Raw genomic sequence first — 72,089 nt, forward strand, 5'->3', positions numbered from 1 at the left:
GACAAACAAAGCTATATTATACGGTTGAAATTAATCTATGCTATTAGAATAAATAACGGTAATAGACACATAAATAACAGTCCGGTAATATGGTTTATAGTAGCACCTCCTAGAGGCATTTAGTAACGTGGATAAACAGTAGGAGGAAACTGAGTGTGGTTAAGCACTCCATAGCTTAACGGACAGCCTAGAAAATATAACCCAGGAGGGACAGGAGTGTAAGTCACAGCGAATAGGAGAAAGATTGGTTTTAAATAGGTGAATAGCACAATAAAAAGAACTGAGACAGCATAGAGAGTGCGGATATTATAGGAAGCTAAAAAGAATAACTAGACAATAAATAAAACATTTAAAGTAAGGATATCAGTAGCAATAGGACAAAAAGGAATGAATACTGAGAATGTTTAAAGAAGGAGAAGGATTGTTGAAAAGTATAAAGAAAGCTAGAGGAATGTTGAAAGACAATGAAAAGTCAGACAGGAAGGAGGTGGAATGGTTTGCAAAACCTCCACAAACCTCATTGTCCTTCTTCAACATTCCTCTAGCTTTCTTTATACTTTTCAACAATCCTTCTCCTTCCACCTCCTTCCTGTCTGACTTTTCATTGTCCTTCTTCAACATTCCTCTAGCTTTCTTTATACTTTTTGAATACTGAGAATGTTTAAAGAAGGAGAAGGATTGTTGAAAAGTATAAAGAAAGCTAGAGGAATGTTGAAGAAGGACAATGAAAAGTCAGACAGGAAGGAGGTGGAATGGTTTGCCAGAGTTGTGGAAATAAAGAGAGAAATAGAGGTGCAAGATGATAAGGAGACTCTCTCTGTGCCCTCTTAGGTAAAAGAAAAGGACAGGGGAGACTGAGCAAGGTGCAGGAAGGAACCCAGAAAAGTTTAACCGTTATGAAAGATTATGTGGAAATAGGAAGACAAGTGTGAATGGTTTTGGTAACGTGGGTTATCAATAATATTGATATTTGAGGCGCTATACTGGAATAAGACATTAAGTCATCTGTATTATCCAGTAATACATTTGCAGACATTATAGTATAGGTTCTAATACAAGTTATTAAGTGCCATGACTAATTAATTATTGTCCGGGGAAGTGGATAGCCCTACCTTGGAAAATAGTTAATAGAAGGAGTGGATTATAGAAGGGAGGAGGAAAATAATTATCAAAGAGGTTACTAATCCTAAAATGAACTTTAAAATATTTTAGTTTGTTTTGCCAACCATTACAATGTTCATAAACTATCAGAGACAACCACAGGTACCTGTGAACCCATGGGAGAGGCCTAATCAGGGATACTAGGGATGCCCAGAGAATCCTACAGGGGAGGGTCAGTTTTCAATGATACCTACGAGCGCTGATCAAGAACTTATGCTGCAGGTTCAAATAGAGAACAGAGGCACACCCTTGATTATAGATTCTGGAGCCACTTACACATATGTAAATCCAAACTATGCCTCATCTCCCCATATCTGACAAATATGCCAAAACTATAGGATTCCTGGGACTAACGCAGCTAATTCCAGTGACAGCCCAGTTCGTTTAACAGCTGATGGCAAATCAGCAACACTCCCTATTCTAGTGTCAGAACAAACTCTGATTCATTTAAGGGAAAAGATGAAGACTAGTGAAGGTAACAAAGTCATTTGGAAAATAAGAATTTCAAATGGGAATTGATTAAGAATTGGCTGATGTATTTTCTACATTAGGCAAATTACAGGTTAATCTTAAAATAATAGATGTTTAATGAGTGTGAAGCAGTGGTTAGTGATTAAAAAAAATAGTCATATTGATAAGGAGAATTGATGTAAACGTGATGGGTGTTGACAGTATGTGAACGGTAATATGTTATTAGTATCTTTTATAGCACTCTTAACGATGCGATATTTTAGTAAATTGAAAAGCCGAGGATTCAATACAAGGTTTAAGGATGAGTAGAGGGATTGAACCTTAAGATTGTAAAACAAAAAAAGATTAGCTGCGGTTGAAAGCAAGCAGGTAGAGGGTAGTGGGACATTTGAAGTAGAGGTATGAGAAACATTCTTTGCCAGTTTTTGATTATTGTTGCTTGGTTTTATAGTTAGGTAACTCCAGTGCATTTGAACAGGAAGCTAATGTATATACAATTATAATCTGTTTCCATTACGTGAAGCAGTGTCCAGTAATACAAGTAGAATGAAATAAGTATTGACTGCCAAGCTGATTAGACAGCACCAACATTTTGAAGGTTATACATTTGTTTAACAGTTTTGTACTTTACTAAACTAATGCAACAGGTTAAACTGATAGGATTACTGGATAGGGGCTCTGGGATTGTTTATTTTAAAATGGGGTCAATTTCACTTCATGGAACGCTGTATTATCTGATGGGTCTTGAATAGAATTCTTGAATCCAGGAAGAATGGAAGTCCAATACAGTGGGTATGTTAATTAAGGGAGACATAGGTGACCACGTCTAAAACAACAGCGATAGAAACCAGTAGGAGTATGCATGTCACGCCACCAATAGAATCTATGCCCCAATGTCTGAGACAATAAGGGAATGGAAACTAAGTCAGACAAGATTCATAAAGTGGAGTGACGATGTTATGTAAGGGTAAGACTGTATAAAAGGCAACTACTAAGAATGAAGAGTTAGTTCTTCCATGGAATGTCTCAGCTTTGTTACTCTCCGTAATAAAGTCTATTTGAATTCACAAGCTCCGGAATCTGAGAAGTATTTGATTCAATATATTCCACAACAATGACCACATCGTCTATGTACGCCGCTGCATACTCGTGATTGGGACGTAGAATGGCATCCATGAGGCGTTGGAAAGTTGCCACAGCACCATGCAGTCCGAAGGGCATCCCCACATACTGAAAAAGCCCCTCCGGTGTGGTGAAGGCAGTCTTTGGGCGGTCCTCCGGAGCCACCGGCACTTGCCAATATCCCTTCATCAGATCCAGGGTGGTGATGAACTTGGCCTTTCCCAAGCGCTCCAAGAGTTCATCCACACAGGGCATGGGATACGCGTTGAACATAGAGATGGCGTTTATCCCCCTAGCGTCATTGCAGAGCCTCATACTACAGTCGGGTTTGGGGACCAGGACTATGGGACTGATCATCTACGAACGAGTGGTCTCGATCACCCTCATCATCTCCCCTACCTCGCTCTTTGCGATGACTCGCCGTGCCTCAGGAATCCTGTAAGGCCGGATATGCACCTTCTTGCTGGGTTTGGTGTGGATAATGTGAAACAGGACATCTGTTCGTCCTAGGAAGGGAGAGAATACCCTGCCGAATTGCATATTCAGCTTGCCTAGCTGTCTCGACTGCACCGGCAGGAGAGTTCGGCCACGGCGCACCTGTAGACGAGACTCCTCTTTTTCCTTGTCTTCCACTGCCATCAAAGACACACCCTCCTGTCTTTCATGGTACTTCATCAGGTTGATATGATATAGTTGGACCTTCTTCCTCCTGTCAGGTTGCTTGATGCAGTAATTGACCGGTGAGACCCTTTCTGTTACCTCGTAGGACCCCATCCACTGTACCAGCAAGCGGTGTTTGGCTGTGGGCATGAGTACCATCACTTTATCTCCCACAGTGAACTGCCTGGGTGTCGATGACTTATCATAGGCCCAGCCTTGTCTGTTGCGCCTTCTCCATATGCTCCTTTACTATGGGCCAGACTGCCGACAGTGGTCATTGGGCCAAAATACAATCAACGATAGGCCGGTCCTACAATTGGTGCGCAATGAGGTCATTGATTGGTGTCTTCAAATCGGTTTGTTTCGGTCAATACGTCCCAGGAAAAGAACCATCAAGTATGGTTGTGTTAGCAACAACCAGAGGATTGCAATGAAACTGTTCAGCCTGTACATTAATGATCTGCCTTCTGTCTGTACTGGGTCTGAAGTTCAAATGTATGCAGATGATACAGTGATATATGTGCATGCAAAGAGCAAACAACAAGCTGCACAAGAACTCACTACTGTAATGGTCCAGGTTACAAAGTGGCTCAATGACTCGTGTTTGCATCTCAATGTGAAAAAAACTGTTTGCATGTTCTTCACAAAGAGGGCAACAGATGCTACTGAGCCAGATGTCTATGTGTCAGGGGAAAAGCTCCAGGTGGTATCCGATTTTAAGTACCTTGGCATCATACTTGATTCCAACCTCTCTTTTAAAAAGCATGTGAAAAAGGTAATTCAAATAACTAAATTCAACCTAGCTAATTTCCGATTTATACGAAATTGTTTGACTAGGTAGCAAAACTGTACTTCAACTCTATGATACTCCCCCACTTAACATACTGCTTGACTAGTTGGGCCCAAGCTTGCTGTACAACATTAAAACCTATTCAGTCTGTCTACAAACAGGCTCTCAAAGTGCTTGATATGAAGCCCAATAGCCATCATCATTGTCACATCCTTAGAAAGCATGAGCTCTTGAGTTGGGAAAATCTTGTGCAATACACCAACACATGTCTTGTATTCAAGATCCTTAATGGCCTGGCTCCCCCTCCACTCAATATTTTTGTTAAACAGAAAACCCAGACATATGGCAGCAGATCCACAAGGTCTGCCATGAGAGGTGACTGTATAGTTCCCCTAAGGAAAAGCACCTTTAGTAAATCTGCATTCTCTGTGAGATGTCTGGAATACACTGCCATCAGACACACATAACTGCACCACATATCACACTTTCACAAAATGCTTGAAGACATGGCTAAAGGTCAATCAGATTTGTGAACATGGTCCCTAGCTGTGTGTTGCCGCTCTCCATGTTGTCTGTTGTCTGTAGCTTGTGAGGTGTGGAAACACTTTGTTGCTTTTATGAATTTTGTCTTGCTGCTTTTTGCTCTATGTTGCTCTGTCTGTATGCTACGTCTTGCTTGTCCTATGTTGCTATGTCTTGCTTGTTCTATGTTGCTATTGTCTATATTGTAATTGTTTTTAATAACCTGCCCAGGGACTGCGGTTGAAAATTAGCCGGCTGGCTAAAACCGGCACTTTTACTGAAACGTTGATTAATGTGCACTGTCCCTGTAAAAATAAAAATAAACTCAAACTCAACTCAAACCAACCATGAATGGATAAACTTTTGTTTAGTGTGTGTAATTACCACAAACTCTTTGTCCAAAGTAGAATGAGACGGAAATCACGACGCAAGCGGTTTACAAATGTTTTGTGTTAAGCTGTAAAAATGTATTTTATCAAACAAAACAAACATTCACTGTGTAGTTAGGACACTTGGCATTGTCACCAGAGGAAGATCTTCAATGGTAAGCGATTAATTTTATTGTTATTTCTGACTTTCGTGACGCTAATGCTTGGTTGGAAAATGCTAGTAATACTTGTGTGTGCGGGGCGCCGTCCTCAGAAAATTGCATGTTTGCTTTCGAGGTAAAGCCTTTTTGAAATCTGACACAGCGGCTGGATTGATAAGACATTCATCTTTTAAATGATGTAAGATACATGTATTTACAAGAATGTTTAATATAACGAATGGTGTATTTAGAATGTTAGCTCTCCTGCAGTTTCACCGCATGTTGGCCTGGTGGGATGTTAGCATCTCACCTACCCTAGAGAGGTTAAGGACTTTAGCTGGTTAGCTGATTTCTGGAATTGACTGGCAAGCTGTACTCTTGACCCACCGTGTGTGAAGTGAGATGGGGAAGGAGATCACCTGGAATCGCCAGCTGAATCTCTGAATTGCCCTGAAACACAAATAAAAACCCAATCTGTGTTTGGTCCAGATAGCAAACAGGTACACCAAATGGCAGAGGGAGAGGGAGAGCAGCTGTGCCCGCTGGATCGACTCCTGGACAAACTGTTGGATGGTCCTGAAACATAAACATGATCTAAACCTTTTTCTGTCTGTAGGTGGACCCCACTTTTGATTACTTAGCGATTGATTGTCTCTTACCAACTACATCCCGAGCATGGGTAGAGGAGGAAGAACGAGAGCAGTTTCGCTGTCTTTTTTGGGACCGCCTAGGTGAAGTTGTTGATAGTCCTGCAACATACATTTAAACGCAATGAACAAACCTTCTTAAGGATTTGACAGGTTAGCTGATTAAGATTCCTGTACTTGTCTGGCAAGCTGTACTCTTGACCCACCGTGTGTGAAGTGAGATGGGGAAGGAGAGCATCTGGAACGGCCAGCTGAATCTCTGCCCTGATACACAAATAAAAACCCAATGTGGGTGTGATCAGGACAACTTAAAAGCAAGGATTTGGATAGGATAAATGTATATGTACTGTATATCATGTGTGAATACTGATCCTGATAGGCAGAGATGCTTAATACAATAAGGAAAACCCCATCTATGCTACCCTGTGAAAGTTTTGACATTTCCCAATGACTCAGTTTCTCTTACCACATCTAGGCGTGTCCCCATTAAATTCATCCTGTAAACATACTGTAGTAATAAATATAGCGAAAGCAAGTTTGAACTACATTTTGACAGGCTTCTTAGTTAGTTAATTGTGGTCAATGCATTTTGCACTCATTCTCCTGTCTTATTTGTAACATATTAATGCCCTCTCTACATTTTCCTGTGAAAAAACAATGACTCCACACCCATTACTAGAAAACATAGCTAACCGTAGTTAGCTAGACCAATACAGTAAGCTTGCTAACAGTTAGTACAACCATCAAATCTGTTAGCACAAGGCGGGAAAGCAGGGCTATCTAGCTAGCAACTAAGTTAGTGTTAATGTTAGCTAGCTAGTTGGCTAGCATGCAGGTATCCAGGCAGAGTTGCTAATGTTAGCCTAGAGAAAATAATAGTTTGCGAAATTAACAGAAACTGATCATTAATATAACAACCTTATAAATTCTAAAAGTTTTCATAAATGTTGATGTTTACAATTATCCGCGTGTCCGAGTGTTACCGTCTTGAGGAACAAATGGCGGGTGAATGACTTGCTCGTTCTGCCTCTCCCAGTTTTGAGACATGACGGTTATAAATTGCAATAAATTCTCTTGTGAAATTGTACACTAATGATTTGAAATTACAGGTAATTTTCGGGCAAATCTGTATATATAATAACATTAACAAACTATTAGAAAAATATAGATTTTAAATCAATATATTTTATGTAGTGTGTATATCCCCAAAATTATCAAACTAATACTATATGCAATATTGTATAATTGTATTCATGTATCTCATGCATTTCAATGAGTACAAGCTGATCAGGCTGACCTTCAGCTATATTTGGACCAAAACAGACGGACACAATACAGGCCAGTTTTAGAGAAGACAGTTTTGGGTGAAATTAAAGTCCATGATGGACAGACCCGATATAGCCGAAAATTCGCCGTCCGTGGACATCACGGGCTGGGTGGGTTTTGGGTGTCAGGGAAAATGGAAAATGGATGGAGTAGAAGGTACATTATTTTCTTTAGGAATGTAGTGGAGTAAAAGATGTAAAGTACAGATACCCCCCAAAAATACTTAAGTAGTACTATAAAGTATTTTTTACTTAAAAAGTTTACACCACTGTCCTAAACATGTGTTTTCCACATGTGAACTCGTGTTTTTTCCGTAAGGAATAAAGATCTCAGATTAGATGTGGAGCGTTGCTGCACAGCTATTTTCAGGTCTATCCAGAGATTAAAGACAATGGCAGAAGGAAGGGAGTGTGGTGCGGCAGGTGCCGCTTCTCCTTCAGATGCTGTTATTTTATCTAAATCATCAGGTGAATGCCGACTGAATCACTTAGGAGTAACAAACACAAGTCCGACATCTATCGGAAACTGCTAAACTACCTGTTCATTACCCTCCTGCTCTCTGGGGATGTGTAACTCAACCCTGGGCCTAACATCACTAAAACAGCAATACTCACTGGAGTAGTGGATGGCCGCGTCCTCTAATTGTCTCCGCCATGGAAGTGGGTGAGTGCTATGGTCCCATGATTTCTCTCGGGTCATCCGGTTCCAATATGAAATTTGACTTTCCGAACATATCCAAGTCTCTATACGCGATCCCTGACTATGCTTCTAGCACGCAAGCTGTTTAAGTTAGTTCCCGCATCCATTGCAAGCGGAAGGGATAGTTAATTGCACTACCGAACTGCCCCTAATCAAAACGAACAAAACGGCCTAAACCCAGCCGTCAGAAAACACAGAAAGTGTCACTTTTTTCAACGTGTCAATCACTCTCGAGTCATCTGGCACTTGAATATTCACAGTGTCATTTCAAAACGTAATCAAATTCAACATCTCGGACTCCAAACTTGACCTCCTCTGCCTTTCAGAGACATGACTCCAATATAACTTTCCATCTTCTGCTTTAATTGTACCTGGCGACAATGTTTTCTGGAGAGACAGGATTGAAGGAAGAGGAGGGGGTTTGATGATTTACATTAAAGAACATATCCGATGTAAACAAATTGAGTGGTCATGTGAAAATGAACTAGAATGTATTGGCATAAACGTACACTGTCTCCCTAAATGTATTTTACCCTTATTGGAATGCATAGATCACCTTCTACCAAAAACGTGTTTTTTTTAAAATAAGTTTAATAACATGCTTCAGGAATGTGATTTTTGGGAAGAGGTCATCTTAATGGGAAATGTTAACATTAATTATGAAGACAAGTCTTGTAGGAAACCACTCAAACTGATCACTAATAACTTTGACCTTACACAGCTAGTTAAAGGGCCAACCAGGGTGACTTGTTGTTCTAATACACACGTTGATCTGGTGTTCAGTAATAAACCAGAGAGAGTGACTAAATCATTCAATATGGTTACTGGGCTGTCTGATCATAATCTGACACTTATAGCCAGAAAGCTTTCCAAGAACAGATTTAACCTCTACTGTTAGAAAGCCTGATCAGCTCAGAATACCTAGGAGTGAATTAAATGATTTTGAAAATGCAATAAAGGGAATTAACTGGAATGATCTCTTGTCCTGTACAGATGTGGAAGCTGATAGTCAGGTTTTTCGATCCACAACCCAGACTACAATAAATGGTTTCCTAAAGAAAATCAAATCCAAACCTGGCCAAAAGAGCACTCTTTCTAAATGGAGAAATCTGGAAACTGATGAAAGAACGAGATCATGCTCTAAAAACAGCTCTAAATTAGAGCCCAAAGTCCAAATTAGAGCGTGACAGACGTAGGTTTATCATGTTGAGAAATAAGGTGATGAAAGAACAGGCCAAGGCAAACTTTTTTATCGACATAATTGGTGAAGCAAAGGGATATTCTAAATTGATCTGGGAGAATCTAAAAAAAAGTTAACGGGGGAAGACCATAGTAAAGCTGCAAAAAGACTAGAAATCAGGATCAGTTGAAATAGCAACAGCCTTCGATTCCTACTTTGCTGACTCTGTCAAGGTACTGACACAGAACCCCTCCACTGGTTTCTTGGGCTCAGCGCTAGTGAATGACACTCAACCTGTCTTCATCATAAGGGAGGTTTCTGAGTCAGAGGTGAACAAGGTAATTAGCTCACTAAAGAACTCTAAAGCCAAAGATGTGTTTGGGCTGAAACTACAGTCACTCATTGGCCCCATTACTAAGGTCACCAACACATCTATTGGTCAGGGGGTCTTTCCAAAGGTCTGGAAGTCGGCCATAATAACGGCCATCTTTAAATCAAGTGACCAGGCTGACGTGAGTAACTACAGGCCCATTAGTATGCTGTGGTGTCGAAGGTTGCTGGAAAGTGTGTAGCAGAGCAACTGATAGCCCACCTCAACAACAGCCCTTCACGTTACAATCCATGCAGTTTGGCTTCAGAGCAAAAAACACAGAAACAGCCACCTGCATTCTTATGGAAAATGTGAAGTCCAAGATGGACAGAGGTGGCATTGTTGGGGATGTGTTTCAAGACCTAAGGAAAGTGTTTGATACTGTTTACCCTGAGGTTCTCATCACAAAACTGTCCAAGTTCAACGTTTCCCTTGACCCCTTGAGATGGCTGAAATCATACCTTGAAGGCAGAACCCAGTGTGTCAGAGTGAGCAATGAGCTGTCGCCCACTCTCAGCTATGATGTGGGCGTGCCCCAGGTGTCGATACTGGGGCCCCTCCTGTTCAGTCTGTGTAATGATCTGTCTTCTGTCTGTACTGGGTCTGAAGTTCAAATGTACGCAGATGATACAGTGATATATGTGCATGCAAAGAGCAAACAACAAGCTGCACAATAACTCACGACTGTAATGGTCCAGGTTACAGGTCCAGGTTTTCTTCACAAAGAGGGCGAATGATGCTACTGAGCCAGATGTCTATGTGTCAGGGGAGAAGCTCCAGCTGGTATCCGATTTTAAGTACCTTGGCATCATACTTGATTCCAACCTCTCTTTAATAAAGCAGGTGAAAAAGGTAACTCAACCAAATTCAACATAGCTAATTTTCCCGATTCATACGAAATTGTTTGACTACAGAGGTAGCAAAACTGTACTTCAAATCTATGATACTCCCCCACTTAACATGCAGCTTGACGAGTTGGGCCCAAGCTTGCTGTACAACATTAAAACCCATTCAGTCTGTCTACAAACAAGCTCTCAAAGTGCTTGATATAAAGCCCAATAGCCATAATCACTGTTACATCCTCAAAAAGCATGAGCTCCTGAGTTGGGAAAATCTTGTGCAATACACGGGCGTGTCTTCTATTCAAGATCCTAAATGCCCTGACTCCCCCTCCACTTAGTACTTTTGTTAAAACAGAAAACCCAGACCCAGGGCAGCAGATCCACAAGATCTGCCATGAGAGGTGACTGTATAGGTCCCTTAAGGAAAAGCACCTTTAGTCAATCTGCTTTCTCTGTGAGGGCTTCCCATGTCTGGAACACACTGCCATCAGACACACACAACTGCACCACCTTTCGCACCTTTACAAAAAAACATAAAGACATAGCTAAAAGCCAATCAGACTTGTGAACATAATCCCTAGCTGCGTATTGCCGCTTTCCATGTAGTCTGTAGCTTGAGGTGTGGAAAGACAGTTGCAAAAAAATGTTTGGTCTACTTTTGTGTCCAAACCGCTCTTCATTTTTGGGACTTGGTTTACTGGTTTAACGAAGCAAAGACTACGTTTAAGGTTGAGCTTGATGGTACATGCTTTTTTTTAAAGCAAACAAAAAAAGACACACAAATGTACAGCTGTGGTTTACAACAGAACAGAAAGTCTCAAACTCAATTGAATCAGATCAGCAGCCTTCTACGGTGTTACAAGGATGAAGGAAAAGCCCACAACAAGGTCAATGTTCCGACCAAGTGTTGCATTTTGTGATTTCCCAGTCCCAGTCTGGCAGCTTGTTATGGTACAAAGGTCTGCGTAGTGACCTGTGTACCCCGCACACCACTACTGAAGTACTGGACCTCCTACACTAGACATGGGGTCAAGATGGACAACACAGCACAGTGCAGCAGTTATCACATTTATCTACTGCAGAGATAATGAGTGCATGTTCTGTGGACAGCAATGGTTGAAAGAAGTAACTATTTCCCGGTCTAATGGAATATTGTGCTGAATATTTTCAGTAGATTGGGCATTTGTCAGAGGTGTCGCTCTGATTAAAAATGTTAAGTGCTGCATATTTTTCCAGGTTTGGCATAATTTGGTACACTGCAGATGGGGACTTGACTTTGTATGGAATTGGTATACCTGCCTACTGTCATTTCCTGAACTGCAGAGCAGCACTTTTAAGCACTTTATTGGAAACTTTGTGCAAACTTAGAAAGTACGGCTATGGATCGGGTGAATTAGGCCTGAATTTGTCGGAAATTAATACATCTTGGAAATGCTCCAAGAAGTTGTCTTAATAATGCTAATGTAATTTGTGGCAGATATAAAAGAGTCACCTGTATTAGCTGGACTTGGCGATGAATCCTCAGATTGATGGTTCCCTCAACAGCTTTCTGGCACATGACCTTGGTGGGCTTGTTATATTAATTCTGGGAAGTTTTTGAGGGCGATACCTCGAGAAATTCACCCAAACGAGTCAGGGGATCACCACAGGCAAAACTGTTGAAATGAGGCAATTTCCTTTCTTAATTCTAAAGTCCTTCAACAATTCATTAACAATTTCAATTAGGACTTGTCTGTAAGGAATGATTAAATTCTCAAAATAAAATGTGCTACTCCAATTTATATGTAAGGTAACCTTTTCAAATATGAAAACATTTGGTTAGAAAAGGAATGAAGTTTCAACGAGATGCAGAAAGATTACACTGTGTACAGCAGGCGAGATGAAACTGTATGAAACCAGTTGTAACAATAGCTGATTATTTTTAGTTCGAAAGAGGTGTGTACATTTTCTCTCATGTCTGCTCTATATCTAAATGCTACTATATTACATGACGACAAAATGTGAAGTCAACCTCAGATTACTCAACCCAAATACTCCATAGTGGAGGTGAGATTAAAATAGAAATGATGTTAATATGCCAGACTAAAAAGCAGCACTAAAAGCTTATGTGCCATTTGTCCACTTAATGAAGTCCAATTCATAAACATGAAAAACACTTGGTTTCAATCTAACATAATTGACCTCAAGGACATCGATTATAATTGGATTTGTACTGGAGTCTGAAAGGCACTTGGACTTAATATGGTCCTTTGTGCTCAAGAGAGTAGCCTTTACTGGCAGACAGACATCCCATTTAACTCCAAGATCACACAACCACTAATAAAGTGATGCAAAACTACTGCAAGTTGTTTTGGTACAGTTCATTCTCACACAGCACTGAAATGAAACTCTCTTTAGGTCTATTTTGAAAATGTGTTCCATTTCTTTTTCCACTGCTTTTCTTTTCTTTTGAGTGTGTGATCGCTCCTCCGTAACATCTGTAAGATGATGTGTGTCTGCATAAATGGTGTCTATCGAGTCTGTGTAAATGGTGTTACCAGGGTATAAATGCATCATTAGTGGTGTTGAAGATGGACAGAGGAAGGTTAGACATTGTCTGTACTGTACTGTACTTTTTAAATAATTGTTATGTGGCATAGTGGAAGCTTCAGCCCTTAGACCAGAGTAAATGGGGACACAGTGGGACTGTAACGACTATATAATGCCTCTATGAATACTTTTGAAGTGCTTAGCTACCTGTGTAATTTGTCAAAAAAGGGCATCACCTCTGTAAACGCAGTGACGCTCTGTTGAGGGAAAGAGAAATGACTTCCATCAGTCATGACAGACGTGACATTCCATATTGGTAAGAACGCGGGAGCGGGTGTTTGATTACTGCGTTCGGAATTGATGGGAATAAAGCCCGCGCTGTCACTCTTTATGTCTCGCATTGCTTTCTCTGTATGTTTCCGATTGAAAATATGTCCATCTCAATCCATGAGGTTTAGCAATAACACCTCGGAAACTCAATCCTTCCAGTTCAGATCACCACATCTAAATGATCCGTTACGTGGACAGCCACATTGAAAAGCCTGGGGGGGGGGGACATCCTATTACTGATCTCCTAATTGATATGCATGTCCTTCTCCCATTTTCTGTCTTCCCAGAGAATATAATCTTCCCCAAGGCAGAAAGAAAAACACATTTCCTTAGCCTCCCTCATTCATTCCATAGCAGGGTGACACTCTTGTGACATATATAAGACAGTCGTATTTCCTGTTGTTCCTTTCGGTGGTAGGTCACAGTACCTCTGAGAGTGACGAGCTGTAATGACACCTCCATCTCCCTACTACATACCGTACATGCTGCGACGCAACACTCTGACCTGAATTCTGCAGACACGAGGCACGGTGGCGGATGACAACACGGTGGGCAACGGAGAAAAGGTTGACAAGAAAAGTATGGGAGTCCATGGCGCTGCAATCCAAACAACAATTTGTGTCAACCCTACATTTGACCTTGAAATATTCGACTCTAGTGTAACACCAGGATAATTCATATGTGACGTGTTGCTGTCTGCCTATGTAAAACCACAACCTAACCACATGAAAAGAGTAATATGTGAAAAAGTTGTTTCAACACTGCTTCATTTAAAATAATATAGTCTGTAGTAGTGAACCCTGTAAACATTTACAATTGAGTCATTTAGCAGACTCTTATCCAGAGCGACATATAGCAGTGAGTGCATACATTTTCATATTTTGTTTGTACTGGTCCCCCAATGGATTCGAAACCACAAACCTGGCGTTGCAAGTGCCATACTCTACCAACTGAGCCACTCGGGGCCAAAAATGAGTTGTTAGCACGTCCCCGGAACATCATGAAACGGTTGCCTAAAGTGGTCAGGACGTTGTGTCATGGTCCCCTCAAGGTTTTTGTCTAGATTCAAGTTTCAAAGTTTAAGCCACTTTCACAGGACACAACAGGTGTACCTTGAGAGCTCTTTCCCAACAATGCTGTGATAATAATAATGATGATAATAATAATAATACAGATAATACAGATAATAATAGAAATTGAATACATATTACAAATAAAAACATTTTACCCCCAAGGGTGTTTTTGGGAAGTTGTGTCATTGTCCCCTGGAGTTTTTTGTCTCGTCCCAGGCTTGTTCCGGGGGATGCAAAGAAACGTTCCTCCCAGGGAACACACACCCTCGTTCCATTACACAGCACCCTTTGCTACTGTTGCCAAGCCCATCAAGCCATTGATTGGTGAACCACTGATCAATTCACACACACAAACAATGTTCCTAACATAGTGTTTTCAACTTACATATTTGATTACATTGAGTACATTTATACAGAAATTATTACTCAACATGTCCTCTCCTGGGATTTGAACTCACAACCTCTTGGTTCACGGCATTCTGAGCTTCCTGCTACGCCACCATGTCTGTGGCAATAACTGTTTTCACCAGTATTCCTACACTTTGGACGTAAATCTCAGCTCTGTTAAAAATACACTCAAGAAAAAATCTTCTGTTTATCATAGTGATTCAGGAGTAACATTAAAACAGAATAATACATTTAAACCCAGTAGGGTATAACCTTTTACAATTACTATGTAGTTAAAATGTAACAACCTTTGCAGATAATAGGCTAACCACTCAAGGAAGTCCGGAGAATGATCCCCACCACAGTTGAAACGTTTTCCATTCACAGATCCTTCAGTACCATACTTCTTTCTCCCTTCTGCAAACACTTGAAATGTGGCCATATCTTTTACAATTCCCACATTGTAGTGGTTTGGACACAAATTAAACTCTCACCGGTGGAGTCACCTCAAACAACAATAGTATCGATAAGCTTTTCTCCTTCTTTCTATTTACCATACGGGTCAGGCGACATGCACTGACCTCTCCTGGGCTTCTCTGAATAAGGTACTCGTCATATACAGTACCAATCAAACGTTTGGACACAGCTACTCATTCAAAGGTTTAACTTTATTTGTAATATTTTTTACATTGTCGAACAATAGTGAAGACATCAAAATGATGACATAACACATGGAATCATGTAGTAAACAAAAAATTGTAAAACTAATCTAAATATATTTGAGATTCTTCAAAGTAGCCACCCTTTGCCTTCATGACAGCTTTGCACACCCTTGGCATTCTCTCAATCAGCTTCATGAGGAATGCTTTTCCAACAGTCTTGAAGGAGTTCCCACATATGCTGAGCACTTGGTGGCTGCTTTTCCTTCACTCTGCGGTCCAACTCATCCCAAACCATCTCAGCTGGGTTGAGGTCAGGTGATTGTGAAGGCCAGGTCATCTGATGCAGCACTCCATCACTCTCCATGGTCAAATAGCCTTTACACAGCCTGAAGGTGTGTTTCCGGTCATTGTCCTGTTGAAAAACAAATGATAGTCACATTAAGCGCAAACCAGATGGGATGGCGTATCACTGCAGAATGCTGTGGTAGCCATGCTGGTTGTGTGCCTTGAATTCTAAATAAATCACCCACAGTGTCACTAGCCAAGCACCCCCACACCATCACACCTCCTCCTCCATGCTTCACATTGGGAACCACACATGCAGATATTATCCGTTCACCTACCTTGCATCTGAGAAAGACACGCCAGTTGGAGCCAAAAATCTCAAATTTGGACTAATCAGATCAAAGAACAGATTTCCACCAGTCTAATGTCCATTGCGTGTGTTTCTTGGCCCAAGTGAGTCTCTTATTCTTCTTCGTGTCTTTTAGTAGTGGTTTCTTTGCAGAAATTTGACCATGGCCTGATTCACGCAGTCTCCTCTGAACAGTTGATGTTGAGATGTGACTGTTACTTGAGCTCTATGAAGCATTTATTTGGGCTGTGATCTGAGGATTATACAACACATTTTCCAAAAAGTAGTAGCATTAGTCACGTAAACACAGAACTAAACAAATGGCACATTGGATTCCTAATTTTAAAAATAAGTGGTGCTTTTCTTACCGAGGAGACAAAGTTAAATAAATTACTACCATAAACGTTACATACAAATCTGAGTAGTATATACAAAAGGAGTTCGACACAAATCTACAACTCAAATGTTATGTTCTAACTACGGTTAATTCTAATGAACTTATCCTCTGCAGCAGAGGTAACTCTGGGTCTTCCTTTCCTGTGGCAGTCCTCATGAGAGCCAGTTTCATCATAGCGCTTGATGGGTTTTGCGACTGCACTTGAAGAAACTTTAAAAGTTCTTGAAATGTTCCGGATTGACTGACCTTCATGTCTTAATGTAATGATGGACTGTCGTTTCTCTTTGCTTATTTGTGCTGTTCTTGCCATAATATGGACTTGGTCCTACCTTCTACCTTGTCACAACACAACTGATTGGCTCAAACGCATTAAGAAGAAAAGAAATTCCACAAATTAACTTTTAACAAGTTACATCTTTGACTACCTTATGAAGCTGGTTGAGAGAATGGCTGGTTGAGAGGATGCCAAGAGTGTGCAAAGCTGTCATCAAGACAAAGGGTGGTTACTTTGAACAATCTCAAATATAAAATATATTTTGATTTGTTTAACACAATTTTGGTTACTACATGATTCCATATGTGTTATTTCATAGTTTTGATGTCTTCACTATTATTATACAATGTAGAAAATAGTTTGAAAAAATAAAGAAAAACCCTGCAATGAGTAGGTGTGTCCAAACTTTTGACTGGTACTATACATCTAACGAGACTCTAGCTGTTTGAAGCTGTTGTACAAAATTGAAAGTCAAAGATGCAAAATCAAAACTTGATAAATGTAATCGAAATTGTAATCTACGTAATCCTCAAAAGTGATTATTTATCATGAGGCCAATAAACAATAACGAATAATGCTGCATACTCCAAGAAAGGATAACATCTCACCTTTCTGGTAAAATAGTTATAAATTGCTGGGGTGTAGTCACTTTTGAGGACTCAAGCTCAAGTACACAGTACAAATGTGATACAAATATGACATATTTTTATGTGATGTATTTCTTATTCAACAAAACTGGATGAAGGCTTGTAAATGACATGCTTTCTAAATATAGTCAAATCAATTGATTCAACAACTGTAAAATGTCACCTTACTTATAACTGTAAAATACATATTTGTATGTTCCATGTTCTCCCTTGATCCAAATGTCTGCAGCCACCACTGAACGTCTCTAGCTTGGCTTCCTGAACTCGCTAGGAACTCACCTTCCATCCCATATCAAACACACAAAGTTTGTTTTTTGTTTAAAATCTATTCATTATTTTAGATGAATGGCTATAAATCAATATTTGAATGTGCTACAGTGATGACCTCTCCCCTGCTGCCCTAAGATGTAAGGATTGCAGGCATGTGCTTTGTCAGTGGCTGTGTTGTAGGGCTCAGACAGTGGTTGATGGACAGTCAGAAGAGCGAATGAAATGGTAAGAGGGACATCCCAGCTTGAAAATGTTAGTCGGAACCGGTACCAGAACCACACAGGTCCCCTAAACAGGGAACTTTACATCTAAGAACGGGAAGCATAGAAAACATGCATATAGAATAGAACAGATCTAATGCTTCTTAGACTTGATGTCCATGAGAATGGCAGTTCTATAACTCACATTTCTGTACATATTTCTCTATCAAACACTTCTTAGTGTCAGACAATGGGAGATATCTCTGTGGTGGATAACCAATAAACAAAATGGATCTCCAGGCAAGTTTTACACATTGCAGTTTTTGATACTTCTCACATTCCACCTGACATCGCATTCCTAATTTAGCTTACAATATCCACTGAAGTTGACGGTTTGTCATCATTAGGTTCCACTTGCAATTTTAGCAAAGATGATGATTACAATCAGAAAATTAATTATGTCATCTAATTGTACTGCAAATTGCACCTCATTATGCTTATCCGGCTGACTCGCAAGTATGCGGTACACATGATTAAGTAGCACTTACACAGACACTTTAAGTGGTCAGCATTAATTCTCTCATAGCTCCGTCATCATAGGTGAGCCAAAATTATCTAACGTGATTACTACGCATAAAAGCAGGATGTTGCTAAACATTTTGCTAAAAATGCTGCCATGCTGAGATACCTTGTGCGTCACCTGTAATTAGTCCTAAGTGGAGACTCAGCACCCGGAGGGACAGGAGTAGAATATAAGAGCACTAAATTGCTGGAGGCCTTTTACAGCAATACTCTTTGTTGCTTGGAGCTACATTCGCCTGGATTCCACTGTAGGGCGTTGAATACAGTGTTATAGGGTAGAACATAGAGGTGGTAACTGGGAGCACAAATGTCGTTCACCAATGCCTAAGAAAGGCCAACAAAATATATAATTGTGTGTTAGCATGTGATTGCTTGCATGCTGCCAAGTGGATTGCAGAGTTCCCATAAAGTGGGCACTTGATGAGAAAGAGACAGGGTGGTCTGGGTGATCTATTATCAGGGATGGGGAGTAACTGATTACATGTCATCAGTAATCTGATTCCAAAAAAGCAATAATATTATAATCAGATTGCAGATACTTTTGAAAAACAACTTCTTGGAATACTTTTAAATTCAGAAAGAATGTTTGCAAAAAATATATTGACACCATTCTGTTTTCTCAATGACATTTAGTTCAGCATTGAAAAAAGGCATAACTTTAAGTTTGTTAACCTGAGTCAGTCTGACCACAGCTCAGACTACAATGATGACATACCAAATGTGTTTGATGGATCCTTTTTTTCTTCTTCTAATGCTTCTTAAGGGGAATGTAGCCGGAAAGTAACTAAAAGTAATCAGATTACGTTACAGAGTTTGGGTAATCCAAAAGTTACATCACTGATTACAATTTTGGACAGGTAACTGTAACCAATTACATTTAGAATGTAAACTACTCAACCCTGTCGATTATCTATGCATTACGTCTGTAGACTTTGATATAAAGATCTTGATGCAGTTGTGAAGTACCAATGGCTCATTGTTCATATACAGTCAGGTGCAAAATGATTGGGACCCTTGATAAAGAGTAAAGAATACTATAAAATAAATAATACAAATACTGAACTATATTGTATTCTAAAAGAAATGAGACAATTATGATATTGTATAACCTATGTAATTGCTCAGAAAAAGGAGATGTAGTTAAACAAGTAATACAAAAATTCTTAAGAAGATAGGGGACAAAATTAATCTCAACCCTGTTTTCAATACTCCAGCACCCTGCTCTTGTGAAGATAACGACACTGAGCCTTTTTCTACAAAGCTTTATGAGATTGGAGAACACATTGGGATGGACCATTTCTCCATAAAGAATCTTTCCACATCCTTGATATCCTTCGTCTGCACTTATGGACTGCCCTCTTCAATTCAAACCACAGGTTTTAAATGGGGTTCAAGTCTGGAGACAGCCATTGCAACATTTTGATTTTGATGTGTGCTTGGGATTATTGTTTTGCTGGTGGCTAAGTGTCACTTGTGGCTAAGTGTCAACTTCCTTGCAGAGGCAACCAGATTTTTTGGCAAAAATCAACTGATCTTTGGTCAAGTTCATGATGCCGTTTACCTTAAGACCTGTTATGGCTAGGGGTTCCACTAGCGGAACGTTTCGACAACATCCGGTGAAATTGCAGAGCGCAAAATTATTATATTTTTATTAGAAATATTTGACTTTCATACAATCACAAGTGCAATACACCAAATTAAAGCTTAACTTCTTGTTAATCCAGCCACTGTGTCAGATTTCAAAAAGGCTTTACGGCGAAAGCAAACCAATGCGATTATCTGAGGACAGCACCCCGGACGTGAAAATACCGCCCCCTAGCCCGAAGAGGTTTTAACAGGAGTCCCAGGACCAATGCAAGCAAAATAACCCCATAATTTCAAAGATCCACCACCATATTTTACAGTAAGTATGAGGTACTTTTCCTGAATATTTTTTACTTTTTCGATGTCAAATCCACCACTGGTGTGCGTTGTCAACGAGCTCTATTTTCATGTCATCTGACCACAGCACTGCCTCACGTTTGAGAAATAGCATTCCCATTGGGCACAAACTGGTTGAATCAACGTTGTTTCAATGTAATTTGTCGAAGTATTGCGACATTGAATCTATGTGGAAAATGCATTTTCTGGGACCTGACTGTACAGTTTTCCACTCATAAATTGTCCACAAATGGAGCGACAAGTATTGCATGTGACTTGTTTCTCTCCATTTCCTACCAAGAGGTAATCTCATTTCTCTCTGCCAGATATGCTGGATGGTGCCTACTGCCTACTCAAGTACATTATAGTTTACCACCTGGAGAGTCTGGACCAGGAGGCACCTCCCTAGGGGGCACCCGTATCAGAGAGAGTTTCTGTCTAAGGATTCCTTCCCTGTGCTGTTGTCCTTTTCTCCAAGTTGGTTCTCCATAGATGGCCAATGTTTCTCTACTGCTTTTCTCAATGTTTCTCAACACTTTTCTTTTGCAAAAGACGGGTCAGCAATTGACCCGATTCATCCAAAGGATGACGTGAACAGCTGGGTGAAAAGACAACAAGTTTTTATTGACAATGTAATTGGGTGAGATTCAATTATCTGACCACTACATTTACTGTACCACGGACCAATAGAGTGGCATGACACATAAATAATGAAATAGTGAAATTGTTTCCCCCTTAAAATGGTTCTGCAGTAATAAACCACACTGATTGTTATCTCAGTGTAATTGACATCTGCATTGCCTCAAATAACAATTCATTAACAGAGGTGGTTTCATTGTATAAACAAACACAGGGCGAGGACATGACAAGCAGTGTCCGCTGAGAGAAGGGCTACATTCAGTCACAAACAACCTGGTGAGAGGAGGCAGCCTGTTTCCCCACAAAAACATCACAAGCTCACATGGTGCTCTCCCAATGGAATCTGATGGACCACCTGCTCATCACGAGTCGAGCTCACAGATGTTGCCAGTGAGAGCCACCTCGTTAATGCTGAAACCAAACTGAAGCTGAAATGACAAGCACCAACAAAGGGAACGCTGAGACTTTGATGATGGCGTACTAACAGACCAAAACTTTAAGGAAACATTCATAATGCGAGTTTACAAGCCCTCTCAAGCAACACAGAAATAGATCAGGAGGGGACTGAGGGGAATATACAAAGAAAATGGGAAAAAGTGGTTCAAGCTTTCAATGAAAGCAGAAAGAAAGCTGTAGCACACAGGAGAAGGCAACACAAGGAATGGATCACGACAGAAACAGAAAGTGATTGAGGAAAGAAGGGACCTTGTAGGAATACACTCTTAGAAAAAAAGGTGCTAAGTAGAACTGTACAGGGTTCTGCGGTTTGTCCCCATAGGGCAGGGCTGCCCAACCCGCTTGCTGGAGATCTACTGTCCTTTTGGTTCTCAGTCCAACCCTAATTTAACACACTGGATTCTACTAATTAGCTGCTTAACAAGACCTTAACTAGCTGAATTAGATATGCTAAATTAGGGTTTGACTGAAAACCTGGATGGACAGTAGATATCCAGGAAGAGGGTTGGGCAGCCCTGCCATAGGGGGAACCCTTTTTTGTGCTGTGTAGAACCCTTTGCAGAGTGTTCTATCTAGAACTCTCTACGTAGGGTTCTTCAAAGAACCCCCTGTATATGGTTCTACCTAGAACCCTCTATGCAGGGTTCTACCAAAGATTGTTTAATCTTCTAAAGGTTCTTTCCAGAACTGCCTATGAAGAGTTCTACCGCGACCCCATATAACAATACAAATATCATAAGGCCTTTCTTTGAGGGCGTAGTTATAGCCTAACATAGTGGTGTTATGAATCTCCTCGTTTACAGGCCACATCAGGCCTGCAAGTCACATTATGCTGGCTGGCAAAGTGATGTGTAATTTCTAAAAGAATTCAGCCAGAGTTCGGATATCCAGCAAGTGGAATTGTTAATCACCTGCAACCTGCATTCAAAATGGGTGCAATAAATCCGACAGATTGGATTAGTTTAGAAAACTGTATGTAATTTATATGTAACATCAAATGTATTAACCAATCAATGTAAATGCAAAAACACAGATATTACAGTAAAACAAACTATTCAGAAAGTCTCACTGCAACAGAGCATGCTGGGATATATGATATATGGTTCTATGTAGAACACTTCTTGACTTCTGAAGAGTCATCAAAGAATGTTTCTTCCAAAACAGTTCTTAAGACGTTAAAGGCTCTAGGTAGAACCCTTTGCCTTACAAAGAACCCTTGTCACGACTTCCGCCGAAGTTGGTCCCTCTCCTTGTCCGGGCGGCGTTCAGCGGTCGAAGTCTCCGACCTTCCAGTCATCGCTGATCCCCCCCCCGGTAATTGTTTTCTTGTAGTGCTTGTGCACGGTATGCTGGTATTACCGGGTTTTGTTTGACCCATTTATTTGTATTGTTCTGTGGACGGTGGTTTGTGGATATTAAACGACACCGTTGTAAATACGTTTTCGCTCTCCTGTGCCTGACTTCTCTGCCGCCAGTACGCACCTCACTACAACCCTTGTCTTCCAAAAAGGTTATTCTGATCAACACGGTTCTTGATAGAACCCTATCCCTCTGCAAAGTTCCCTTTGGAACCCTTTTTCCTAAGAGTGTAGCTGTACATTGGACTTCAGAGGTAAGATGGGGAGGTCCAAGACAAGGTCGCACAGAACAATCAAGCTTCATCAGCATAGCTTTCATTATAGGTGAGCCCAAATGATCTAATGTGATTACAAAGCATAAAAGCAGTATGTTGTTGAAAATGCTGCCTTGCTGAGATTCCTTGTGCGTAACTAGTCCAAAGTGGAGACTCAGCACCCGCAAGGAAAGGAGTAGAATATAAGAGCAATAACTTGCTGGAGGCATCTTCTTCCTTGGAGCTACATTAGCCTGGAATACACTGTAGGTGTTTAATGCAGTGCTGTAGGGTAGAGTGTAGAGCACTGTGAGCACAAATTGCAGAGTTTGCTCTAAGTTATCTCGTTCACCAGACACTTCCTCTCAAAGCCTAAGAGTGGCCCAAATATATATAATTGTGTGTTAGCAAGTGATTGCTTGCATGCTGCCAAGTGAATTGCAGAATTCCCATAAAGTGGGCGCTTGTTGAGAAAGAGACAGGGTGGTTGCTGTCCATGGTGCTGATTTGACAAGCGTGTGGTGCTGAACCGAGAGCAACACTCTTACTCACAGCTAGCCACCCGCAGCACCTCCGGTTTCTAGCGCCGTCTTCTACTCACAGGATTTTTCAACCATGTTCACACTCAAAGCTACGGCGTCTCGCCACCTTGAAAGCATGTGGTTTGACAAACCAAGTAACAATAAGAGATACACTTTGACTGCTTGATCAATAATCAAAACCTAATTCTCATTCTGGCAGTCGTTGGCAACCCCTCCTACCCTCTACACCCTCAGTTTGAGAGGGTTCCCTTTGACCGGAACTTCAGAATGCTCATGGCCAAGAAGAATGTTTTCAAACATTCATTCCTTCTTTGTTGCTGTTGGACTACTAAATGCAAAGTAAATTGTATCAGCATATGTACTGATCTTTCCAGTGCGGTTGGGACAGCGGTCAGTTGTGAGTGAATGTGCCAATGTCCTCTGTTTTTAATGTATGCAACATGTTGGACTGACTGGTTTAAATGTGTATAATGTGAAAATGTTTGTCTGTGATCCTTTGAATGGCAGGTGATGCCAAAGAAAAATGTCCACCCTCGATGCACAATAAAGTTTTATTCTATTGAAAATCATGATAAAGTGTCGAGTTTTAAGTTTGTATTCCGTGTTGTATTTTGTAAAATGGGTGCTGGTAATGAATTATGTGGATTTAATTAAGCAAGCATCCAGAGAGATTCAAACAATTTCCAGAACAGTGTCCTGCTGGAGAAGACTAATGGCGTTCAGTCAAAAGAAACTTGATTATAAATGACGTTCACCCACTTGTGCTGAGATGGATTCAATTAAAATAGCTTTTGTGTGAAAAATTAATAGACAATGTTATAGGAGTTCTGGTGAGGGATGGGTAAATCGCCATAGGTGGTTGCGTTTGTTTGGCATTTTAAATTGTAATTTTCAAACACTATTACCACCGTTCCTCTCGCGCACAAAATAGACGAATCTTTCAGTGTACAGTTTACTTAGCACCTATACAGTTTTAGAGCGAATACCTGGCAATGGCATGAAATGTACAAACAAATGCAATCAAGAAATACCTTCCCCCCCAAATGATATCCTTCGTGTAACATACGGATTAAATGTTTAAAATACATGTATTTTATGATAGTGAACAACCACTGTGATAGACTTATCTCCCCCTTTCTTGGGCTATGGTTCATTCCGAAGCCACTGTATCTCTTAGACGCTGCTTTCATAAACACTCACGGTAGGTCCACACGAGGAGTAACAAAGTGAACACATGGAAAAGCAAAAGACTGACCGAACTGTCCGTTCTGTGCCCATGTAGGACTCGTTTTCTTCTGAGATTTGGGGTAAGTTATATCTAATATAGCCTACTGGATGCGTCGTTGGGTATCTTTATTCTAACGAGATCGCGGGCGTTCAGTCAATCAAAAGGTGTGACCATATCGCTCCACATCTAATATTGCAAGTTTATATGACCGAAAACAAACATATATGCTATTGTCAACGGCAAATAGGGTTGGGCAGTTTGACTTTCTGTCGAATTAGTCAAGTTCTGTTTTATTGACCGCGACTGGGAGTGTAGCAAACGTCCGTTCAACAGTCCTGTGTTGACCATTTGCAATTATGTTGTAGGTTATGGTTTTTATCGATAGTAGCCGAGTTGTATGTGTATTATTGGTATAGGTATTCTATATTTTATCCCAGATCATACATCAATAACTATTAGACTAAACTTCACCCAAGACGTCTGAGTATAGTCTATTTTATAGATCTGTTGATTTGTAAATTAGGAAATCAATGTTCGGGAACAGGTAATATTACGGCTTTTGGGATTTGATGAGATTTCTTTGTTGTATGGGAATTATGTCATAATTACCATACAACAAAGAGATTTCGTCAAATCCCAAAAGCCGTAATTGTACCTGTTTCTAACATTGATCTCCTAATTTACAAATCAACAGATATTAGACTATACTCCGACGTCTCGAGGGGAAGTTTTGTCCATCACATAACGTGTCAGCAATGATCCTGCAATGTTTTTAAATAGAAAGGCCTTGGAGAATGAAGTTTGTTGTTGCATCACTGACAGTTTTATACAAAGATGATGTTTACCAGAATAGAAACCAGCTGCTGGTGTTAAGGACAACATGACACTAGCTTCCTTCCAAATGACACCCTATTCCCGACATAGTGCTCTACATAGGGAATAGAATGCCATTTGGGAGATGGCCATACTAATGGTGCTAATACAGTAGACGTGAAGAATGCAAATCCATAGACATGTTGTAGCTATTACCCATATCCCCATGGGATGGAGAATGTGATGATGTTCCTTTGTGGCAGATGGAAATGCGTAATATCATTATAGTGTTGCCATAGCCACTTTGTTCTGTTAGGCACCAGTACAGGTTTATACAGCTTATTTCACTCTGGTGATGTAGTGTACTTCACCCCTGAAAGGCAAACTAGGTATAGAAGGGAGTAATATCATTATATAGAGAGCGTCGCCATAGCCAATTTGTTCTGTTAGGCACCAGTACAGGTTTATACTGCACTTCCATTTTATACCACTTCACTCTGGTAGTTTAGTGGACTTCACCATCACCCCTAAAAGGCAGTTGCCTAACTACTCAAACAGAATTCCTCCACTGTTCAATGTTTGCTACATACTCCAGTCCGAGACCGCCATTGTTGAAGTTGTTTGTGATGTCATCAAAATGAGGGGCGCTGTACAAAACAAAGTCATCGGCGATTGGATCATCTCTAACCAATCGGAGTATCAAAGCTAATGACGCATTTTTTACAACGCTGCATACCCACCTGTGTTCTGGCTCTGGCCCAACCCATCAGTATCTGGGACCAATCAAAACGGTTAGAATGTGTTTGTGTTCTAGAAATCGTTATGGCGGTATTCAGATCCAGACTCATTGTGGAGAAGAAACTAACGTCTGTGGGCTAGGCTTAGCGTTTGGCCTGAGCAATAAGTCTGTGTAAACAGGCAAAAAGGGCAGTGAGTCTAGGCATTCTGTCTGTCTGAACAAAACAATTAACATGACGATTATGATGATGATGACGGGGTGTTTGAAATGGAAGCAATAACATATTGATTATTTCTTACAGCTCATGCACATCCTCTGTGGAGACAAAAGTTGTTATGTAGTAAATTGTCATGTGACAAGCCAAATGATAGCCTATTTGAAAACATAAAGAATATACAATATTTTAAACGATTTGTGAATTTGTACACCTCCTCCCTATTCAGGAGTCTGTGTCATGGTTCTGTTCAGTATGGGGATGTGTAACAGTCAGTGAAAATCACACATGTATGTTATTAACATACATTTATAAAGGAATCAAGAAAATGGCGCTGGGGGAGATGGCCGCCGTTTTACGGTCTCCTAACCAATTGTCCTATTATGTGGGGGGTTTTGCGATATTTGTAAATTATTTTGTACATAATGTTTCTGCAACCGTATCTTACGGAAGAAAAGAGCTTCTGGATATCAGGACAGAGATCACTCACCTCGGATTAGACAAAGATTTCTTCAACAACAAGCAGGACTCACACGATATTCTCCAAACACCCCACAGGGCAGACAATCCAATTATTCGCTAAAAGGAAGCCACGCAGATGGACGAAGAGCCGGATGCCTCGTCCGGACCCGTAGAAGACAACTAGGAAAGCTGACGTTACCGTCAATATTACTCGCCAACGTGCAATCATTGGAAAATAAACTAGACGAGGTACGATCACGAATATCCTACCAACGGGACATCAAAAAATGTAATATCCTATGCTTCACGGAATCGTGGCTGAATGATTACATGGATATTCATCTAGCGGGATATATGCTGCACCGGCAGGATAGAACAGCACACTTCGGTAAGATGAGGGGGGGAGGTCGGTGCATATTAGTAAACAACAGCTTGTACAAGAAATCTAAGGAAGTCTAGATTTTGATCGCCTGAAGTAGAGTATATTGTGATAAACTGCAGGCCAAACTACTTGCCTAGAGAGTTCTCAGCTATACTTTTCGTGGCGGGATTGTTTATTTACCACCACAGACAGATGCTGGCACTAAGACCGCACTCAGTCAGCTGTATAAGGAAATAAGCAAACAGGAAACCACTCACCCAGAAAGCGTCTGTGTGCGGCGAAACGAACCGAAAATGCAGTCACCTACAACGTGAAACTTTTTCCTCCTAGTGGCCGGAGACTTTAATGCAGGGAAACTTAAATCAGTTCTACCAAATCTCTATCAACATGTTAAATGTGCAACCAGAGGAAACAAATTCTAGATCACCTGTACTCCACACACAGAGATGCGTACAAAGCTCTCCCTCGCCCTCCATTTGGTAAATCCGACCACAACTCTATCCTCCTGATTCCTGCTTACAATCAAAAATTAAAGCAGGAAGCACCAGTGACTCGGTCTATAAAAAAATGGTCAGATGAAGCAGATGCTAAACTACAGGACTGCTTTGCTATCACAGACTTGAACATGTTCCTGGATTCTTCCGATGACATTGAGGAATACACCACATCAGTCACTGGCTTTATCAATAAGTGCATTGAGGATTTCATCCCCACAGTGACTGTACATACATACCCCAACCAGAAGCCATGGATTACAGGCAACATTCGCACGAGCTAAAGGGTAGAGCTGCCGCTTTCAAGGTGTGGGACTCTAACCCGGAACCTTACAAGAAATCCCGCTATGCCCTGCAACGAACCATCAAACAGGCAAAGCGTCAATACAGGGCTAAGATTGAATCATACTACACCAGCTCCGACACTTGTCGGATGTGGCAGAGCTTGCAAACTATTACAGACTACAAAGGGAAGCACAGCCGCGAGCTACCCAGTGACACGAGCCTACCAGACAAGCTAAATCACTTCTATGCTCGCTTCGAGGCCCGCAACACTGAGGCATGCATGAGAGCATCAGCTGTTCTGGATGACTGTGTGATCACGCTCCCCGTAGCCGACATGAGTAAGACCTTTAAACAGGTCAACATACACAAGGTTGCGGGGCCAGACGGATTACCAGGACGTGTGCTCCGGGCATGTGCTGACCAACCGGCAGTTGTCTTCACTGACATTTTCAACATGTCCCTGATTGAGTCTGTAATAGCAACATGCTTCAAGCAGACCACCATAGTCCCTGTGCCCAAGAACACGAAGGAAACCTGCCTAAATGACTACCGACCCGTAGCACTCACGTTCGTAGCCATGAAGTGCTTTGAAAGGCTGGTAATGGCTCACATCAACACCCTTATCCCAGAAACCCTAGACCCACTCCAATTTGCATACCGCCCAAACAGATCCACAGATGATGCAATATCTATTGCACTCCACACTGCCCTTTCCCACCTGGACAAAAGGAACACCTATGTGAGAATGCTGTTCATTGACTACAGCTCAGCGTTCAACACCATAGTACCCTCAAAGCTCATCACCAAGCTAAGGATCCTGGGACTAAACACCTCCCTCTGCAACTGGTTCCTGGACTTCCTGACAGGCCGCCCCCAGGTGGTGAGGGTAGGTAGCAACACATCTGCCACAATGATCCTCAACACTGGAGCTCCCCAGGGGTGCGTGCTCAGTCCCCTCCTGTACTCCCTGTTCACCCACGATGGATTGGATGCACCTACTGATTCGAGGGTTTTCTTTTATATTCAATATTTTCTACATAGAATAAAAGTGAAGACATCAAAACTCTGAAATAACACATATAGAATCATGTAGTTAACAAAAAACGGTTAAACAAATCAAAATATATTTTATACTTGAGATTCTTCAAAGTAGCCACCCTTTGCCTTCATGACAGCTTTGCACACTCTTGGCATTCTCTCATCCATCTTTACCTGGAATGCTTTTCTTGAAGGAGTTCCCACATATGCTAAGCACTTGTTGGCTTCTTTTCCTTCACTCTGCGGTCCAACTCATCCCAAACCATCTCAATTGGGTTGAGGTCGGGTGATTGTGGAAGCTTGGTCATCTGATGCAGCACTCTATCACTCTCCGTCTTGGTCAAATATTCCTTTCACAGCCTGGAGGTGTGTTGGGTCATTGTCCTGTTGAAAAACAAATTATATTTTCACTAAATGCAAACCAGATGGGATGGCACATTGCTGCAGAATGCTGTGGTAGCCATGCTAGTTAAGTGTGCCTTGAATTCTAAATAAATCACCCATAGTATCACCAGGAAAGCACCATCACAGTGAGAACTACACATGGAGAGATCATCCGTTCACCTACTCTGCGTCTCACAAAGACACGGCTGTTGGATCCAAAATGTGGACAGATTTCCACTGGTCGAATATCCATTGCTCCTGTTTAATGGCCCACGCAAGTCTCTTCATATTATTGGTGTCCTTTAGTAGTGGTTTCTTTGCAGCAATTCGACCATGAAGGCCTGATTCACGCAGTCTCCTCTGAACAGTTGATGTTGAGATGTATCTGTTAATTTAACTCTGTGAAGCATTTATTTGGGCTGCAATTTCTGAGGCTAGTAACTCTAATGAACTTATCTGGTAACTCTAACTAATCCTCTGCAGCAGAGGTAACTCTGGGTCTTCCTTTCCTGTGGCGGTCCACATGAGAGCCAGTTGCATCTTAGCGCTTGATGGTTTTTGTGACTGTACTTGAAGAAACGTTCAAAGTTCTTGAAGTGTTCCACATTTACTGACCTTCATGTCTTAATGTAATGATGGACTGTTGTTTCAATTTCTTATTTAAGCTGTTCTTGCCATAATATGGACGTGGTCTTTTACCAAATAGGGCTATCTTCTGTATACCACCCCTACCTTGTCACAACACAACTGATTGGCTCAAACGCATTAAGATGGAATGAAATTCCATAAATTAACTTTTAACAAGGCACACCTGTTAATTGAAATGCATTCCAGGTGACTACCTCATGCTGGTTGAGATAATGCCAAGAGTGTGCAATGCTGTCATCCAGGCAATCTAAAATATATTTTGATTTGTTTAACACTTTTTTGGTTACTACATGATTTCTGTCCTTTGGTCTGATGAGTCCAAATTTTAGATTTTTGGTTCCCAACCGCCGTGTCTTTGTGAGATGCAAAGTAGGTGAACGGATAATCTCGGCATGTGTGGTTCCCACTATGAAGCATGGACGAAAAGGTGTGATGGTGTGGTGGTGCTTTGCTGGTGACACTGTCAGTGATTTATTTAGAATTCAAGGCACACTTAACCAGCATGGCTTAACCACCACAGCATTCTGCAGCGATATGCCATCCCGTCTGGTTTGCTCTTAATGGGACTATTATTTGTTTTTCAACAGGACAATGACCCAAAACACACCTCCAGGCTGTGTAAGGGCTATTTAACCAAGGAGAGTGATTGAGTGCTGCATCAGATGACCTGTCCTCCACAATCACCCCCGACCTCAGCCCAATTGAGGTGATTTGGGATAAGTTGGACCGCAGAGTGAAGGAAAAGCAGCCAACAAATGCTCAGCATATGTGGGAAGTCCTTCAAGACTGTTGGAAAAGCATTCCTCATGAAGCTGGTTGAGAGAATGCTGAGAGAATGCAAAGCTGTCATCAAGGCAAAGAGTGGCTACTTTGAAGAATTTAAAATACAACACATATTTTGATTTGTTTAACCGTTTTTTTGGTTACTACATGATTATTTCATAGTTCTGATGTCTTCACTATTATTCTACAATGTAGAAAATAGTAAAAATAAAGAAAAACCCTGCAATGAGTAGGTGTGTGCAAACTTTTGACCGGTACTGTATATTAATAAAATATATAATTTAGCCAACGCTTTTAAAACAAACCCACAATCCTGATATTCAAGAAACATGCTCTAGCCATTGAGCCACACAGGACCAAGCTAAGCAAAAGGAAATGTTCTCCCAGTTGCTCTACTTCTTTGATTGGGTCTGTGTGTCATAGCTTTGATTGGAGTGTGTGTGTGTGTGTGTGTGTGTGTGTGTGTGTGTGTGTGTGTGTGTGTGTGTGTGTGTGTGTGTGTGTGTGTGTGTGTGTGTGTGTGTGTGTGTGTGTGTGTGTGTGTGTGTGTGTGTGTGTGTGTGTGTGTGTGTGTGTGTGTGTGTGTGTGTGTGTGTGTGTGTGTGTGAACTGTCAAGCCTCCCAGGCACCTGTTGTATGATCTCAGGAGACAAGACAAGACGCCCCGGATTCCGTGGACTGTCATCCGTGATTAGCAGTTGACTCTTTGGATCCTTGCTTCTTTTGTGAAGGCCAAATGTTTGATTGCTGTGTTCCTCTCAAATATGTGTGCGTCCAATTTCATGGCTCTCTCGGAGTACTTTCTAATGAGAGAGGGAAGAGAAGAAAAGAGGAGTGTGTGTGACCGCCTGCCGGGTAGGCCCTTGTCATGGTTGGACGGTTGATCTCTGTGATTAGAAGGCATGGCTGGAGAGTGTGATGGCAAGAGAGGGGTTGTGTCCCAAATGGCACCCTATTCCCTATATAGTGCACTACTTTTGACCGGGGCCACCATAGGGTCCTGGTCAAAAGTAGTGCACTATATAGGGAATAGGCTGCCATTTGGGACGTAACCAGAGCGTATCTCAAACACAGATCAGCACTGCTTGACAGGGCCAGGCGGGGGGTGATTATTGATGAGCCCCAGGGTAATTAGATGCACAATGGGTAATCACATGCACATGAATTTGCGGGAGACACTCTCTCTCGTCTCTGGTGTTGTGAGAGCTGCAAGCAGCATCGGAACACCACAGCTGATTTGCACTGTCTCCAAAATTGCACCCTATTCCCTACATAGAACAGAGGGTTTTTTTTTCATCGCAAACCCATTCTGAGAGACATATTGCATAGCCCCCAAAATGTATGAACACTCATCCAGAAAGTCAATAGTTTCATAAATAACTTACGACTGACGGATTCCCAAAGCCATCATAGAGCATAATAGCTTCTCAATGTCCTTAACTGACTTTTTATTTTTAGCAGTTTAACAACAGCCTCGAAAGTTGTAACAATACTTTGTGCTCTATTCAATCAGATCCGCTTTAGCCAAAATCCACAGAGGTTGTTTTGGCGGTGTCAGATGTGGAACTGCGTTAGAGCTGAAAATCCACAAGCATCTCCTGGCATTATACCGAAAGCTGACATTGCCATTGACTGCAAGGAGTCGCATTAAGAGAAATCCCATGCAGCCTTGTTTAGGTTGAACACTGGAATGTGAGATGTAATCTCCACCTCGAAAAATCCTCATTTTTTCTCTATTATTTATTTATTTATTTGAGTGTCATTATTTATATGTTGCCTACACTTTCTCATTCTGAACTTCTACCGCGAGTGGGACTGGGTGTGGCTTCGTGACAATGATGAGAGAAACAAAAAAATATTTGGAAAATAATGGGGTCCCCAGAAATTCGAGTGAAGAAAATTGTTTCCCGCTGAAAAAGTTTGAATAGGACTGCTTTAAAGGGAACTGATGGAAACGTCACCAAACGTCGCCTGTTTTCTGGGCAGACACAAAGATATGATGATTTTGATTCCGGTATAATAATTACATTTAAATCCCAATATTGACATGAGCAGGACTGGCCATAGGGGAGTTTGGGCAAAAGCCAAATGTTCCGGTATTGGGGCAACGGAGGTAAAAATGGGCGTGTGTTAGAAATCCCAGGCCGACTTCTGGTCACAGTCTGTCCCTGGCTTGGAACAGACTGGGACTAGAACACTGCACTACAATGGCACTGTAAAATAAGTGAGCCCATTGACTATTAAAGCAAAGAGCTCAAACAAAGTCAAGGGGGCATAGTCATAATAGGACAGGTGAATCAGAGCTAATATAGTTTACAGTTACACAATGATAAAGGACTAGAAACAATTGGATTTGCTTGTTGTTGGTGTGTGTGTGTGTGTGTGTGTGTGTGTGTGTGTGTGTGTGTGTGTGTGTGTGTGTGTGTGTGTGTGTGTGTGTGTGTGTGTGTGTGTGTGTGTGTGTGTGTGTGTGTGTGTGTGTGTGAATGAAAATAATCCATATCACAGCAAGTCCTGAGACAAATTATGATATAGATAATGAGGTAATTACTACAGACTGACTAGCCTTTGTGAAATACAGTATATAGGCTATAGCATTTAGTACTCCCAAGGCGACTCTTGAATTATGCAACACTAAGAGTAAAATATAGTTCCCTGGATACCAGATAAATGTTAGTTTCCTATTTTAATTATGTTGAACAAAAATATAAACGCAACATGTAAAGTGTTGGTCCCATGTTTCATGAGCTGAAATGAAAGATCCCAGAAGCATAAAAAGCTTATTTCTCAAAAAAATATATACACAAATTTGTTTACATCCCTGTTAATGAGCATTTCTCCTTTGCCAATATAATCCATCGACCTGACAGGTGTAGCATATCAAGAAACTGATTACAGAGGTGCACCTTGTGCTGGTGGCAATAAAAGGCCACACGAAAATGTGCACTTTTGTCACACAACACAATGCCACAGATGTCTCAAGTTGAGGGAGCGTGCAATTGGCATGCTGACTGCAGGAATGTCCACCAAAGCTGTTGCTAGATAATTAAATGTTAATTTCTCTCCCATAAGCCACCTCAAATGTCATTTTAGAGAATTTGGCAGAACATCCAACCCGGCCTCACAACAGCAGACCACGTGTAACCACTCCAGCCCAGGACCTCCACATCCGGCTTCTTCACCTGCAGGATCGACTGAGACCAGCCACCCGGACAGCTGATGAAACTGTGGGTTTGCACAACTGAATAATTTCTGTACAAACTGTCAGAAAGCACCTCAGGGAAGCTCATTTGCATGCTTTGTTATCCTCACCAGGGTCTGATCTAACTGCAATCCGGCCTCGTAACCAACTTCGATGGCCACTGGCATGCTGGAGAAGTGTGCTCTTCATGGGCGAGTGGTTTACTAAGGACAACGAACACGTGCATTTTATCGATGGCAATTTGAATGCACAGGGACACCATGACGAGATCCTGAGGCCCATTGTTGTGCCATTCATCTGCCACCATCATCTTATTTTTCACCATGATAATGCACAGCCCCATGACTCAAGGATCTATACACAATTCCTGAAAATGTCCTAGTTCTTCCATGGCCTGCATACTCACTAGACATGTCAGCCATTGAGCATGTTTGCGATGCTCTGGATCGACGTGTAAGACCATGTGTTCCAGTTCCCACCAATATCCAGCAACTTCGCACAGCCATTGAAGAGGAGTGGGACAACATTTCACAGGCCACAATCAACAGCCTGATCAACTCTATGTGAAAGAAACATGTCGCGCTGCATGAGACAATTGGTGGTCACACCAGATACTGAGTGTTTCTTTTTATTTCATGCCCCTAACCTTTTGTTAAGGTATCTGTAACCAACAGATGCATATCTGTATTCCCAGTCATGTGAAATCCATAGATTAGGGATGAATGAATTTACTTCAATTGACAGATTTTCTTAAACGAACCGTAACTCAGTAAAGTCTTTAAAATTGTTGCGTTTAGATTTTTGTTCAGTGTAGCTACAGAAACAACGACGTGTTGAAAATGTTTTACCCTTGAGTATACTTCCTGCATGTAACTTTAGCCCAGCTTGATTTTATTTCATTTGATTATGTAAATAGGCATATTAAACAGAAATGGGATTCCAACATATGGCCTTCACACTCCCATTCGTAACTATTGCCTTTGATTTCGTAACATCCCTAGGAACCCTGTTTTGTCTAAATAATAACCTGGAAACAAAGTAACAAATGCTAAATTGTGTATTCCGTGCAAGTCTTTTTCATCTGTGATACAATTTCGGTGACAATGAATGCAAATCAAAAGGTGACGGACGGGGCTTTGGAGCTGAATATTAATGGTCTTCGTCAGAATCACAGATGTAGTCGACATCACAATCAAGTACGAAAGTTGTAGGCCGATTAATTGACAGTTGAAATGAGACTCTCAACCGGGTTTTAGTGTTTATGACGCATCATGAATACAGTAGTACTTTTACAGGGAACGTGAACAAAATCGGAATAAGGATCTGAATAAAATCATTCTCCTTCAATGCCCTTCCCAGTTTCCTTTGTTTTTCGCTTCACCCCTTCCATAGATATGGCTGTGACGTCTGTCATGTGTCAAGACTATCAAGTGTCATGTGTTCTGTTTGCATGAGTTAAAAGAATCTTCTCTCTCTCTCTACACACTGCAGGATGCTTCAAATCAGAAGCTTCCCCTGTGACAGACCTGTCTGAGCTCCGCTGAACACTGCTGAACATGACCCAGCCCAATGTGAGCCTGGTGACTGCCAACCTCAGCGGGGCCTGGGCCAGGGCCGGAAGCGACGACCTAGGGTATGGAGCAGGGAACTTCTATCGTCCGTTCTCAGTGTTCAGCGTGCTAACTCTCACCCTGCTAGCCATGCTGGTGGTGGCCACCTTCGTGTGGAACCTCCTAGTTCTCCTCACCATCCTGAGGGTGCGTACCTTCCACCGCGTGCCCCACAACCTGGTGGCCTCCATGGCCATCTCGGACGTGATGGTGGCCGCCCTGGTCATGCCCCTGAGCCTGGTGCACGAGCTCAACGGGAGGCTGTGGAAGCTGGGTCGTGTGCTCTGCCAGGTATGGATCTCCTTCGACGTGCTCTGCTGCACGGCCAGCATCTGGAACGTGACGGCCATCGCCCTGGACCGCTACTGGTCCATCACCAGACACTTGGAGTACACGCTCAAGACCCGCAAGAGGATCTCCAATGTGATGATTGCTCTTACCTGGCTGTTGTCCTCCGTCATCTCCCTGTCGCCGCTGTTCGGCTGGGGAGAGACCTACTCGGAGGAGGGCATGGAGTGCCAGGTGAGCCAGGAGCCCTCCTACACTATCTTCTCCACCTTCGGAGCGTTCTACCTGCCGCTGTGCGTGGTGCTCTTCGTCTACTGGAAGATCTACAAGGCTGCCAAGTTCCGTATCGGCTCGTGCAAAACCAACACCATCACGCCTATGGCTGAGGTGATTGAGGTACTTTTGTTGCTACAGTATAGTCTTACTCGGCATGTTGAACTGGTTGAAGTTACATCAAAGTGATGTTATTTATACCCGTGTCTGGTTGTGACGATGTCTTCTTCAACCAGTTTTGCCTGCTGGGTGGTTGGATGTTTCATGTGGGATCCACATGATGAATTACCAGTAGACTAGCTTGACATTAATATTCAGTTGATTTTATTATATTATTATTACATAGACACACTCCTAAAGCTCCTCGGGCAATTTTGCCAGACTTAATCAATCAACCTTGACCAATGTTCAGATAATGGTTGCGCATTTGAACACGATCTAAAATAATTCTCTGAATGTACCTCAATGATATCCGTGTCATTATAGCTCTATCATATCTGCTCGTGAGTGCATATCACATTATCATTGACTGATGAGACTGTACTGTAGCTCTCAAATTGGTTGCTGGGCAATTAGTGGAAAACCATGTCATCTGTATAATATATTCTGAGCTGTTCTGATGGTGCTGTGATGCTGCTGCAGGGCTCTGGGATGTGAATTGTTCTTTAATGCTTATCAGCGTGTACTGTATCTCATACTCAACAAACCAATTCACCTGGAGGCATACACAAGTGCATGTATGGACATAGGCCCCCACACACGTGCACATCCGCACACAACTACACAAATCACAGTGAACATGCAAAAACAGTCCCTTGATGTGAAGGATCTTTTTTTCAAGGATCTTTGGCTTTTTTCACACTATCTCTCTCTCACACACACGCGCACATACCAATGCACGCACACACACACACACACACACACACACACACACACACACACACACACACACACACACACACACACACACACACACACACACAGATGGAAGAAACAAAAAGACAGTAACAAGGGAGGGAGGCAGTTGGTATAACCCCTGTTAATCGCTATAGGCACAGTGGCCTGTAAACACCCAGCATGTTTAACAAGGCTAGGGACCACTGTGCCTTCCTCACCACAGCAGCTCCCTCTGATCAGCAGGGACTCTGATAGAGTCCAGAGACCCAGGCCTTGTCCTAAATGGCACACTATCCCTATATAGTGTACTACTTTTTGACCAGGGCCCAATGGGCTCCGGTCAAATGTAGTGAACTATATAGGGAATTGGGTGCAATTTGGAACGCAGCCTCAACAAGCCCAAACTAATTTATTAAATCATGCCATTTATTTACTCTGTTCAAAGGGAGCTGCCTCCATGCTGCCTTCACTCTCTCATGTTATATACAATAGGCAAACAGAAAACATAGGCCTTTGAGCTTGGCTGGTTTGTTTTGTTTTGAGACTAAGGGGAGAGAATTGGCTGGTACAAAACAGCATCAACTTATTAAGACTATAGACAGCTATTTCAGGCATCCACCGACTGATTTGGAGACACCTCATTCGTCAGTTAAAAATAGACTTCTTATAGCTCGGTAGGTCTTTGGAATTTCATATATTCGTCCACAGAATATGGAAAATATTCTGTTGTAGGTTTTATTCAATTATACCACAACAATTATTCGCATAATACTGAGCAGTCGTAAAATAGAAAAACAAATTGGCGCCTAACGACTATTTATCCCCGTACACCCGCTGTAGACACCCCATCTACAACAACATAGCTCAGGCAGTAGGAAGCTCTCTCATCCATTTATATGCAGATGATACAGTCTTATACTCAGCTGGCCCCTCCCCGGATGTTGTGTTAAACACTCCACAACAAAGCTTTCTTAGTGTCCAACAAGCTTTCTCTGCCCTTAACCTTGTTCTGAACACCTCCAAAACAAAGGTAATGTGGTTTGGTAAGAAGAATGCCCCTCTCCCACCGGTGGGTTTACTACCTGTGATGGTTTAGAACTTGACGTAGTCACCTCGTACAAATACTTGGGAGTATGGCGAGAGTAGACGGTGCACTGTCCTTCTCTTAGTACATATCAAAGCTGAAGGCTAAGGTTAAATCTAGACTTGGTTTCCTCTATCAAAATCGCTCCTCTTTCACCCCAGCTGCCAAACTAACCCTGATTCAGATGACCATCCTACCCATGCTAGATTACGGAGACGCAATGTATAGATCAACAGGTAAGGGTGCTCTCGAGTGGCTAGACATTCTTTACTATTCGGCCATCAGATTTGCCACCTATGCTCCTTATTGGACACACCACTGCACTCCATACTCCTCTGTAAACTGGTCATCTCTGTGTACCCGTCGCAAGACCCACTGGTTGATGCTTATTTATAAAACCCTCTTAGGCCTCATTCCCCCTATCTGAGATATCTACTGCAGCCCTCATCCTCTACATACAACACCCGCCAGTCACATTCTGTTAAAGGTGCCCAAAGCACACACATCCCTGGGTCCCTCTTCTTTTCAGTTTGCTGAAGCTAGTGACTGGAACGAGCTGCAACAAACACTCAAACTGGACCATTTTATCTCCATCTTTTCATTCAAAGACTCAATCATGGACACTCTTACTGACAGTTGTGGCTGCTTTGCGTGATTATTGTGTCTACCGTCTTGCCCTTTGTGCTGTTGTCTGTGCCCAATAATGTTTGTACCATGTTTTGTGCTGCTACCATGTTGTGCTGCTGCTATGTTGTGTTGTGTTGCTACCATGTTGTTGTCATGTTGTGTTGCTACTAGAGGTCGACCGATTATGATTTTTTTCAACGCCGATACCGAGGACCAAAAAAAGCCGGAACCGATTAATCGGACGATTAAAAAAAAAAACAATTGTAATAATGACAATTACAACAATACTAAATGAACACTTATTTTAACTTAATATAATACATCAATAAAATCAATTTAGCCTCAAGTAAATAATGAAACGTGTTCAATTTGGTTTAAATAATGCAAAAACAATGTGTTGGAGAAGAAATAAATGTGCAATATGTGCTATGTAAGAAAGCAAACGTTTCAGTTCCTTGCTCAGAACATGGGGACATATGAAAGCTGGTGGTTCCTTTTAACATGAGTCTTCAATATTCCCAGGTAAGATGTTTTAGGTTGTAGTTAATATAGGAATTATTAGGACTATTTCCCTCTATACCATTTGTATTTCATTAACCTTTGACTACTGGATGTTCTTATAGGCACTTTCGTATTGCCAGTCTAACAGGATAGCTTCTGTCCCTCTCCTCGCTCCTCCCTGGGCTTGAACCAGCAACACAACGACAACAGCCACCATCGAAGCAGCGTTACCCATGCAGAGCAAGGGAAACAACTACAGGCTCAGAGCGAGTGACGTTTGAAACACTATTAGCGCACGCTAACTAGCTAGCCATTTCACTTCGGTTACACCAGCCTCATCTCGGGAGTTGATAGGCTTGAAGTCATAAACAGCGCAATGCTTGACGCACAAGGAAGAGCTGCTGGCAAAACGCACGAAAGTGCTGTTTGAATGAATGTTTGCGCTCCTGCTTCTGTCTACCACCGCTCAGTCAGATACTTAGATACTTGTATGCTTGTATGCTCAGTCAGATTATATGCAATGCAGGACATGCTAGATAATATCTAGTAATATCATCAACCATGTGTAGTTAACTAGTGATTATGATTGATTGTTTTTTATAAGATAAGTTTAATGCTAGCTAGCAACTTACCATGGCTTACTGCATTCGCGTAACAGGCAGTCTCCTTGTGGAGTGCAACGAGAGAGAGGCAGGTCGTTATTGCGTTGGATTACTTAAATGTAAGGTTGCAAGATTGGATCCCCCGAGCTGACAAGGTGAAAATCTGTCATTCTGCCCCTGAACGAGGCAGTTAACCCACCGTTCCTAGGCCGTCATTGAAAATAAGAATGTGTTCTTAACTGGCTTGCCTCATTAAATAAAGGTATTTTTTAAAAATCGGCAAATCGGCGCCCAAAAATGCCAATTTCCAATTGTTATGAAAACTTGAAATCGGCCCTAATTAATCGGCCATTCCGATTAATCGGTCGACCTCTAGTTGCTACCATGCTGTGTTGTCATGTGTTGCTGCCATACTATGTTGTTGTGTTATGTCTCTCTTTATGTAGTGTTGTGGTGTCTCTGTTGTTGTGATGTGTGTTTTGTCCTATATCTTTAAAAAAAAAATATCCCAGACCCCATCCCCGCAGGAGGCCTATTGCCTTTTGGTAGGCCGTCATTGTAAATAAGAATTTATTCTTAAACTGACTTACCTAGTTAAATAAAGGTTAAGTAAAAAATAAATATTTTTCATAGAAATGTATCTGACAGTCAGATATTACCCCCTTGGACTGTGGTCTTTCAGCTGAATCAATTTTGTCATTCCTTTTCTATGGAGAAAAGTTAGGCTGTTTTCGATTTGGTATTACAGTTTGCATACATGGGTCTTTGGCTCAAGGTCAGCCCAGTTAACAGCGTGGACAAAAGGAGTCATGACTGAGGCGTGAAAACGTCTAAGCACAATGGACCATGCATACCACAATAGGGAGGGAGCCCTACCGGGAAATTTCACACACAATTACACCCTCTGGTCACAGACGTCATTTCAACAACTCATTTTAATTGACCTTTGATTGAGTTGTCAACTAACATGGATTCAACATGAAATCAACAAAAACTTTACCATGTCATTGATTTTAGTTTAGAAGTTGGGTGATTAAAAATACCAAAAATACAGAAATTCCTTTATGTTGATGACAGTGGGAACAATGTTGATTCAACCAGTTTGGGCCCATAGTGCACATTCCTTTTGCAATTCTAACAGGTCCGTGTTATTAACCTGTTTCCAATGCGTTTTAAATGTAATTTAAGAACAAAAAAAGACAACTTTTCAGGTGTTTGTGAATATAAAGACAGGTTTAATACATTTGTTTTACCTTGGTACAATTCAAGTTGTGTTACAATGACATTTGTTACAGTGTAATTATTGTATTTCCAATATGTTTTAACATGGACATTTCTGGTAGGCTAGTCTACCTCTGAGTGGATTGGAGGTAGGTCTGGTCTTACTTTCAACCCATCTCTAAATGCAATCCCTTAACCCCCTGGTGTGGCTCAGTGGAGTAGAACCACTGTGGTCTAATAGGAAATGACATTGATATTTATTCTACCGTTACTTGGTATGCAAAATGGATCCGCTATGATTAATCCAGTTGAGCCTATGAAACAACATCAAACAACATTGTATGACTTAAGTTTGCATGTCTTAAACTCAACAGTACGGTAACTAGGTTAAGTGATTTAGTTACTGATAGTTAGCTTCCTCTTTGTACAACAAAAAATTACATTTGACATTTTGCCAAGTGAACCTTAATCTATTGACTGGAGTCAAGCTTTCATATATCACAGTCCCAGATTGGCCATGCATGGGATCAAAATGATAGTTTTAACCATGTGCATCATTTATTTGGGGCTGTGATGTGTGGTATGACTGTGATGTGTGGTATGACAGTTAAACAAAGCGTGTGAGGCATTTATCATTTATATGCTTCAAGAGTCCATGGCTATATATCCTTCATTTAGAAGTACACAAATTGATGTGTCAACGCCAGATTGACCCTTTAAACTGCATTATTACACATTATTACATTATTACCCTTCAATTTGGCATCAGCAACTTACCCCAGCCACTGTGCTTTTAACCTCCTACCCTCTGCTGCAAATTGATTCTTTTGATTGTTTGTTTTATTGTTTTAATTGACCAGGCCTACTTCCCAAATGGCACCCTATCCCCTATTTAGTGCATTACTTTTGACCAGGATCCATCGGGTGTCATTTGGGACGCAACCCCAGATGTGATCTGCTGGGAGGAAAGTGTAGGTTTATAAACAGCTCATGCAGAATGACCTGCAGGGGTCAGGTGTAGAGAGAAACACTACTCAATCAGGCTCAACATAACAGTGCAGCTGACTAGAGAGGAGAAATGGGAGGATAGATTGAAGCATGGCGTTTCCATTCCATAACTTCCATTTAACAACACTCTCTGTATGAGTCACAAGTGCAGGTTGATGGCTTGAGTTCTGGCAGGAGGTTGGAGTTTATTCAAACGTATCGTTTGGCTCAATGATTGATTCATTAGAGGCTATTTTGCTTGTTTTTGCTTGATTTGTTAATTTGCCTATTGGATTCAGCTAGCTGACTGGTTGCTCAATTAACTCATTCATGGCTGGTTCTTTTACTAATGTGAGTATCGATTGGTTGACTGATTGACTAACTGACTAATTGACTGAGAACAAAATAATGTGTGGATTATTAGTGTCTCGAAAACTGTAAAACTGAAAGCCTGCGACAACCACTGACTGATTGGTCTGTTCTATAACTTATTTTAGTAATGTGAGTATCAATTGGTTGACTGATTTGACAGACTAACTGATTGACTAACTGGTTGGCTGACTGATTTGATTGACAGGTGAAGGAAACGTCGCGGCAGCCCCAGATGGTGTTCACAGTGCGCCACGCCACTGTGACCTTCCAGACGGACGGCGACACGTGGCGCGAGCAGAAGGAGAAGAAGGCGGCGCTGATGGTGGGCATCCTGATTGGCGTCTTCGTCCTCTGCTGGATCCCCTTCTTCCTCACGGAGCTCATCATCCCGCTGTGCCACTGCGACATCCCACCCATCTGGAAGAGCATCTTCCTGTGGCTGGGTTACTCCAACTCCTTCTTCAACCCGCTTATCTACACCGCCTTTAACAAGAACTACAACAACGCCCTTAGGAACCTGTTCTCCCGTCAACGCTGAGGCTGAGGGCTAAAGGGTGAGGGCTAAAAGACAATGAGGGCTAAAGGACAAAACAGATCATGCCAAATAGCGGTTCAAATCAACGGGTGGCCGTTCAATTGTCTCTGACCACAGAACATTGGACATCATTTTCTGTTAATTTAAATCTAAGGCTGAGGCTGGGGATAAGGCAGAGGGATGGAGAATGGGGCTGTCTTGAAAAAACACACCATCACATGATCAAATTGATGTCACAGGAATGGTGTTGAGGGGGGTAACTTTCCTTAGATACACCATAGACTGAAAGCAAAATAAATATGGTTCTCTCATATAAGACTCAACTACAAACCATGGCCAGCTAGCACATTTCGTTCCTTGGAAGTTGTGGGAACATACATTTTTGTTTTCCCATTGGTTCTGGGAATGAAGCCATACGTTTCCTGACTGTTAAAACGGAATGTTTTTTAAACGTTCTGAGAATGGAAGTGAACATTTCACCTGTTCGGGGAACTTACATTTTTAGGTTGCAGAGAGGTTCTGAGAAAATGTTTCTATTGTTCCCTGAATGTTAAATAACACTGCTAGTTTAACTCCAAGCACAGATAGAACATTATTTGCGCATGCATTAATCATGTGGCATGATGTCAGTGAGATTCAAACCTCTGATCTTCTGCTCTCTATCCATGGAATTAGTCCACTGCACCACCAGGATGGAACTAGCTATTCATTTAAACAGACCCTATTTCAAAGGAAACAAGCCCTTATTAAGGTCAGTTGTGGCCAATTAGTAGGTGCAGCCAACAAACCTGAACAGACTTAACAAGATTTGTGTTGATTGTGAGAACGGGAATGTATATATTTTAAATAACATTCTTAGAACGTTCTGGGAATGTTACTAATGTTTTCTTGTGTTTTTTTTATGGAAAGTTTTCTTCATGTTCTGAGAACATGACTTTAAATAGAATCATGAGGGAACCTGTAGAAAACGTTATGCTGAAGTACTGACATGTCCACAGAAGAATATTGTTTCTTAAAGTTATCTGAATGTTCTGAGAACATGACTTTTAATAGAACCATGACGAAACCTGTAGGAAGCGCTGTGGGAAGGTTGTTTACAAAATAACTATAGGAGAACCACGCTCTCACCAAGCTCTAAGAAACATATGGTTCTCAGAACGTTATGTGCTAGCTGGGTATATAATCAACAAACCGTGGACTACATTGTAAAATATGTAGTAGATAACAAACTAGGAACCACATTACAATCCGTGGATTTTTAACAACTATTGATTTTCTCTGTGAATAAAACCGAAGTCATCAAGCATTATTGTGATCATCTTGTAACTGACATACACCATATTGAGAAAGTACAGTTTTAGATTGCTGTGTCCAAATAAGATAATACTGTATCAAAATGAAATAAACGGATCAAAATGAAACAGGGCTTGATCATAATCTTTACTCTCAATTGTTTGAGATCATAAAAGTCACAGGTGTCTTCATATTATAGAGAAATCTATTCGGATTGTTGATGCATTGTTCAAACACAAAGTTGGATATTGAGTGTGACAGGCATTGTACTCCTCTAGTGTCTATACAGATGAAATGGTTGAGCTAGTTTGAGTGTAGTCGGTTTTCGTGAGACATTGGGGATGGAGAGAGGAAAGCCAACGTTCTTTCTCATGGACTGTCACATTTGAAGTGCCTCTCATGACTCCACACATTCCCCCATGATAGCTGATATTTACTTACCACATCTCCTCTCTGGCACTGCTCCTATCCCCAGCTGGAAATGCAAATAGCTGGAAATGCCCAGTGAGCCATCCCCACAACAACATATCCTTATGGTATGGGGGATGTGTTTGTATCAGCTGCATGGTGGAGAGCGAAAATTAGTGTGTCTGCATGTACTTGTGTGTGTGTGTGTGTCTGTGTGTGTGTGTGAGAGAGAGAGAGGATTAGGGGGTTACCCACCATTGGCCCTTACCTCCGGCAACACTCCCTCACATCTCCACTTCAAAGGGGATACGGCACTTCCTCCTTGGGTAGAGTGGGACGGCGGATGGGAGAGGTGTTTGAATTGGGTTGTCTGACTCATCTACCTGGCCGTCCGTGTCCTCTACCGCTCAGGTGTTTCCTAACAGAACAGTAGGCTACTGAAGAGTGGAGATCCAGAGAGTGGCAACATAATATATTCAGTAAAGGAAAAGATAACGTGTTGATGCCGGGATCTTCCATTAACAAATAAAAGGGGTGGTTGGATCGAACCAAAAACATTTTAAAAATTAAAAGGTCCACACTTGAATACGATTTGCAATTGATAATATTTTGGTTGATGAATTATAAGTGATAATAATCCGCACGCATACGTTTCAGCTTGAATCTTCCTCAATGTCTCACGCACCACATACCGAGGAAGGGTTTGCATGACCTAGGGAGTTTGCCAGGTAAAGCTAGCTAGCTAACATCAGATGGCGTCATCTCTCCTTTGCCCACCCTCAGTCAAACCTCAAGCACTGAGTAAGCATTGGCAATCTCATATGTCTATGTTATCTGGGAAGACAGATAAAGTGACATTTATATATATATATATTCTTTACATTCAGTGTTAATGTAAATCACCCCTTCAAGTTTCTTACTGTCACAATGTTTTGATTTATATTTGTAATTGTTTGTAATTGTTTGTTTGTAATTGTATGCGCAATTCACCTTTTAGCTGCCATGTACAGCGCAAACAAAATAAAACTAAATGAAAAACTAAAAAGCAATGCTAAAATACCTGCCAGCCTGCCCTCTTTCCACAACTCTACTTGTCAAGATGCCCTCCCTCTCTGCAAGTGCATGCCAATATCCTACCACTACATCTAGCTAAGTTATAACTATCTCAAAAATGTCAAAGTACTTCCCCTACAGTGTGCCAGTTTGATTCCAGTAAGTTGTGTCTGCTTTAAAAAATAAAAATAAAAGACTTGCCTTTCGTGAACTAAGATTGACTGCTACTTTAGTGAGGAAAAATGTACTTACTACGACTGAGATATGTGGTTGTCCCACCTAGCTATCTTAAGATGAATGCACTGTACGTCGCTCTGGATAAGAGTGTCTGCTAAATGTCTCAAATGTAAATGTAAGGGGCAAGCCGATAATATAAGCACATGGTTTATTAGGACATGTTGCTACAGTGAGGCAAAGAAAATTGACAATCATGTTCTGGCCTTGTTTCATTTTTATCTGAACACAATTATGTTCTCTGCCATTCTCTTTTTCACTCTCTTTTCATTTATACATCTATTTATACAAGGCCAAGACAATTCAGAGGAAACAGCATGATATTGAATGTATGTATTTTGCAGTGGGAGTAACCTGAAATAACCTTTATTGTCCAGTGAACAGACCGTACAGTTTGGGGTTCTGAACAACTCTCTTTTGTATGTGTCTTCTCCTGTTCAAAGTCATGTTTCGGGATCACTGAGACACTGGATATTCTGTAATAAATGGAAATATATTGTGAGACATGGTCCACAGTACAGTACTCCTTCTACACACAGGCTACATCCCAAATGGCACCCTATTCCTTATTTAGTGCACTACTTTTAGGGAGCTGGACAAAAGTAGTGCACCGTGTAGGGAATAGGGTGCCATTTGGAGTGCAACAGCAGTCTCTAGGGCAGGGATGAGCAACTTTGATGGGGGTGGGGGCCACAAAAAAAGTCATCTTGAGGGGCTGCAGTTGTTCGCGGGTCTGATTACCCACATCCATATACCTCCCTACATTGAGAGCAAAGCATCTTAGTGGCCTCCTTCTTGACAGTGGAGAGAAACATTTTACATTTTTGAGTTAATTTCGTGCAATTCTACACATTTTTCCATGGGGTGTAGAGCAATTGTTGCAGTTTTAAAGCAAGTTTGCTGCAATTCTACACATGTTGCCATGGGGTCGAGAGAAGATTCTGCAAGTTTATAACTCATTTCATGCAATTCTACTAATTTTACCATGGGGCGGAGAGAAAAATGTGCTGTTTTACAGCTAATTTCCTGCAAAATGTTAGCTGACATGGGCTAATTGACTGATTATTAGTGACTGACAAAACAATATTAAAACTGCTGATGCGCAAGCAAATTTCTAAATTGCACCTTGTGCCGTCTACTATTCTAACTCGCAACAGTAAGTTGAGACCCCGACTGGGAGGGTCTTCAAAAGGGGGGCCGCCAGTTACTCATCCCTTCTTAAAGGACTCTCACCTCTTTCAAACGCACAACCCACCTCTGTCATCCAGTAGCGACTATTGGCGAATGACTAGCTACCTTCCCTCCACTCCATGTACTGTCATCGCCAATTTGTTTTTCAATGACACATAGTCCAAGGACTGGAATGTTAGTTACTGTAAACAGACTGGTGCCCAGGCTAGGATAAACCCTGGCCGTGTGACAATTGAAATAAAAGCCCAACGTGTGCAGCCTCATCAACCAAATTACTACCTCTTCGCCCTGGAAATTATAGAAAACCACATGGGAAAATAATATATGCATCGCCACAATCTAGAGGAAATTAGGGTTTTACTCATTTAGAGGTGGAAGAACCTTTTACTGAGAGGGAAAATGTTGTGTTATCTGTCATGCTTTCTGTCAGTCTGCATTTCAATTTCACATCTCAACAAGCTCAGATAAATCAAGACAAACACAGGGTATGTTCAGATGGCACCCTATTCCCTACCTTCCCTGCAGGCCCTGGTCAAAAGTAGTGCACTGTATAGGGAATAGGGTGCCATTTGGGAAACAGAGCAGAAAGGAACCTCAATAACAGGAATTGCTAGAAAGCTATTTTCAAGTCCTGCCATAAATTTTCAAGCCAATTTAAGTTCAAACTATAACTAGGCCACTCAGGAACATTCAATGTCTTCTTGGTAAGCAACTCGGGTATATATTTGGCCTTGTGTTATTGTCTTGCTGAAAGGTGAATTTGTCTCCCAGTGTCTGTTGAAAAGCAACAAAATGTGGTAAAAAGACAAGGGGTGTGAATACTTTCTGAAGGCACTGTAGATCATTTCGTCATGGATGTGGCTGGTCAAGGTACTATACAGCCTCTCAACTCTGTCCACAGGCTAGACCATAGCAATAGAATCTCATCCAATACTCTGTGCAGATCAGTGATTCTGAATGGACCGCACGCAGGGCAAGATGTTGCCGCTGTCTGGCTTGTTTCAAGAGCAGAGATAAACCGGCCCCGAACCAATCAGTGTACTGATTGCTTGAACTGGGTCATTAGGAAGCCATAGCATGAGACGTCTGACACCTGCCTACCCACATGCTGTGGTGTGAAGAGGACTCTGTCTGCGTCCCAAATGGCACCCTAAATCCAATATAGATCAGGGTTTCTGATATGACCGTCTGTAGTCATGGATATCTGTCTGTAATCATTCTGATGTGAGTGCACGTGCACATCTTGAACAGATTTGTTTCTTTGATAAATCCCCTGCTCTCTCCTTCTTTCTCTGTCTATCAAACTTCCATTGTTATGACCCTTAAAGCATGAACCATCTTTCATTTTAACTGACAACTAATAGATGTACTTTATGTAGTGGAATCTGGCCTGTCTATGTTTTTTTTTTAAATGTACTAATCATTGGATGCATGAGCAGGCTTGATACCATTAAAGTGTCAATACTTTTTTTAGTTCTACAGCCAAGGACACCTAGATAATTAGAACATTTTCTGGTTATCCTGAGATTTAGTGTTTGGTGTCATTGGAGAGATACTGTAGATGAGGTTGACTATAGTACTTGTGCTAGAAAGAATCGACTGTCTTATTTCTTTTTCATCTGTCTGGTATACAAAAAAGTAGGGGGTATACTGGCAAACAGTAAGTGTTAAGTGTTAAGTGGCAAACAGTAGTGCATTAGCATTTGAATATATAGCATAATTGATATGAAATTGGAGATGTTTAAAGGTGCTACATTGTAATTTCAGAAATTGTCCATAATATAGCTGCAGGAATAGTGGAATGATAGTGTTTCACAGTATTACTTCCACGCCAGTATTGTGATTGGCTGTGATATTCGTCTATTGATTTCTCCCGCCGGAGGGGCAAATGGGAAAGCTGTTTTGACTTTGTGGTTGTGTTATCTAGTGGAAATCAGGTCAAGTGCATAAATCACCCTTTCATTTCCTGCTTGCTAAAATTCTACACTGTTCGCTCAATTTTAGTTCATGTGAGAGAACAGGCACTGAATAGTGTAGGGAAGCATTGTACCAACTAAATCGCTGTGAAATATATTTTCAATAACAAAAAATCTCGTTTTTTCAGCTGTTTGAAGCTGGTGGACCAAAACAAAAAGTTAAAGGCTCAAGCACCAGTCTCCTCCATGTTACGGGAAATGGGAGGCAGGGGGAGATTTGTTTTGAATATAGCCTAGTGCTGTTGCAATTCACCTAGTTTCCACAGAAATTCTAGATGTATCATCTTTAAATGTCATTGATATAAAGCAACATTTTTCAAAGGCAATGATAGTTCAAAGGCAATTTCAGATGAAAGGCAATATGTTAGGTGCCGTCGCCAGCTACCCTGATTATACTATAAAACCCATGTGGGGATCAGTGGCGGTCGGTGCCGTTTAAGATGAGGGAGGACAATATTTGTTTTCATTAGCATGGCCTCATTTCTACAGTATATTGGATGACTGCCATTCATATTCCATTCACCCAGTTTAATGGAACATCGGTAGGTTTAGGCTACTACATGAAACTCTCATTTTCCTTGTACCCATCATGAGGTTGCTAGAACTTAGCCTATGAATGAAAGTTTACAACGTCGGTGCACACAGGTGACAGACAGTCACACATGGACAGACAGTGACACATTTAATACCGCCATGAACACTCTTGCCTGCATCTAACTGATCGAGGGTGTAATGATTAGGACAAATTCAGGTATGTCTATCCCGGTTTCGTTCCATTTGATTTCCATTTAAGAAACGTTTTTCAACAGAATCAGCGGAATGAATACCCCCCTGATCACACGCAAACAGTTCACTTTCATAGCAGCCACATACAAACAGCTCGTTGTATTCCTTCTCACATCTACGTGCTCTCCTCCTCTCACCTTTTCCCTTCACTTGTGGACTTCAGTGCACAGCACATCAGCTGTATGTGACCAGGTGAAAAAACCTTTCCAAGCCAAACCATATCATAAACTTCACACACAGCCTACATTGTTGTAACCATATTAGAAAAAAAGAGAGAAACATCATAGTCAACATAGCTAATATAACTAATGTGTTAGTAAATCAGCAGTTTAGCAGTTACACCGGTGGGCCCTAGTGGCAATAAATTAGCAAAACTAAAAGCTTACCTTGACTTGTGGTGTCAACTAGCTTATGCTTTCAGTACTATATTCATTCTCTGATACTTTGATTGGGTGGACATGTCAGTTCATGCTGCAAGAGCTCTGAAAGGCTGGAGGACGCCCTCCGTAAGTTGTCATAATTTCTATGTAAGTCTTTGGAAGGGGTGAGAACCGTGAGCCTCCTAGGTTTTGTATTGAAGTCAATGTACCCAGAGGAGTACAGAAACTCGTTCTCCTCCGTCTACACCATGGTGCTGCCCTACAGAGTGCTGTTGAGACTAATGTAGAACTTCATTGCAAAACATTGTGTTTTAATCATTTATTTGGTGACGTGAATATATTTAGTATAGTTTTATCTAAAAATTATAACTTTTTCAATGTTTCACAATTTTTATTTTTATGAAATTCACTGAGAAGGGTGGTCCTCCCCTTCCTCCTCTGAGGAGCCTCCGCTGGAGGGGATATGAAATGTATTCATATCAACTGAGTGCTGCTAGTATTTAATTTGAAATGAGAATGTGTAGTATGTGTGACAATATCATTCATTTTAGAAGGGCAAGTGGCATCATGGTGACGTCTCAGTAGTGGCTCGCATGCTTTGTATCTTCCTTTTTTCTCTTCCTCACTATTTCCCTCTTTCTCTTCTTTTATTTCAATTCCACACCAAATGTCCAACATTTCAATACATTTTTTTATAAAGTAGGCCTCTTTGATGTATGGTGTTTTATCGCCGAATACATAATGGTCTGTCGAAGTGAACGCTTTTAGTCTAAATTCCCCTGAAGATCTGAGAGCATTAGAATATGAATGGGATCCATTGAATATTGTCAAATCATGTGTTGATTGCATTGCCCGTGGATGGTGAAACGCTGAAATGAATGAGGCTAGAGAGAAACAAGTGGTCCTGAAGATAAATAATTCTGTCACAGATGTGACTGGTCAAGCTACTATACAGCCTCTCCACTCTGTCCACAGGCTAGGCCATAGAGATAGAATCTCATCCTAGTTATTTGGGCTAAACATATCCCACAGAGGCAATGTTCAAGCTACACTACCTCCAAAATTGGCAGACATGAAGCAGAAAAAAGAAACTGTTGAGAAATGTAATCTCTCACCTAATTCATAAACAGAGCAAGCTTTTGCTGTTTCATATTCATATTCATATCCAGCCAATTATTTGTTGTTGTTGGGGATTAAAGACCATCTGTGGTACGGAAATTAAATTGGGAATTATGCTTGTACCTAGAGGTGGGCAACATACAGATACATACGAGCCCATTCAATCTCGCCCGTGGGCAGTTTGAGAAAAACAATGTATATAAAATATATTATTTGGGGGTTATTATTTTGGTAAATTATTATTTTGGGTTCGCAAAACACTTCAGGCCACTTCTGATAGTTTAAAATTAGATATAAAGTATCTAGAAAATATAATTATAAGTAACTGCTCTATTTCTTACCCACAAATTGCTTTTTACTAACAAATTGTTCCGAACGAAAATCTGTGTGGCCCTCCTCTGAATTTTTTTATCCCGATGTGGCCCTCGAGCCAAAATTATTCCCCTCCACTGACCTAGGGGCTACTTTTTCATTTCCAGCAGGTCTGGACACAAACACGGTCCACAAGTCCAGTATCGTTATAGAAGTGCTATTGTACTCAGAAAGGTATACTGATACCTCAATAAATGAGAGATTAAGTATGAGTGAGTGTTGTGAGTGTAATTGTTGTGAGTGTTAGAATACAGTGGTTCAGTGAAGCGTTGTTCAGTTATGTCTTCACAGTGAGTGACAGTGTGATTATGGATCTCCAGTGGATTTCTACACAGCTCTATTTCTTTAGAATTAATATTTCTTTAGAATGAATGATGATGACTGAAAGCCATGCAGGTCTCCCTGCAAGATGACTTATTATATTAACGCTGCGTTTTCTCCTGCTGCTGGCATGGGGAAGGAAAAATACATTTTGAGAGATAATTGGATCACGAGCTGTCAGATTAGAAAGCGGTTGCGGAGGAAGGGAGGGAGACCACGTGACCTTAGAGACTAATGGAAATTTGATAATTCAGAAGGCCTGGCATCTATATTCCTGCACAGATGGTTCTAGTGGCTTTACTACAGGAGTGGAGGAGCAGGTATGGCATGCCCACGCCTCCCCAAGCATGTGGGGACAAAGTCATTTGCATACAGTATACCCAGCTAGCACATTTGGTTCCCTGTAAGTTGTGGGAACATGTGTTTTTGGTTTTACATTGGTTGTGGGAACGAAGCCATAGGTTTCCTGACAGGTAAAACTAAACTAAACGTTTTTTAAACGTTCTGAGAACATAAGTGAACATTTTGCCTGTTCTGGGAACGTTTATGTTTAGGTTAAAGGGAGGTTCTAATAACCTTTTTTTAACACATACATTCATTAGTTTCAAATCAACAATTAGGACAATCAACAATTACCTAAATATTTTTTCCCCACACATACACCCCCCCCCCACCCAAAGAGACAAAAACATAACAACCAAACATTCACAGACAAATCCTCACATTTCTAATAATACAAATACATAAAATATATGATATGTAGTTGCAAATAATGCCGATTACGCTTTGACTATAGCCAATATTTACCCCCCAAAATAGGGAATATACAGATTTACAATTCCAATGCTTCTACAATATCACCGGTTTGCAAAAACTCACAAAACAGATCCCAAATATCATGAAACTCTGGGGCTTTCTTTTTCACTATATAAGTTAATTTTTCAAGAGCCAGACTTGACGTTAACTATCGACCAATGACCAAGTGAGGGGGAGCTGACATACTTCCAATGGAGAGCAATTGAATGTCTAGCTTGTAATAGACAGAGGTCAAACGTTTTCTTCTCTCTCCTATGTAAAGAGATATTCCCTGGGTAAAGATTTAGGATGCAAAGTTTAGGGATTAATGATACTGGAGTAGAGGTCATCTTAGAAATATAGTGCAGTACTGAGCTCCAAAACGTTTGTATCACAGCACATTCCCACAGGCAATAATACAAGGTGCCTAAATGCGTGTTACATTTAACACACAGGTCTGGGATATTAGGGTCAAATTTGCGGAGCTTAACAAGGGTGATATACAGTGGGGAGAGTATTTGAAACTGCCAATTTTGCAGGTTTTCCTACTTACAAAGCATGTAGAGGTCTGTAATTTTTTTTATCATAGGTACACTTCAGCTGTGAGAGACGGAATCTAAAACAAAAATCTAGAAAATCACATTGTATGATTTTTAAGTAATTAATTTGCATTTTATTGCATGACATAAGTATTTGATCACCTACCAACCAGTAAGAATTCTGGCACTCACAGACCTGTTCTCCACTCATTACCTGTATTAACTGCACCTGTTTGAACTCGTTACCTGTATAAAAGACACCTGTCCACACACTTAATTTAACAGACACCAACCTCTCCACAATGGCCAAGACCAGAGAGCTGTGTAAGGACATCAGGGTTAAAATTGTAGACCTGCACAAGGCTGGGATGGGCTACAGGACAATAGGCAAGCAGCTTGGTGAGAAGGCAACAACTATTGGCGCAATTATTAGAAAATGGAAGAAGTTCAAGATGACGGTCAATCACCCTTGGTCTGGGGCTCCATGCAAGATCTCACCTCGTGGGGCATCAATGATCATGAGGAAGGTGACGGATCAGCCCAGAACTACACGGCAGGACCTGGTCAATGACCTGAAGAGAGCTGGGACCACAGTCTCAAAGAAAACCATTAGTAACACACTACGCCGTCATGGATTAAAATCCTGCAGCGCACGCAAGGTCCCCCTGCTCAAGCCAGCGCATGTCCAGGCCCATCTGAAGTTTGCCAATGACCATCTGGATGATCCAGAGGAGGAATGGGAGAAGGTCATGTGGTCTGATGAGAAAAAAATATAGCTTTTTGGTCTAAACTCCACTCACTGTGTTTGGAGGAAGAAGAAGGATGAGCACAACCCCAAGAACACCATCCCACCCGTGAAGCATGGAGGTGGAAACATCATTCTTTGGGGATGCTTTTCTGCAAAGGGGACAGGACGACTGCACCGTATTGAGGAGAGGATGGATGGGGCCATGTATCGCAAGACCTTGGCCAACAACCTCCTTCCCTCAGTAAGAGCATTGAAGATGGGTCGTGGCTGGGTCTTCCAGCATGACAACGACCCGAAACACACAGCCAGGGCAACTAAGGAGTGGCTCTGTAAGAAGCATCTCAAGGTCCTGGAGTGGCCTAGCCAGTCTCCAGACCTGAACCCAATCGAAAATCTTTGGAATGAAGCTGAAAGTCCGTATTGCCCAGCGACAGCCCCGAAACCTGAAGGATCTGGAGAAGGTCTGTATGGAGGAGTGGGCCAAAATCCCTGCTGCAGAGTGTGCAAACCTGGTCAAAAACTACAGGAAACGTATAATCTCTGTAGTTGCAAACAAAGGTTTCTGTACCAAATATTAAGTTATGCTTTTCTGATGTATCAAATACTTATGTCATGAATTAAAATGCAAATTAATTACTTAAAAATCATACAATGTGATTTTCTGGATTTTTGTATTAGATTCCGTCTCTCACAGTTGAAGTGTACCTATGATTTAAAAAATTACAGACCTCTATATGCTTTGTAAGTAGGAAAACCTGCAAAATCAGCAATGTATCAAATACTTGTCCTCCCCACTGTATGTTCTCATTATCCAATTGCATTGCAACAATCTCAGGTGGGAGTTTATTGTCTGTATCTGAGCTCTAGAGCACATCTGCCAGATTATCTAAAACAACGAGGAGGCGGCTTATGGCAGAGAAATGAACATTACATTCTCTGGCATAAGCTCTGGTAGACATTCCTGCATGCCAATTGCACGCTCCCTCAAAACTTGAGACATCTGTGCCATTGTCTTGTGTGACAAAACTGCACATTTTAGAGGGGCATTCTATTGTCTCCAGCACAAGGTGGACACGCGCATTTATAGGGCCAGAGGGGATGGCTGCCGTATTATGGATTCCTAACCAACTGTGCTATTTTGTGTGTTTTGCTGCTACCGTCTCTTATGACCAAAAAGAGCTTCTGGATATCAGAACAGCGATTACTCACCTCGAACTGGACGAAGATGTATTTTCTTTAATGAGTCCGACGCGAAGGGTATACTGCTTCTCCGAGACCAGGCCCAAATCCCTGTTGTTTGCGTGAAGAAAATATGTAAATACAAGGGGCGGAGATCGGGGTGCCTTGTGAGAATTCATTGGCGAGTGGGTAACCCGCCTCTACTATCCGTCCTATTGGCCAACATGCAATCACTGGAGAATTAACTGGATGATCTCTGTTCGAGACTATCCTACCAACGGGACATTCAAAACTGTAATATCTTATATTTCATTGAGTTGTGGCTGAACGACGACACAGATCATATATAGTTGGGCGGGTTTTCTGTGCATCGACAGAGTAAGTACCGATGCTGGAGATGAGAAGCAGGTACAGGGAGTTGACATTTAATACAGAATAGACAGGTGACAAAACAGGAACAGTGTCAGCACACTGGTAAACAAGGACATACCACAATTAATGCTGCAGCAGGGAATAGAGAGGAGAACCAGACAGATATAGTGGAGGTGATGACAGAGGTGATTGAGTCCAGGTGAGTCCAATAATTGCTGATACGCGTGACGGGGAAAGGCAGGTGTCCGTACTGATGGTGGCAGGAATGCGTAATGTCGGGGAGCCTGGTGCCTTAGTCCGCCAGGGAGGGAGAGTGGGAGCAGGCGTGACAGACAGGACCGAACAGCTATGTCTGGTATGACGAGGGTTGGGGTGTGTGTTTATTTGTCAATAACAGTTGGTGCACAATGTCTAATATTAACGAAGACTCGAGGTATTTCCCGCCTGAGGTAGAGTACCTCATGATTCGCTGTAGACCACACTACCAAGAGATTTTTCATCTATATTTTTCGTAAATGTCTATTTACCATCACAAACCGATGCTGACACTAAGACCGCACTCAACGAGCTGTATAAGGCCATAAGAAAACAAGAAAATGCTCATCCAGAAGCAGTGCTCCTAGTGGCCGGGGACTTTAATGCAGGCAAACTAAAATACTTTTTACCTAATTTCTACCAGCATGTCACATGTGCAACCAGAGGAAAAATAACTCTAGACCCCCTTTTACTCCACACATAGAGACACCTACAAAGCTCTCCCTCCTCATCCATTTGGCAAATCTGACCATAATTCTGTCCTCCTGATTCCTGCTTACAAGCAAAAACTAAAGTAGGAAGTACCAGTGACTCGTTTAATATGGAAGTGGTCAGATGATGCGGATGCTACGCTACAGCACTGTTGCTTGCACAGTCTGGAATATGTTCCGGGATTCATCCAATGCTATTGAGGAGTGTACCACCTCAGTCACCGGCTTCATCAATAAGTGCATCAATGATGACGTCCCCACAGTGACCGTACGTACATATCTCAACCGGAAGCCATGGATTACATGCGACATCCGCGCCGAGCTAAAAGCTAGAGCTGCCACTTTCAAGGAGCGGGACACTAATCCATACGCTTATAAGAAATCCCGCAATGCCCTCAGACGAGCAATCAAACAAGCAACGAGTCAATACAAGATTGAATCCTACTACACCGACTCTGATGCTCGTCAGATGTGGCAGGGTTTGCAAACTACTATGGACTACAAAGGGAAACCCAGCCATGAGCTGCCCAGTGACGCGAGCCTGCCCAGTGACGCGAGCTAAATGCCTTTTATGCTCACTTTGCGGTAAGCAACACTGAAGCATGCATGAGAGCACCAGCTGTTCAGGACGACTGTGTGATCACGCTTTCCGTAGCCAATCTGAGCAAGACCTTTCAACAGGTCAACATTCACAAGGCCGTGGGGCCAGACGGATTACCAGGATGTGCACTCAGAGCATACGTGGACCAACTGGCAAGTGTCTTCACTGACATTTACAACCTCTTCCTGACCAAGTCTGTAATACCCAAGAAAGTGCCCAAGAAAGTCTGTGCCCAAGAAAGTGAAGGTAACCTGCCTAAATGAATACCACCCAGTAGCACTCACGTTGGTAGCCATGAAGTGCTTTGAAAGGCTCACATCCTCACCATCATCCCGGAAACCCTAGACCAACCAATTTGCATACCGCCCCAACAGATCCACAGATGACACAATCTCAATTGCACCCTCGCCCTTTGTTTTTGCACTGCTGCTACTCACTGTTTATTATCTATGCATAGTCACTTTACCCCGACCTACATATACAAATTACCTCAACTAACCTGTACCCCCACACATTGACTTGGTACCGGTACCCCCTGTATATAGCCTCGTTGTTCATTGTGTTACTTTTTATTTTATTTTTTACTTTAGTTTATTTACTAAATATTATCTTAACTCAATTTCTTGAACTGCATTGTTGGAAAAGTGTCTACCTACACCTGTTGTATTCTGCTCATGTGACAAATACAATTTGATTTGTTTTGTAATGATCATGCTGTTTAATCAGCTTCTTGATGTGCCACACCTGTCAGGTGGATGGATTATCTTGGCAAATGAGAAAAGGTCACTGACAGGGATATAAGCAAATTTGTGCACACATTTTGAGAGAAATAAGCTTTTTGTGTGTATGGAAAATTTCTGGGATCTTTTATTTCAGCTCATGAAACATGGGACTAATATTTTACATGTTGCGTTTATACTTTTGTTCAGTGTAATAACTTCCATGTGCTCGAAGGGATATTCAATGTGCCCTTATTTGCAAGGCATTGGAAAACCTCCCTTGTCTTTGTGGTTGAATCTGCGTTTGAAGTTCACTGTTAGACTGAGGGACCTTACAGATAATTGTATGTGTGAGGTACAGAAATTAGGTAGTCATTCAAAAATAAATGTTAAACACTATTATTGCACACAGAGTAATTCCATGCAATTTATGTGACTTGTTAAGCATATTTTTACTCCTGAACTTATTTAGGCTTGCCATAACAAAGGGGTTGAATACTTATTGAGTCAAGACACTCCATATTTTAATTTGTAATTTATTTGTAAGAACAAAAAAAATCTACTTTAACTTAATGGAGAATTGTGTGTAGGCCAGTTACATCATTTTACTTGGTTAAGCAATTTAAAATTCAGGCTTGAAGACAATACGTGGAGAAAGTCAAAGGGTGTGAATACTTTCTGAAGGCATTGAATGCCAGCCTTTAACCTGTATACAAGCGTAATGTTTTTTTGAACAGAATACAACAGATCAAATGAACTGGGATGACATTCACTCTCATGGGAGACCAAAAAGAGCCAGCTGAAAGCCACCCCTCCAAAAAGCCATTCCTCCAATAAGCCACACCTGCAATATTCTGATAGGCTGCAGCTTCTACAGTCCTCTGCCAATTAGCAAGTAGTGTTACATATTGTCCACAGAAGAGTCAGTGAAGGCACAATAGGTTACTGGCATGTATTACTAGTGGCAGCCAGTTGCCTGTAAGCTGTTGTGAATTCTACAATAAATTACTGCCAAATGGTTTCCAGCTAAGAAAAGACAGATTCACAGCAACAAGTTGTCATTAAATTACTGGAAAATGCACAATAACCACTTCACTGTGCAGCTCATTAGTGGCACATACTCAGTGATGATAGTGTCTTATATACCAAATATTGGGTAGGAAAATGTCCCGTTATACTTACAAGGTACCAAACTGGACCATGTGAGTTCATATACAATATGTGCCTGTGAAGTGTACCTTTGACTTTTTTGTACCTCAGGGAACAACACTGTACCCTAATCATACCCTTATTTTTTGCATGTATTAGTACATGTTCCAAGCAATAAGTATGACCCTGGTGGCACTACAGAAACGTCGAAGCACTAAACAAAGCGATAGCAAGTTCAAATCCCCCAAGCAGTCATGTATACTCTATGTGAAGTGTCCTTGAACACTGCTAGTTCTATGTTGATGTAACATTGATGGAGATAATTGGATCATTATTTACTTGATTCTGGGCCACTTTTAGCAAAGTGCAGGAATGTATTCTTGTCAATAAGTCTGTAGCCATATCTGTTTTATGATCACAGACCTGGTGGTGTAATAGGACACAGACCTGGTGCTGTAATAGGACACAGACCTGGTGCTGTAATAGGACACAGACCTGGTGCTGTAATAGGACACAGAGCTGGTGGTGTAATAGGACACAGACCTGGTGCTGTAATAGGACACAGACCTGGTGCTGTAATAGGACACAGACCTGGTGCTGTAATAGGACACAGACCTGGTGGTGTAATAGGACACAGACCTGGTGGCTGTAATAGGACACAGACCTGGTGGTGTAATAGGACACAGACCTGGTGGTGTAATAGGACACAGACCTGGTGGTGTAATGGGACACAGAGATGGTGGTGTAATAGCACACAGATCTGGTGGTGTAATAGGACACAGAGCTGGTGGTGTAATAGGACAGAGCTGGTGGCACAGCAGGAACATCAGGTACCAAGTAACTAAGAGGTTGTGAGTTAAGTCCCAACCAATCCAGGGGACCATGACACAATGTTCTAAAAAATCTTCTTGGGGATGTCCCAGGTACTAGTGGACCATGACTTTAAATTTAAGTAATGTCAATTATGCATTTTAAAGTATAATATTCTCAATGACATTTGACACGTGTAGTTTCATGTTATCACATGTTGAAATTTTGCATAGGCGTGTGTAACAGTATAGCTTCTGTCCCTCTTCTCGCCCCTACCTGGGCTCAAACCAGGGACCCTCTGCACACATCTACAACTTCCTCCCACGAAGCATCGTTACCCATCGCTCCCCAAAAGCCACGGCCCTTGCAGAGCAAGGGGGACAACTACTTCAAGGTCTCAGAGCGAGTGACGTCACCGATTGAAACGCTATTAGCGCGCACCACCGCTAACTAGCTAGCCATTTCATACCGATTACACGTGTCCCGTTTATTTCACGAGATCATGTTTTCCCGGTATCACATTGACTTCAAATACAATCACGTGATCACGTGAGATCACACGAGATCATGTGATCAGGTGAAATTCATGTGTTTTTTTCCCATTTAGTATTACGCCATCATTTGCAAACAACGTTTATGAACAAACACTCTATAGCTTCGAAACAGAATTAAAACAGAATTTTGATCTCCTACATGATTAGTGATTGCATCCATTGCTCTGTCTATGAATTTGAGACTGGCTACATGTCTCCAGCCCCATCCCTTAGCTGTATGTGTTATTAGCTGTATGTGTTATTAGCTGTATGTTTTATTAGCTGTATGTTTTATTAGCTGTATGTTTTATTGGCTGTATGTTTTATTGGCTGTATGTTTTATTGGCTGTATGTTTTATTAGCTGTATGTTTTATTAGCTGTATGTTTTATTAGCTGTATATTTTATTGGCTGTATGTTTTATTGGCTGTATGTTTTATTAGCTGTATGTTTTATTAGCTGTATGTTTTATTAGCTGTATGTTTTATTAGCTGTATGTTTTATTAGCTGTATGTTTTATTGGCTGTATGTGTTATTAGCTGTATGTTTTATTAGCTGTATGTTTTATTAGCTGTATGTTTTATTAGCTGTATGTTTTATTAGCTGTATGTGTTATTAGCTGTATGTGTTATTAGCTGTATGTTTTATTAGCTGTATGTTTTATTAGCTGTATGTGTTATTAGCTGTATGTTTTATTTATCTTGTTATTAGTCCTTGTTATTAGTCCCAACCTTCAGCTCCATTCCCTCAGCTGTTAACTACTCTGTTGTTGTTTGATGGCCAGATTCAAATGTTATTTCATGCCAAACAACTTCTTTACAGGACCACCAGACTATCTGAAATCAGGATGTTTGAATTCATCCAAGCCAAACAACTCAGCTCTTTTATCACTGAAATCAGGATGTTTGAATTTAACATACAGGACCACCAGACTATCACTGAAATCAGGATATATCCAAGCCAAACAACTCAGCTCTTTACAGACCACAGATCACTGAAATCAGGATGTTTGAATTCATCCAAGCCAAACAACTCAGCTCTTTACAGGACCACCAGATCAAACAGGATGTTTGAATTCATCTCAGGGAAACAAAATCAGGATGTTTGAATTCATTCCAAGCCAAACAATCAGAGACCACCAGACTATTGTCTGAGTTTGAATTCATCCAAGCCAAACAACTCAGCTCTTTACAGGACCACCAGACTATCACTGAAATATGTTTGAATTCATCCAAGCCAAACAACTCAGCTCTTTACAGGACCACCAGACTATCACTGAAATCAGGATGTTTGAATTCATCCAAGCCAAACAACTCAGCTCTTTACAGGACCACCAGACTATCACTGAAATCAGGATCAGGATGTTTGAATTCATCCAAGCCAAACAACTCAGCTCTTTACAGGACCACCAGACTATCACTGAAATCAGGATGTTTGAATTCATCCAAGCCAAACAACTCAGCTCTTTACAGGACCACCAGACTATCACTGAAATCAGGATGTTTGAATTCATCCAAGCCAAACAACTCAGCTCTTTACAGGACCACCACACTATCACTGAAATCAGGATCATGCTTGGACATACACCACATAGTCTGTGTCCAAAATGGCAATCTCTGGGCCCTAAGGGCCCTGGTCAAAAGTAATGCACTATAGGGAATACGGTGCCATTTGGAACTCCGCCATAGATTAATGAGGTTGTCATCGAGCCGAGCGTCACTTTTGACCACTTTCAGTGGGCACGCTGTATCCAGAACTTCTGATCTGACCACCTGCTGGTGTGTGTGCCCAGTTAGCCACAGTTGGCTCCAACCCACTATATACTTTGAAGATGCCCAGAGTTGATCTCCTCTAAGGTTCTGTTAGCAGACAGACCTTTTTCCCCCCAGTGGTCCTCATTATTTCTGCAGCAAACATGCTGGAAACTTGATTACAACTTTAAAGGTGAAATCAGCACTTGAAACAATAACAAAGTTGGCTCCCTGCCCTATTTTGGTTTTAAAAAATGAGGAATGGGGCTGGAGAAATGTAACCACTCTCAAATGTATAAACAGAGCAATGGATGTGAGGACTGACTATCCATGATATCAAAATACTAGTTTTAACAATGTTTTGGGGCTATATAGTGTTATAAATGCTATTTACTTTCTTTACAAACATTGGAGTAAAACAAGCTTATATTTTGGGTTCAGTTTAACTAAGCTCACGAGTCGTTTATAAGTTATATTCTTCAAGAATCAATGGGTACATATAATTAGTGTATAAGTCCCAAAATGGATGTAGTAACTACAGATTGCCCCTTTAAGTTAATCGCCACAGGAGACAAACATTACACCCAATGTGAGGAAAGTTCTACTTGGTCCTGCATTTCACTGAACAAGTCTGGTGTGTAGAAAAACGAATAGATTCTCTAATGAGAATGCTTTTAGTCTAGGGTTCCATTTGGGTCCAGGAAATGAATTGTTAATTATTTTTTAATCATTTTTCCCTTCCTTGAACTTCCTAATTTGTCCCTTCCTTGAACTTCTAGAGATGATCTGTTTATATACCTTGTGCAAATGTTAGACCAAGTTGTGACAGCATTGTGTGAAGATACACTATCCTAAAACAATACATTTTGTGGACACATTTTGAATAGATAATGCACTTTCTTTCTGTCCCTTAGAGGAAATGTAAGCATGAAGACAGAGCGATAACCAACCTGGGTTCAAATAGTATTTGAAATAATTTCAAATATATACTTTATCCGGGCTTAGTTAAGCTTATCTGGGGAAATGTCACCAATAGAATCGTTGGATTTTCAAACCCCGCCCATCTGACACTCAAGATAGACTAGATGTATGTGTAATATTTCAAATAGTCTTTGAACCCGGTGCCAGGCGAGCGCTGCTATCCGTGGGTACTTCACATAAGCCTGTCTTTTACAATAGCTGAACAGAACAGTCATGTTGTGAACTTGTAAGGTTGAACCTGGTTGTTAAACCAGTTGGTAGCTCTTTGGACAAAGTATCAGTGGGCTCGAAAAATTGCAATTTCTGTCGGTTATTCATTTTCAAACGGATGTTGATCATGTCCTATTGCTGAGCTCTCAATAGTTTGCATGATTAATGAGCATGGTTGACCTTTGATTTGTGCAACAGATTTATGAATTATGCATATATCAAATGGGATTCTCTTGTTCGTAAAAAATAGCACCCAAGATTACAGTCTCAACACGTATTCATTTGGGGATTTTGCTTCCGTGTCCTGCTGTGAGTTCAGTCATTTCGTGGATTCTCATGGACATCTGGTATATATATATGAACGCCTTTTCGCAGTGTTGACAGTGATGTAAATAATCAGTCATGGGAATAATCAGTCATGAGCTTCTGAAAAAGTCCTCACAAGAATAGTAAAAGCAAGAAAAATGTAGACAAGTGGGGACATTTCGCCGGTCCACACAAGAAAAAAAGCCTATTATAGGCTTAGGGGTTAGGGATAGGGTGAGGGGTTAAGGTTTGGGGGTTAGGGAAAATAGGATTTGGAATGGGAATACATTTGTGTGTGTGTGTGTGCAGGGCTCTAAATTAAAATGTTTAGGCTATAGTATAATTTGTGGTGGAGTGGAGCAGCTGTGCGTGTGTGTGTGCATGTGTTTAGAGACAGGCACAGCAGTGGTGGATACATCTATGGCAGGCCCTTTGTTCTGCAGCCAGAGGAATCCAAGGAATAGTTCTCTCTTCTTCCACATGCTGCAGTGACTGCAGATACATTTATGGTCTACAAACACACATACACACATATGGTGGTCACACACGTCACACACAGACAAACACACATCCCAACCCCACCATGCTCCCTTCTGACTTGCCATCTCACAGCTGCTGTTTGCTGTTGACAGCTCACTCTACCCAGTAAAAAGAACCCAGTGTTTTTACAGCACGATTTATATTCATGCATCTGGCTGTTCCAGTTCAAAGGTCCAGTACTGTGTGCTGCATGATCAAAACAGGACCAAGAAGACAACCACAACCAAAAGCACAAACACCTTTTCTGCTATGCCATTTGAAATATACGCTGAGTGTACAAAATAATAGGAACATCTTCCTAATATGGAGTTGTACCCCTTTTGCCCTCAGAACTGCCTCAATTCATCGGGGAATGGAGTCTACAAGGTGTCTAAAGCATTCCACAGGGATGCTGCCCCATGTTGACTGCAATTCTTCCCACTGTTGTGTCAAGTTGGCTGGATGTCCCATGGGTGATGGACCATTCTTTATTTTGAACACAGCAGCGTTGCAGTTCTTGACACACTCAAACCAGTGCGCCTAGCACCTACTACCATACCCCGTATCACGTTTGAAGTATGATCCAGATTCAGACAGAGCTGAAGAAACAAAAGTTTCTTCCTAACAACAGGGGCAGGCCAACGACAGGTCAAGGCAAGCAGTGAGTGAGCAGTAATCTAGTGAGGGCATAAAGGGACCAGAGCAGCAGGCAGTCTCAGGGTCAGGACAGGCAGTTGTCAATAATCTAGTAAGGTACAAAAACGGCAGACAGCCTCAGGGTCAGGATCAGGGCAGGCAGAACGGTCAAAGCCGGGAAAGACTAGAAAACAGGAACAGGAAAAGAGGAGACAAAGGGCTGTGAGACATGGGTTTGACTCTGGACACATGGAAGGTGAGATGTATATGAAAGGTCCGGGGCAACAGAAGACGAATAGCAGAGGGGCTAGTAATTTTGGAGAAGGCCGATAAACCGGGGGGAGAGTTTGCGTGATTCCACCTCGAGGGGCAGATCCCAAGTGGATAGCCATACCTTCTGCCCGAGATGATACCGGGAGCTGGGGTCAGGCAGAGGTTGGAGGAGACCAGCCGGAGCTTGCAGAGTAGTCTTGTTTTGTGCACAAACCGTGCAAGGGGTGGCGAATGCAGAGACGTCAGGGAGAATGGTAGGCCACCAAAAGCGTTGGCACTCAAAAGGAAGGTTCCGACAGGAGCCTGGGTGGAAGGCAAGTCTGGAGGAGTGAGCCAACTCCCGGACTGCGGAGTGGACTGCTTCAGGCACGCACATCCGGTTATCTGGTAAGGTAGCGGGTAGCGGTTCTTCCCCGTGATGACGTTGAGACCTCGGTAGTCGATGCACGGACGCAGGGTTTTGTCCTTCTTCTCCACAAAGAAGAACCCTGTGCCGGTGGGGTAGGCAGAAGGATGGATGAACCCGGCGGCTAGGGATTCCACAATGTAGGTCTCCATAGCCTTGGTCTCCGGACATGACAGAGAGTACAGTCGTGCCCTGGGCAGAGTGGTGCCTGGGAGAAGATCAATCCTTCAGTCATACTTTACTGAACACCTCCCAGGGGTCCTGCTACTCCATGGGAATGGTGGAGAGTTCCGGGGCAACCGCCGAGGCCCCAAGAAGATGCCCCGGAACAGGCTGTGCTGACTTCAGGCAGTGGGCATGGCAGAACGAGCTCCAGCCCATGATGGCACTGGCAGACAAGTCAATGAGAGGAACCCCAACACCACGGGAACCTGGGGAGACTTAATGGGCAGGAACTGGATCATCTTGCTGTGGTTCCCTGACACATGTAGGTTGATGAGGGTGGTATTGTGGGTGACCCGGCCAATAGAGCGCCCGTCCAGTGTTCTAACATCCATGGGAATGGAGAGGGGCTGAGTGGGGATATCCAACTCAGACGCCAGAGTAGCATCAATAAAGCTCTCATCAGCCCCAGGGTCGATGAGTACCCGGAGAGATTTTGACAGGTTCCCCCACAGGGGAGAGGAAAAGTTCTTCGTATGGCCCACCAGAGTACTCGCTCCTACCGGTGAGCCTGGTCTTTTAGTGGACAGGTGGAGACAAAATTACCAGTAGTCCCACAACACAGGCAACACTTAGTGTGAAGCTTGTATAGCCGTTCAGTAGGAGACAGTCTAGCTCTACCTAGTTGCATGGGCTCGGGAAGAAGTTCATTGTCAGTCTTCAGAGGCTCTCGTATGGAAATCGGGTAGCATCGGGTTCTATCTGCAACAGAGCCATCAGGAACTTCCGGGATACCCCGGAAGTGAAGCAGAATCGACTCTACTGTCCTTCCTTTGTTCCTGTAGTCGCCCATCAATCCAAATGGTCAAGGCGATGAGCGAGTCGAGATCCACCGGTAGTTCCTGGGCTGCAAGCACATCCTTAACTTCCTCCGATACTCTGTGTAGGAACGTGTCGAACAGTACTTTCGGGTTCCAAGCACTCTCAGCTGCCTACGGGAGTCTTGGCATAGCTGGAGAAGCTTGCGGGCAGACTCTCACCCAAACACCTTCCGAACTTGCTCCATGAACAGCTCCAGACTGAGGCAGACGGCGGATTGTCGCTCCCACAACGCCTTGACCCAGGCGAGTACCCTCCAGCAAAGTGTTCAACGCATGGTCATGGCGTTCGGCCAAGGTCTGGAACCCTTCCATAAGCCTGTGAAGCAACTCCTTGTGTATTCCAATGGTGGCTCCTTGGGAGGAGATGGCATTGCGGAGTTGGTCCAAGTCCGCTGGGTCAGTCACAGGAACAGGAAAACAGGCAGGAGCATGGAAACAAACGCTGGTAGGTTTTACGAACAAAACTAACTGGCCACAGGCAAACAGAGAACACAGGTATAAATACAGTGCCTTGCAAAAGTATTCATCCCCCTTGGCGTTTTTCCTATTTTGTTGCATTACAACCTGTAATTTAAATGGATTTTTATTTGGATTTCATCTAATGGACTTACAGAAAATAGGTGAAGTGAAATTGAAAATATAACATGTTTCCTAAAATGTTACAAATTAAAAAGCAGAAAAGTGGTGTGTGCATATATATTCACTTTGCTATGAAGCCCCTAAATAAGATCCGGTGTAACCAATTATCTTCAGAAGTCACATAATTAGTTAGATTGCACACAGGTGGACTTTATTTAAGTGTCACATGATCTGTCAGATAATTTCAGTACATCTACACCTGTTCTGGGACTGTTAGTTCATGTCATGGAATGATCAGGTGTTCCTAATGTTTTGTACACTAATGTTACAAACTCCTGTGGATTATGGCATATTTACACATATTTGTAATGGTGAAATTATGGCATGAGATGACATTTTATTTGCATGGCAATTTCCTACCGTCCACTACGCAAGCGCCTATAGTCATCCATTAGACAGGACGTTGTGCACATGTGTCAAACTCATTCCACAGAGGGCCAACTGTCTGCAGGTTTTCGCTCCTCCCTTGGACTTGATTGACAAATTAAGGTCCCTGATTAGTAAGGAACTCCCCTCACCTGGTTGTCTAAGTCTTAATTGAAAGGAAACAACTAAAACGGCAGGCCCTCCATTGAATCAGTTTGACACTCCTGGCGTTGGGATGGGCTTAAACCACGAGCTACCGCTTTGAGGATCACTGGTTCAATCCCAGTGCTATGCACTTATATTAAAAAAAGATATAGAATGTTTTAAGCCTATCCCAAACCTTAACCCTTACCTTACCCACTCAGAATGAATGGCTAAATGTAAGATTGCCTAAATTTAACCAAAATAGCTGAATTAATGCCATAAACTAAAACAGCAAAATAATCTATAATATACAAACAGCATCACAGATGGCCACTTACTTAATAATTAAAAGATCCAGCCATGCAATATTGCTTTTGCTGCAGTTATATTCAGGTATGCTAACTCCAACTAAGGTCAGGTATGCCAATTCCAATATCTCAAAATGCTGTGCCATTTTGAGATGTACACTTCATGTAATTCACCTACATAGGCCTACTGATTAATCTAAAGGCTCCATTAATGTAATGAATACTCAGGGAGACAAAGGTGTAGATTCACACGCAGAGTGCGGCAGATGTTTATCAAGCCTTCCCAGAAGGGAGGAATCGTGGTCGCAGGCAGGCAATGGTCAAACACAGGTAGGCAGTCAAAAACAAACAATACCGCACACCCCATACAAACAGAAAAAACTGTACTAAATAAGGGAGATGATGAGACCAGCTGAGAAACAAGCACAGGTGAAATCAATGAACAAAAATGAAAAACAGGGCTACGTTCAAGAACACAAAGAAAAAGAACCCAAAGGTTGACTAAGAAAAGAAAAGCAGAACCTTACACTTAATTGGTCACAGTCATCTGTGTCTGTTTGTGTCTGTGAGTGTCTTGTCAGTTAACAGTGTGTGTCTAGTGGGTGCCTTCCATTGATAAAATGTGCAGGCCAAATTAGATTTCCCAGTGTGGGGGATATCAAAGAAACACAGATGATATCTGCGCTGTTTGGCCAAGTAGCCAATCAAGGGACTGATTCAGTCCCAACCTGGAAGTCTGAATGTCCTCGACTTTGCAGAGATAAGCGCTGTAAGTAGGTGGATTGGCAGTTTCTGTTTCAAGAGGGAACATGTGCCCTCCTGAGCACAAGAAAACCCAACCTAGCTCTACGACAATGTAATAAATAAATATGTAATAACATTATTCCTGATTCAAATCGAAGAAAATGCTAATTAGAACAAATTAATTGTTAAATTACCAATAAATCTGCTTTAATTGCTATTTTAATCCACGTGATAAGGAAGCAACTATAGCTATATCTTCATTCCCTAGAATATATTCACCAACATGCTAGCTCTGCAAATTCTTCTCCCTAGTCAGCATTTTAAAAAAAACTTTACAGAGGGGGCATATTGAGGTTAGGTTGACATATGCATTAAAACCAATTCAGCTCAATCCAGACAAAAAAAAACTGCCAAGCCAAAGATCATGTACAAGCTATCTGAAAGTGAAGATACTAGACTGAGTGAGTGAGTGAGTGAGTGAGTAAGTGAGTGAGTGAGTGAGTGTTTTATGTGTACCTGATGTGTTCTCTGGCTGTATTGTCTGGTTCCATACAGCTGTTTTTCACACCTACAGTGGTGTAGATGTAGCAGCCCAACACAAGGTGAATTGGTGTCACTGACTTCATCTCCTAGTGTAGGACCAGTCAGTCGGGCTCATTTCCCTGAGGCCTGGTAGCTGGGTGATGTAATGATGGGGTTGGCTAAACTGAAATGTGACTAAGCTACAACCATTATTGATTATTCAAGCCATGATGTGATTTATACCCTGTTTTATCTAGCCTATTTACTGGGCTCAATATTTGGAATGACTAACAATACATCCTATTTACTCTTAGTCATTCCAAATATGATGCATTTGAGGTTTTGAATAACACAAGAACAAATTGACGGTTAAAAGGAACACTGAACATATTCAGTGGTACATTCATAATTCATAATGGTAATGGTGAAACTTTAAATGTCACCTGCCTGCTCCCCACAGCTGTTCACAAAGGACTGTGACTCAAGGACTGAGTGTCTGTCATTCCCTGACCATAGTTTGCTTTGTATGTTTCTATGTTTTTGTTGGTCATGGTGTGATCTGAGTGGGCATTCTATGTTGGATGTCTTGTTTGTCTATTTCTATGTCTGGCCTGATATGGTTCTCAATCAGAGGCAGGTGTTAGTCATTGTCTCTGATTGGGAACCATATTTAGGTAGCCTGGGTTTCACTGTGTGTTTGTGGGTGATTGTTCCTGTCTCTGTGTTTTCACCAGATAGGACTGTTTAGGTTTTCACACATTTATTGTTTTTGTTAGTTATTTCATGTCGAGTTCCTTTATTAAAGAACATGAATAACCACCACGCTGCATTTTGGTCCGCTTCTCTTTCACCAGAGGAAAACCCTTACAGTGTCTGCCCCACCGAACATTGCTTGAACAGCGACAGACTATTGGACACGGCAAAATGTTCTAGGATCAAAAGGAAGACTGTGTCATATTGTGGTGAATTTGTATAAGGAATAAATCAATGATTCTCCCAGCCCAATGTGAGGGGACTATGAAATGCATACTGTGCCGTTGTTGTCATTCCCACAGCCCACGGAACATACATAACACACACACAGTCATAACAGTACACTATGCAATAACAAGGGAATAGATGACTTAACACCTTATAAATTATGTCTTATATAACACCTAATAAATTATGTGTTGTAGCGTGTTAAAGAATTACATTTGGTGTGTTAAAGAATTGCATTTACTTCACTTGGTAAAGGCCTCAGGACTGAAAATGGATGAATGCAACAACCATGTCTCTGTCACTATTAAATACAGTCATGGGTGGTAACTCTACAATTCACTCAAAAGGAAAGGTACTCTGCACTAAGCAGTGTGTTAATTTAACACTGAAAAGTGTGGACCCGTATAGACACTGGACCAGTGTTAAGTTTAACACTCTCAGGGTTGATTTAACGCTGGAGAATTTGCTGTGAAAGTATCATTAAACACCATAACATTGTAAATTTAACACTGACCTAGTGTAAACATTGAATTCTAAAGTGTTAAATACAAGATATTAGTGAACACCATAACAGTTTAACTTTAACACTGAGTTGGTGTAATATTTTAATGCCACTGATGTTGGAAAGTATTGTTGTTAAAAGGGAAACACTTTGAAAAGTATAAATGCAAAACTTTCTGGGTGTTCTCATATAAACACTTCAAAAGTGTGAAATTGTATTCAATTTACCGATCTAATTTTGCTGTGAGGGGGCAATGACAGACTCAGCACTCAAATCAGCTTAATTTCAGAGATGACCCAGGAATGCAAAAATAATGAATATTTGTATTTTATACATTTTATTTAACCCTTATTTTACCAGGTAGGTTGACTGAGAACAAATTCTCATTTACAGCAACGACCTAGGGAAAAGTTACCGCAGGGAGGAGGGGGGGGGGTGAATGAGCCAATTGGACACTGGGGATGATTAGGTGGCCATGATGGTATGAGAGTCCGATTGGGAATTTAGCCAGGACACCGGGGTTAACAACCCTACTCTTACGATAAGTGCCATGGGATCTTTAGTGACCACAGAGTCAGGGCACCCGTTTAACGCCCCAATCCGAAAGACGGCACAATACACAGGGAAATGTCCCGAATCACTGCCCTGATGTGATTGAATTTGGAAACATGATGCTAAAAGTGATAGTCATTGGACAGTATGAAAGCAGACTGAATTTGATACACATGAAATTAATGAACAGGTGTGACATACTGTACAGCTAAAGGTAGCCTATATAAGACCTTCATGTAAATGTGTGTGTCAATTCAAATTGTGTTTTTAGTGGTATTAATTGCAGTGTGTGTGTGTTTGTGTGTGTGCGCGTGTGTGCTGGTAAAGGTGAAACTTTAAATGTCACCTGCCTGCTCCCCACAGCTGTTCACAAAGGACTGTGACTCAAGGACTGAGTGTCTGCCCCACTGAATATTGCTTGAACAGCGACAGACTACTGGACACGGCAAAATGTTCTAGGATCAAAAGGAAGACTGTGTCATATTGTGGTGAATTTGTACAAGGAATAGGTCAATGATTCTCCCAGCCCAATGTGAGGGGACTATGAAATGCATACTGTGCCGTTGTTGTCATTCTCATAGCTCAAAGAAGATACATAACACACATACACACAAATAGTTATAACAGTACACTATGTAATAACAATGAAATAGAAATAGACAAGGAAGTTTAATTATTGACAACTTGACACCAGGACGCAGCAGAAATTCAGCTAACCTCAGGATGGTTGTGTGTTTCAGA

The 72,089-nt window shown here is 41.6% G+C and overlaps 1 protein-coding gene across 1 annotated transcript; it reads left to right on the forward strand.

Annotated features, from left to right (window-relative positions):
- The first annotated feature begins 24,679 nt into the window (after positions 1–24,679).
- Positions 24,680–44,394, forward strand: LOC135518565 (5-hydroxytryptamine receptor 5A-like). Its single transcript, XM_064943732.1, has 3 exons — positions 24,680–24,780; positions 35,637–36,439; positions 42,813–44,394. The coding sequence occupies exons 2-3, from the start codon at positions 35,702–35,704 to the stop codon at positions 43,143–43,145; spliced, it is 1,071 nt and encodes a 356-aa protein (XP_064799804.1). The 5' UTR covers positions 24,680–24,780; positions 35,637–35,701; the 3' UTR covers positions 43,146–44,394.
- The last annotated feature ends 27,695 nt before the right edge of the window (positions 44,395–72,089 follow it).

The sequence above is a fragment of the Oncorhynchus masou genome, chromosome 28, assembly GCF_036934945.1.
Source record: "Oncorhynchus masou masou isolate Uvic2021 chromosome 28, UVic_Omas_1.1, whole genome shotgun sequence".
Lineage (NCBI taxonomy): Eukaryota > Metazoa > Chordata > Actinopteri > Salmoniformes > Salmonidae > Oncorhynchus > Oncorhynchus masou.

What these genes read in the sequence shown, in the direction of transcription:
- LOC135518565 (XM_064943732.1), top strand. Translation starts at nt 35,702, where the DNA reads ATGACCCAGCCCAATGTGAGCCTGGTGACTGCCAACCTCAGCGGGGCC. An exon ending in CTATGGCTGAGGTGATTGAG is followed by an intron (nt 36,440 to 42,812) that starts GTACTTTTGTTG and finishes TTTGATTGACAG; the next exon opens with GTGAAGGAAACGTCGCGGCA.